The sequence below is a fragment of the Hylobates moloch genome, unplaced genomic scaffold, assembly GCF_009828535.3.
Source record: "Hylobates moloch isolate HMO894 unplaced genomic scaffold, HMol_V3 SCAFFOLD_3, whole genome shotgun sequence".
Classification (NCBI taxonomy): domain Eukaryota; kingdom Metazoa; phylum Chordata; class Mammalia; order Primates; family Hylobatidae; genus Hylobates; species Hylobates moloch.
Genome location: NW_026652278.1, coordinates 158,400,311 through 158,472,399, shown reverse-complemented (window position 1 = coordinate 158,472,399; position 72,089 = coordinate 158,400,311). Strand labels below are relative to the sequence as shown.

At 41.7% G+C, this 72,089-nt stretch overlaps 1 long non-coding RNA gene and 2 pseudogenes across 1 annotated transcript in view; 1 reads left to right on the top strand and 2 right to left on the bottom strand.

Annotated features, from left to right (window-relative positions):
* Positions 1-1,811: 1,811 nt before the first annotated feature.
* On the bottom strand, positions 1,812-2,523 carry LOC116480321 (methylosome subunit pICln-like; annotated as a pseudogene).
* Positions 2,524-41,562: 39,039 nt separating this feature from the next.
* LOC116466015 (prostaglandin E synthase 3-like) lies at positions 41,563-44,585 on the top strand (annotated as a pseudogene).
* A 23,919-nt stretch (positions 44,586-68,504) lies between these two features.
* LOC116466014 (uncharacterized) overlaps positions 68,505-72,089 on the bottom strand; it is a 4,525-nt gene continuing 940 nt past the window's right edge. The window contains exons 2-3 of the long non-coding RNA XR_004247319.2: positions 69,257-69,297; positions 68,505-68,585 (exon numbers count right to left, since the gene is read on the bottom strand). This is a non-coding gene — a long non-coding RNA (uncharacterized LOC116466014). The remainder of the gene's footprint in view (positions 68,586-69,256; positions 69,298-72,089) is intronic.

Here is a 72,089-nt window from a genome sequence, read left to right as displayed (position 1 = left end):
ATAAAAGTTACTCTATTCAATAGCGTTAAAACAGGAAAAAAGTTAAGTAAAAACTCTAGAAGTAGATAGAATTATTACCATTTTATAGATTAGAAAACTGAATTCAGAAAGGCTCGGAGGTCCAAGGTCACCCATCTCACAGAGCCATGTCTCAGGACCCAGGTCTGTCGAGCTCCAGAGCTCTTGCCTCTGCCACTCTACCAAACTGCTCCTCCCCTGAAGGTACAGACGGCATCATGTATTGTTCTTATTTGCATAAAAAGCCAGGCCTTGGTGCAAAGAACATGCGTACAATGGGCAGATCATTCATTCATTCATTGAACCGTTTCAATGAGAGCCCACCGTGAGTCAGGCACTAATGTAGGTAATGGGCATAAGTAGTTGAATAATAGACAGGGAACTTATTCTCTGGAGCTTACAATTCAGTGAGGAATGTTAGGCACTGAACTAGGAAACAAATACATGAACACAATCACTTAAATTAGTGGTAAGTACCTTGAAGAAAACAAAAAGAGGTCAGCTAGGCACGATGGCTCAGGCCTGTAATTCTACCACTTTGGGAAGTCAAGTTGGAATCACTCGAGGCCAGGAGTTCAAGACTAACCTAGGCAACATAGTAAGACTCGGTCTCTACAAAAAACTTAAAAACTAGCCAGGTGCAATGGTGTGTGCCTGTAGTCCTAGCTACTTGGGAGGCCGAAGCAGGAGGATCACTTGAGCCCAGGAGTTCAAGGCTGCAGTGAGCTGTGATCTCCCCACCGCACTCCAGTCTGGGCAACAGAGTGAGACCCTGTCCCTAAAAATAATTGTTTTTAAATAGTTTTTCTGAGAGGGTAGATTTGACATTAAACCTAAATAACAAAGGACCAAATACTTCAAGGTACAGGGGTGAGAAAACAGGAAGTGCAAAAGTCAGAGAGGTGGGCCAGGACAGCTAATGGAAGGCCTTGGAGGCCATGGTGAGGAGCTTGTGACGGGAAGTCACTGGAGAATTTTCAGGAGAGGAGGCAGGGCCATGATCTGATTTACACTTTTAAAAAGATCACTCTGCCGTATAGAAGATGAATTGTAGGGGCAAGAGTGAAAGCAAGGAAAGCAATTTATAAGTTACTGCAAGAAACTAAGCAGGAGTTGGCCAGGCGCAGTAGCTCATGCTTATAATTCCAACACATGGGAGGCAGAATTGGGAGGATCATTTGAGGCCAGGAGTTCAAGACCAGCCTGGAAATACAGCGAGGCCCTGTCTCTACCAAAAAAAAAAAAAGTTAAAAAAATAAATAAAAAGAATTTGAGCAGGAGCTGATGATGTACAGGTATGAGATATATTTTGAATATAGACTGAATAGCACTTGATGATGGAGTGACTATGGGGAATCAGGAAAAAAAAGAAACCAAGGATTGTCCCTAGGTTGGGGGCTTGAGTAACAGGAAGGATTGTGGCACCTTCTGCTGAAATGGGGTCGGTAGGGGAAATTACAGGTTCTGTATAGGACATATTAAGTTTGAACTGCCTACTAGTTATCTAAGTGGGCATGTCAAGTAGACAATTGGGTATCCATGTCTAAAATTCAGTGAAGTGGTCAGGCCAGAAAGTATTAGTCTGGGAATTATTAGCATGTTAATGGGTTTTTAAACCATGAGCTGTCTTGAGAGAAAGTATACAGAGAAGAAAAAATTGGCCCCATGACCTCCAATGTTTTGTTAGATTTACCAAATCCCTCAAGGAATTTCATATTTGTTCCTGATTTATAAGATGTACCTATATCTGAAAGCCACAGAGGAGGCCAATCTTAAACCTGCATAAATCATTTTCAGTGATCAACATCTGCATCCTCAAACTGTCCAGCAACTGTTGGTGTGGTATCCGCCTCCATCCCAGCTTCATCATCTCTTATTGAATCTTCTGTCCTGACCCCAGCCATATGATACTGGCAGCTTACAGACTGAGAAAGCGTTCCTTCTAATCTCCAAAGTGGCTTGGCCCTCTGCTATTAGATGAGATAAATCCTTCTTCGTAGGTGTAAAATGTAGGGATGTCCCCACGTCCTTGTTCTTGTGCTTCCACATCATATTCTTCTCCATCATAAGCATCTGAATCTTCATCCTCAGCATCTGGATGCAAGTACTGGCATTCACACATTGCAGTGAATGTTGCCTCCAATGCTGATTTATCACTAGGCACAAATCTAAATTTAGTAATAGTTCCACATCATTATCACTATTTTTCTCTTCTTCATCAGCAACAGATTCTTTTGACCCTTCTTCAAATTTGGCTTTCACCATAATATACAAATGCTCTCCTAGATAGTCACTTCGGTCCCTGGACAATGTATGTAAACAAATGGTGGGGTATTCCAGTGAGAATCTTAATCCAGAGCCATCTAACCAAGACAGGTGGCTCTCAGCAATGTAAAGGGTACTAGTGCTGAGGCCCTTCCCATTCACCACAGCCTTGGTGTCTGACTGCTGCTACAGGAGCCCCTCCACTGGCCCAGACAGTGGGAAACTTTTGAAGAAGCTCATAGCAGTATGGAGTGTGGCAACACAGGCCCGGAGGAGGTGGAGCACAGCAATGCCTGCACTCTGTGGCCCACTCTGGAAGAGACAGTCACTCTGGAAGATCAACTTAGTCTGCCCCCATCTTGAGTTAATTTTGTATATGGTATAAGGAAGGGGTCCAATTTCAATCTTCTGCATGTGGCTAGCCAGTTATTCCAGCACCATTTATTGAATAAAGAGTCCTTTCCCAGTGCTTGTTTTTGCCAACTTTGTCGAAGATTAGATGGTTATATGTGTGTGGCTTTATTTCTGGGCTGTCTATTCTGTTTCATTGGTCTGTGTGTCTGTTTTTGTACCAGTGCCATGCTATTTTGGTTACTGTAGCCTTGTAATATAGTTTGAAGTCAGGTAATGTGATGCCTTCAGCTTTGTTCTTTTTGCTTTAAGATTGCTTTGGCTATTTGGGCTCTTATTTAGTTTCATATGAATTTTAAAATAGTTTTTTTTTTCTAGTTCTGTGAAGAATGTCATTGGTAGTTTGATAGGAATAGCCTTGAATCTGTACATCGCTTTGGGCAGTATGGCCATTTTTAATAATATTGATTCTTCCTTTCCATGACCATGGAATGTTTTCCCATTTGCTTGTGTCATCTCTGATTTATTTGAGCAGTGTTCTGTAATTCTCATTGTAGAGATCTTTCACCTCCCTGGTTAGCTGTATTCCTAGGCATTTTATTCCTTTTGTGGTTATTGTGAATGGGATTGTGTTCTGATTTGGCTCTCAGATTCAACATTGTTGGTATATAGAAATACTACTGAGTTTTGTACGTCGATTTTGTATCCTAAAACTTTGCTGAAGTTGTTTATCTAGGAGCTTTTGGGCAGAGACTATGGGGTTTACTAGGTATAGCATCATATCATCTGTGAAGAAAGATAGTTTGACTTCCTCTCTTCCTATTTGGATGCCTTTTTTTCTTTCTCTTGCCTGATTGCTCTGACTAGGACTTCCAGGACTAGGTTGATTAGGAGTGGTGAGAGTGGGTATCCTTGTTTTGTTCTGGTTCTCAGGGGGAATGCTTCCAGCTTTTGCCTACTCAGTATTATGTTGGCTGTGGGTTTTTCATAGATGGCTCTTATTATTTTGAGGTATGTTCCTTCAATGCCTAATTTGTCGGGAGTTTTTAACATGAAGTTTTGAATTTTACTGAAAGCCTTTTCTATATCTGTTGAGATGGTCATCTGTGGTTTTTGTTTTTAGTTCTGTTTGTGTGATGGATCACATTTATTGATTTGTGTATGTTGAACCAAACTTGCATCCCAAGAATAAACCCTACTTGATCCTGGTGGATTCGCTTTTTTAAGTGCTGCTGGATTCAGTTTGCTAGCATTTTGCTGAGGATTTTTGCACCTATGTTCATCAAGAATGTTGGTCTGAAGTTTTCTTTTTTTGTTGTGTCTCTGCCAGGTTTGGGTATCTAAATGATGCTGGCCTCATAGAATGAGTTAGGGAGGAGTCTCTCCTCCTCAATTTTTAAAAATAGCTTCAGTGGGAGTGGCACCAGCGTTATACATCTGGGAGAATTTGACTATGAATCTGTCTAGTCCTGAGATTTTTCTTGTTGGAAGACTTCTTATTACAGACTCAATTTCAGAACTCATTGTTGGTCTGTTCAGGGATTGAATTTCTTCCTGGTTCAATCTTGGGAGGTTGTATGTTTCCAAGATTTATCTATTTCTTCTAGGTTTTCTAGCTTGTGTGTTTGTAGTAGTCTCTGAGGGTTAGCTGTATTTCTGTGGGGTCAGTGGTAATGTCCCCTTTGACATTTTTGATAGAGTTTATTTGGATATTCTCTTTTTTCTTTATTAGACTAGCTAGTGCTCTGTCAATCTTATTAAGGTTTTCAGAGAACAAACTCCTGGATTAATTGATTTTTTGTATGATTTTTCACATTTCAATTTCTTTCAGTTAGCTCTGATTTTGGTTATTTCTTATCTTCTGCTAGCTCTGGGGTTGGTTTGCTCTTGTTTTAGTTCCTCCAGGTGAGTTGTTAGGTTGTTAATTTGAGATCTTTATAATTTTTTTGATGTGTGTCTCTAGTGCTATAAACTTTCCTATTAACACCACTTTAGCTGTGTCCCAGAGATTCTGGTATGTTATATCTTTGTTCTAATTAGTTTCAAAGGATTTCTTGATTTCTGTCTTCACTTCATTATATACTCAAATGTCATTCAGTAGCCAGTTGTTTAATTTCCATGTAGCTATATGATTTTGAGTGCTTTTCTTAGTATTGATTTCTAGTTTTATTGCACTGTGTTCTAAGAGTGTGTTTGGTATGACAGGTTTTTTTTTTAAATTTTCTGAGGATTGTTTTATGTCCAGTTGCATGGTCAATTTTAGAGTATGTGCCATGTGCAGATAAGAAGAATGTATATTCTGTTGTTTTGGGGTAGAGAGTTCTGTAAATATCTGTTCGGCCCTTTTGGTGAAGTATCAAGCTCAGGTTCCAAATTTCCTTGTCAGTTTTCTGCCTTGATGATCTGTCTAATACTGTAGATGGGGTGTTGAAATCTCCCACTATGATTGTATGGGAGTCTAAGTTTCTTCATGGGTCTCTAAGAGCTTGCTTTATGAATCTGGGTGATCCTGTGTTGAATGAATATATATTTAGGATAGTTAGGTCATCTTATTGAACTGAACCCTTTACCATTATTTAATGCCTTCCTTTTTCTTTTTTAATTGTTGTTGGTTTAAAGTGTGTTTTGTCAGATATTAGAGTAGCAACCCCTGCTTTTTTCTGTTTTCCATTTCTTTGAGCCTATGGGCATCGTTACATATGAGATGGGTCTATTGAAGACAGTGTACAGTTGGGTCTTGCTTCTTTATCCAACTTGCCACTCTGTCCCTTTTAATTGGGGCATTTAGCCCATTTACATTCAAGGATAATATTAGTTTGTGTGGGTTTGATCCTTTCATCATGTTGTTAACTGGTTATTACGCAAACTCGATTGTGTGGCTGCTTCATAGTATCAATGGTCTATATACTTAAGTGTTTTTTTGTGATGGCTGGTAATGATCTTTGCTTTTCATATTTCGTACTCCCTTAAGGAGCTCTTATAAGGCAGGACTGGTAGTAACAAATTTCCTTAGCATTTGCTTGTTTGAAACAGATCTTATTTCTTCTTCACTTATGAAGCTTAGTTTGGCTAGATATGAAAATTCTTGGTTGGAATTTCTTTTCTTTAAGAATGTTGAATATGGGCCCCAATCTCTTCTGGCTTGTAGAGTTTCCACGGAAACATCTGCTACTAGTCTGATGGGTTCCCTTTGAAGGTGATCTGCCCCTTATTTCCAGCTGCCTTTGACATGTTTTCTTTCATTTTGGCTTTGAAGAATGTGACGACTATGTGTCTTGGGGATGATCATCCTGTATAGTATCTCATAGGGGTTCTCTGCATTTCCTGAATTTGAATGTTGCCCTCGCTATTACAGTTGAGGAAATTTTCATGGATTATATCCTCAAAAATGTTTTCCAAATTGCTTGCTTTCTGTCCCTCTCTCTCAGGGACAACAATGAGTCATAGATTTGGTCTCTTTACATAATCCCATATTTCTAAGAGGTTTTATTTTTAATTCTTTATTGGTTTTGCTTTGTTTTTGTCTGACTGAGTTATTTCAGAAAACGAATCTTCAAGCTCTGAGATTCTTTTCCTCAGTTTGACCACTTATTCTGTTAATACTTGTGATTGTATTATGAAATTATTGAGGTAAGTTTTTCAGCTCTATCAGACCAGTTCTGTTCTTTCTTAAAATGGCCATTTTGTCTTTTATGTCCTGTATCATTTTCTCTTATTCCTTAGATTCCTTGGATTGGGTTTCAGTTTTCTCTTGAATGTTGATAATCTTCATTCTGATTCACATTCTGAATTCTATTTCTGTCATTTCAGCCATTTCAGCCTTGTTAAGAACCATTACTGGGGAACTAGTGAGGTCATTTGGAAGTAAAAAGATGCTCTGGTTTTTTGAGTTGCTGGAGTTCTTGCACTGGTTCCTTCTCATCTGTGTGGGCTGGTTTTCCTCTAGCTGTGGTGTAATTAGTGTGTGGTCAGTTGCCTTTGTTTCTGGGTGTTTTCAGAGGCCCAAGGCTTTGTTCAGGGTCTTTATTTGAATTCTTGTCCTTGGTTTCATGGGGGTATATCAGCAAAGCATTTTTGGTATTGCAATTGGGCTGTGATCCAGTAGATGGTGCTTAAGCATGATGGCTGATAGGCAGGCTCTTGCTGAGCCACATGGCTCCTCTGTATTTCCTCACATTTGCAGTTCTGCTCCCTCTTTGTGCTCTGAGAGTATGAGCTCCTCTCCTACTTGAGTGCTGGCTGCAGATCTAGGCTTGGCACTCCTGGGCTGCACATTGCAGCCCTGGGGTGAGCTCAGCCTTTACGTTCCCTACCCAGCTTCAGGTCAGGGACCTTGGCACAATGGCAGAGGGCCTTTCACTTGTCTCTTGAAGCTCCAATCCAGAGAAATGCAGAGCCATGACCAATCCGTGCAACTGGCCCAGACTTCAGTGGCTGCCTTGTGGGCCTAAGCCAGGAGGCTCTGCCTGGGGACAAACAGCAGGGACAAGGCTCACAGGGAAGACAGACTGCCCTCTTCTCCTTAGGGCAGCTGCAGCTGATGGTATAAGTAAAGCCCTCAGGCTCTTCGTCCTTTTCCCCCGTACAAGGGCAGCAAGGACAGAACCACTGCAGTGGTAGTGGCAGAGGGGCTGTCAGTTGCCTCTGGAAGCTCCACCCCAGAGAAACTCAGAGCCACCACCAGTGGAAATGCTCACTTGGGGGTGGGACAGCTGCTCTATGGGCCCAGGCTGAGGGCCCTGCCTGGTGAAGGGTAGAAGGTACTTCCCTGGGACAGAGCTCCTAGAGGGAGCAGGTAGGCCCACCAGTTTTGCTGCCTTAGGAAAAGTAGCCACACTGTTTTCCACGTGGGTACGTGTCCCTACCACTCCTCACTGGGCAGAGCCTCCCGATGTGGGATCTCAGCCATCCCATCTCCATCTGGGCTCTCAGGCCAGCAGCTACTCTGCACTTCCCTGGGATGGAGCACCCAGTAGTAGCAAGCAAGCCACTACCTTTGCTGCTTTGCAACTTTCTCCTCCTCTGTTCCCTTCAGGCTCGAGAGGGAGTGAAAAGATTAAGGACTTAGTCGACCCCCAGCACAGCATGGCTGCCTTATGGAAAAGTGGCCAGACTGTTTTCTGCATGTCCCTGCTTCTGTTATACCTCACTGGGCAGGCCTTTCAAACTGGGCTCCTAGCACAACCACCCTGCCTCTGCCTGAACACTTCAGCTGGTGGAGGCTTTATATTTTCTGGGGAGGAAACCCTAGAGACAAACCGTAGCCCCTCTCCCATTGCAACTGCAGCAGTACAGATACTGCTGTTACTGCCCTTGGGCTGGGGAAGGAGCAAGGGGCCTAGTCATGTCACAGGCACCTCCAGCATACTGCAGCCACCATACAGAGAGGAGCTCATTCTCTCTTCCCTGTGAGCCCTCACGAGTCATCTGTTGATGGACACTTGGGTTGGTTCCTAAGAGATCTTGGCCACTGTGACTAATGCTGCAGTGAACATGAGATGCAGATAGCTCTTTGACATATTGATTTTATTTCCTTTGGAAATAGGCCCAGTAATAGGATTGCTGGATCATGTAGTAATTCTATTTTTAATTTTTTGAAGAACCTCCATGTTTTTAATAGCATAAGGATTTTTAATACACTTTTATCCAATCATCTCCCTGAAACTTTTATTTATTTATTTTTAACAGCTTTATTGAGTTATAGCTGACATTCAATAAATAAGAAATTGCTTAAAGGATATAATTTCATGTGTGTGTACACCCATAAAATAATGATTAGAATAAAGGAAATGGGCTGGGCGCTGTGGCTCACGCCTATAATCTCAGCACTTTGGGAGGCCAAGGCGGGTGGATTGCTTGAGGTTGGGAGTTTGAGACCCGTCTGGCCAACATGGTGAAACCCCATCTCTACTACAAAAACAAAAATTAGCCAGGTGTAGGGGTGCACGTCTGTAATCCCAGCTACTTTGAGGCTGAGGCAGAAGAATCTCTTGAACCCGGGAGGCAGAGGTTGCAGTGAGTCAAGATCATGCTATACTCAAGCCTGGGGGACAGAGCAAGACCCCGTCTCAAAAAAAAAAAAAAAAAAAGGATAAAGGAAATGAACATACCCAGCCCATACAAAGTTCTCTTGTGCTGCCACCTGCCAACCCATCCCTGGGTTTCTATTACTATGGATTACTCTGCATGTCATAGAATGTTATATACATTCAACTATACAATATGTTTAGTTTTTTGTATGACTTCTTTCAGTCAGCATAATTATTTGAGATTTCTCCATTGTGTAGAGCATATCGATAGTTTGCTCCTTTCCATTGCTGAGTACTGTTCCATTGTATGGATATATCATCATTTGTTTATTCATTCTGAAAAATTTAAATACTACAATTTACATTCCATTCAGTGGAAAAGAAAAACAAGAGGAATTAGACTCAATTCTTCCAGGAAACATGGTAAAACAGCCAAGAAATTAATCTAGGATAGCGGTCCCCAAATTCCTAGGCCCCACTCCTAGAGATTCTGATTCATGCTATTTTAACAATGTCTCCCAGTAACCCTGATGCTGAGCCAGGTTTCAGAACCATTAGTCTAAGTCAGCGCTGTCCAATCTTTTGGCCTCCTTTCCTGGGCCACATTGGAAGAATTGTCTTCGGCCACACACAAAATACAGAAACACTAATATACTAATGATAGCTGATGAGAAAAAAAATCACAAAAAAGCTTATAATGTTTTAAGAAAGTTTACAAATTTGTGTTGGGCCACATTCAAAGCCATCCTGGGCTGCATGCAACCCACAGGCTGTGTGTTGGACAAGCTTGGTCTAGGTTATAGCTGGGGCAGTTGTCACAGCAGACAATGTCACGGCCACAACAGGCACAGGTTAGGTGAGGTATAGAGGTTAGGTGAGGTATAGAGGTTAGGAAAGGCCAGGCCAGGCATAGGTCAGACCAAGTCAAGCAGGATGGAACTTGGTTCAGGCAATCAGGGCTGGCTCCTTTCTGAAAAAATGGCCGTGTCACTGCCAGGAGAGCAGCTACATGCTATCCGGTCAGCAAGTGCTGATGAAAGAGGTTAGTACCTTGGATAGCTCCCTGTTGGCAAAATTGCTTCAGTCAAGCCCCAGGTCTTTCATTTTCAGACACCTGGGCTTATGTGATAAGCTCCAACCCCAGGACACCTAGTTTGGCCAGTAAGAGAGCTTCATATATATGCTGAACATACTTCCTGTAGCATAAGAGAATTATGCTTATTCCTGCACTACCACCACTACCACCACCTGAGCTTTTGATCTCTCTAGCAAACGGGAAAGACTCACAGGCTGCCAGTGGGGTGGCCATGACCCTGGAAATTCAACAGGACAGTTTTTGTGGCAGGGGACATGGTAAATTTATTCTTTCAGAATTGTTGAATGCCACACCCTGCTAGATCGTCTCTTCAGTGATTTTTAACACTATCTGAAATATTGAAAACAGCTACTAACCAAAAGATCAATATAGATAAACTGATACCTGAACACTTTTAACTGAGGATAATCATTGAACATGACCAATGACACCTTCATTTCCATGACAAGTCTGCAACTAAATAAAAGAGATCATGGTATTGAAAGGACTCTTAATGGAATATAAAGAATATTTTCACTTAGCCTGGTGTGGTGGTGTGCACCTGTAGTCCCAGCTACTCAGGAGGCTGAGGTGGGAGAATTGCTTGAGCCTGGGAGGTTGAGGCTGCAGTGAGCCATGATCACACCACTGCACTGCAGCTTAGGTAACAGAGCAAGACCCTGTCTTGAAAAAAAAAAAAATTCACTATCTTCTAAAAAAAAAAAAAAAAAGGTACTGTCTTGGGGCATTGATATGGAAGTCCAGGAAAAGAAGAGCCAATGGTTTTAGAAGCAACTGTGTTATTTCAGAATCTGAAGCCTCAAACACAAAAGTAAAATAAAGATATTCACAATGACAGTTTAAACACAATCTTTAATGCCATTTTTGTTCTTCCAGCTGGTTTTAACTCAACCCACAACCAGCAGGCGACACAGAATGAATTGGACACTGAGTCCAAGAACAGGATTATTAGTACAAAGAACTGACAAACCTGGTAACTTCCCTGGAATCTCTGAAGCAATAATTGCTGCATGGACTTTAGCTTGGAGAGCTATAATATATTAATATACTAATAGAGTTAACATTATGTTAAATATATTATACAAATGTATGATACAGATAGAGTAAATATCTAAGAAAACATCAACTGGGATAGCTAGAGCTGATGATTTAATGTACCTTTATATGAATGTGTATTTTATCTATATTAAAATCTATATTATCCATATTTTTCTTCACTTAAAAATAATAAAACAAAGTAAAGGATTCATGTGGGAAAAGGAGCCTTTCATCATCATAAAGGCTGATCTCTTTAAGGATACTTAATTTAAATAAGGTGGTAATTTTCCTAGACAGTTACAATGTATAAAGTTCTCAAAAAGACATGAGAGCCAAGAAAATGCATTTATGGCACCTCTAAAATAAAATGCAATAAAACACAGACCAGTTAGAGTAGCACATTCCCTTACTCATATTCTTCTTATTCTTCCCCTTCCATTATCCGATTAAAGCAAAAGCACAGAGAATCCAATCAGCATCAGGTTTGGGCACAAGTAGAACAAACTTAAACAAAGAGTGAAAACCATCATCTTTTGAGTCTGAATTTTTTCTTTTCACATTGATTCTGAGTCACCATCACCTAATGTGAAATTAGGTGATCATACTGAAAAATGTATAAAGCCACTGTCATCCTGCCTAAAACACACACTGATGTGCCAGAAATGACAGCAGAGACATGAACTGATGGCTGCTAAGGAGAACTGTGTATGTCTCTGCTGCCCATGCTATTGAGGTAGGGAGGGGAAGACTTGGTGCTATGGTTTGAATGTATGTGTCCCTGCAAAATTCATATGTTGGAACCTAATCACCAAGGTATGATATTAAAAAGTGGGGCCTTTGGGAGGTGACTAGGCCATGAGGGCTCCACCTTCATGAATGAAATTAAAGTCCTTCATGAATGAGATTAAAGTCCAAAGAGGCCTCAGAGAGCTGCCTTGCACTTTCATTTCTTCTGCCATGTGAGGATGCAGCAAGAGGCACCATCTTCCTCTTCTTCTGCCATCTCTTCTTCATCTTCATTATCTTCTTCATCTTATCTTCATCTTCTTCATCTCTTCTGCCATGTGAAAATGCAGCAAGAGGCACTATCTTCATCTTCTTCTGCCATCTCTTCTTCATCATCTTCTTCTTCATCTTCATCTTCTTCTTCTTCTTCTTCATCTTTTCTGCCATGTGAGGATGCAGCAAGAGGCACCATCTTCATCTCCTTCTGCCATCTCTTTTTCTTCATCACCTTCTTCTTCATTTCATCATCTTCTTCATTTTCATCTTCTTCTTCATCTCTTCTGCCATGTGAGAATGCAGCAAGAGGCACCATCTTCACCTTCTTCTGCCATCTCTTCTTCATCTTCTTCTTCTTCATCATCTTCTTCATCATCTTCTTCATCTTCATCTTCTTCTTCATCTCTTCTGCCATGTGAGGATGCAGCAAGAGGCACCATCTTGAAGCAGAGAGTAAGCTTCTCCATACGCCAAATCCACCTTTGCCTTGATCTTGGACTTCGTAGCCTTCAGAACAGCTTTCTGGATAAATAAAGCTTTTTAATTTATTAATTACCCAGTCTGATGTATTTTGTTATAGAAGCAGAAATGGGCTGCTATTTGGGTTTTCTACAAAGGGTTAATTTGGTATGTGAAGATTTGTTTGTTACTAATTTTCTTCTAACTTCTGGGTGTGGAGGAGAATTGCATGAGAGTTAAAATACATGAGTCAATACCTATTCAATAAATATTAATTGAACACTTTTGTAGGCCAGGGAAATTGCCCTAGACCTTACCCTGGAACTTATGGAGTTTATTCATCTAAGGCAAGACAACATTATACTACAATTATATCACATAACATTATGTTCAATATATCATATTAAATAAATATATAGTATAGAGTAAAAATCTGAGAGGACATCAACTGATGTAGCTAGGGCTGATTTAATGTGCCTTTATATGAACGTGTATTTTCTCTATATTAATTATCTATATTGGTCCTTCATTTAAAAATAATAAAACAAAATAAAGGATTAATTTGGGAAAATTAGTCTTTTGTCATCATAACTGATTTATATATGCTTACCAGCATTCGTGGGTTTACTAGTTTGAACAGCATCATAAGCTTACTTACTATTTAGATAAAGCATTTGAACTCAATTTTATCATGAATAGTTTTTCAAATATTTCCACATTTTAATTACTACTCAGTTATAAGAAGTTTATTTTTTTTTATTTTCTCTAAGTTGTAAATCTGTTTTCAAGTTGGTGATGTTGAATTTGATCACCATATCCAAGAGTCTGCATGAATGCAGTGTTAAAATAACCTTGGGCTGGTTTTATGTGAAATCATCATTTCACAGCAGTGTTTCTCAAAGAATCGTCTTCAAACACTTGCATCAAAGTCACCCAAGATGCCCATTACACATGCAACTTCCTGGCCACTGCTTCAAATGTATAAAATCAGTGTTTCTGGGAATGGAGCCTCCCCAGGTGATGCATGTGCATAGTATGGTTTGAGGACCACTGATTGCTGGAGGCCGAGAGAGTGATGGCCATCATCAACTCAATATACTACTGGAGGCTATATGAGTAAACAGCAAACTGTTCTCATGAAAGCAGGATGTTGCCAAACTGACAAACTGCGCCTGCCACCCAGAAGGAATGCTGAGGGCAGTCACACCCCAAGTGCAGTGTTTCTTGTGATTAGGTACATCTGAAGCCTGTTAGTAATAATATGAACCTGTAATCAATTAAGCAGCTGACCAATCGTTACCTCCTCATCCCTGCTCTTGCTACCCAATAAATACAAAGGGCTGTAGAAGCTCAGGGCGGCTGCCTTTGCTCACTAGAAGCAGGGAGCCCTTTTCTTCTTCTCTTCTTCTGTCTTGTCTTCTCTCTTCTTCTTCCCCACGTTACCCTTCCTTTAAAATAGTTACTTTTGTCTTAGGTTTTCATTTCTATGTTCATCCCTTCGTTCAGTCTTGTAATGATGGTCCCAAGTAGCAACCGCTGTAATGACAGTCTCAAGTAGTAACAGGGCAGTTGGCCACAACTCATGTGCAGAATGGAACCAACTTGTGCTGATTCTCATTTTGCCACTTTGCTCATTCAATATGGTTGCCTTGGTCTTTCATTTATTTGTTCAATGAATACTCATTGCACAAACACCATGAACAAGGCTTTCGGCTGAACTCTGGAGAAACACCAGGGGATAAGACAGAAATGTTCCCAAGAAGATGGGCCAGTTCTATCAGGGAAAGCAACCAACAAATAATTTCATAACTAATTGCTCAATTGCAATTTTGACAGGTGCTACTAAGGAGAAATAAGAGGTATTCATACCAAGGGGCGCTGACTCAGACTCAGGGCTCTGGGATGTCATCTCTGGGGAGGGCTGCTGAAACAGGCTTCTGAAGATTGGGAAGGAAACAGCAGTCTAGGAAGAAGCGCATTCCAGGTGGAGGGAACATGTACCAAGGCTCTCGGGAAGAACTAAGGTGGGGAATGAAATCAGTAAGAAATGCAGCTGCTAGAATGAGCAAGGTCTCCAGACTTTTGAGACCAGTTGGGAATTTTGGATTCTATCCTGAGAACAATAATAATCCATTAGAGAGTTTTTAATATATCTGCCTTGTCAGTCAGTTCTTCAACTGTGTATATGGAGGAAAGAGAACAGGAGCAGTCTGAATATAATGAAGGCTCAGACAGAGTTTGGCCCAATGGCAATCAGGCAGAAATGAGGAACTATGCAATGGAAATACAGCTGACAAGTGAAGATGTTCCAATTATGTCTGATGAAGTCAGTGTCCTGGAACATTTTAAGGACGTTGAAATCTCATCTACCAAATCTTACTAACTTAAAAATAACTCTAACAACATATATTGCCTTTATCATCAGTGACAGCCATCCATGAGAATGGAACTAAAAACACCAATGCACATCCAAATTGCTCATTCCATCCCATGCCACGAAAGGACTTCATGTGGTTTGTGGCTGCAGCCCTTTGCCTCTAAAGAGAAGTTAGATTTGGTAGGGGCCCCCTTTCTGGTGGGCAGCACCACCCCTATTAACATGTAGACTATAAACGTGGTGGAGTTGAGGAGCACGACACTCAGCCCCAGGAACCTATTATTCTACAGAGTTAAACACAGGTTTAAGTCAAAAGGCAATGTGTTATTTTAAAAGAAGCATCAACCACTATTTTAGTCAAAAACACACAGTGAGTTAGAGTAAGAGAAAAAAAGCTTCAAAGGAAACATGGAATGAAATAATTTTGGAACTTGTAATCTACAATAGGTCAGTCCCTCTTTTTATCCTGGGCTATAATAAACAACAAAGCCCTTTACTTTCCATCCTCAGCACATTGACAATGTGGTTTGAGACTTTGATTTGGATTATGTGTTGCAATAACTGTACTTTGAAAATACAGTCACCTATCACTGAGATTCTCTGCTGAGAGAAAAGTATTCGTGACAACCATACTTCAAAAGATAACTTCATTTATTTGAACATCACTAAATCAAAATCTGTGAGATCCAGGCTGATTTGAGGTTTACATTTAATATGATTATAATAAAAAACTTTATTAAGCACATTTCAAACACAAACAAGATTGGAAGAAGAATGCGTAAGGAAATCTTAGAAGATGAAATATTTCAAGAGTAGTCACTGTAAAAACAATTAATATACTATTCACAAATGTCATATCTATTTAATACCACAAGGACAGTGGGATCTCTAATAAAGTCCCTGAATATCTGAGAAAACATAGTAGGCTTTCTTTTATAGCTATAGTAAGATAATTTATTATTCATTGATATATATAGTTAGTTAAATATATCTATGTACATACTTGCCATACATACTACAAGAGATTACCAGTTTTTGAAGAATTAGACATAAAAAAATTATCTAAACATAATTGAACTTTCTTTTCCTTGTATATTTGTGTTTTAAATTTACCTATAGTACAAATGTTGATGTTAAGCTCTGTGAAGACATGCATAGCTTCTTGTAACCACCAAAATAAACAGGATACAGAACAACTCTAAAACTCTAAAGAATTATTTCCTCTTGAAGATTGTCAGATCTTTTCCCCCATCCCTAACCCCCGGCAACCACTGTTCTGTTTTACTTCTCTATGGTTTTGCCTTTTTTAGAATGTCATATAAATGAATTCACACAGTATGTAAATTTTTGAATCTGCCTTCTTTCACTTAGCATGATTCCTCTGGGATTCATCCATGTTGTCGCATACATCTTCTTTTGAGGATTCTCTCAGTTAGTACTTCACAGCCTCTCAGGCCATTAATATGAAAAACGTTTACATATAAAGTGACAAACATGTAGAAAGTTTAAGAGGTAAGATGTAGTTAGTTCTGTGTCACAATGCAGTTTCCTTGACTTAAATAAGATCACCACATCAGCTAGCTTGTTTGCCATTTGTTTCTTTCCAATAAAAATGTCACATAGAAAAACAATGGTAGTTATTTGACTGCATATTGGGCCTCTGCTCAGCGATTTTCAAGGCTTTCCCATTGCCCGTCAACTGAAAACCAAACTCCTTCTCAACCAAAGTTCTCTCAGAACATTTTTTCAATCTTATCTCTATCAACTCCCTCAAGTCACCTACTTTCAACCAAACTGGGCTATTCCTTCCTCCCTGATGTCCTTCTCAGCTTTGCAACATTGTGCTGACTCAGTCTTCAAGGACCTGTTCAAATGCCACCTTCTATGAATATATGCAGTCTTTTCTAATTCCTCCCTTTCTTTCCTTAAGGCTGCCCCTAACTGGATTTCATCTCCAGTTCACACACATAGCATGCTGGGGTACTCTCCTTTGGCACTACTGGTACCTTGCCTTGAGGTAAAGGATCTATGATCCTGTCTCATCACCTCCTTCTCCCATTCCCTCTACTTCTTCCCCACCGCCAGCCCCAGTAGGTGGTGTGTTCCTTCTGGGAAATGCCCCGTCTTTCTCATCTTTGCAAGCACAGAGCAGACAGCATAGCATCTTCAATTATTATTAATGTGACACTAAAGAGGCATATTACAAATAAATGTCTGGCACTGGAAGACGTGACAGAGGAAAGACCAGACATCTGAAAACTGACTGAAAAAGAAAATATAGCAGTTGTGACTATAATGCTACTAGGAAAATATTTCGTAGTCTATTCCTGGGACAACAACCATATGACAGCAGTTTCTGAATGAAAATTTTGAAATGGTAAAAAATTGCAAACTACTGTTGTTTCATCTTCTGTTAAATAGAAACACTATACAGTTAAGACTCCAGTCTCTCTAGAGGCCACACATGCCATCTTAATGAAGTAAAACAGTTTTCCTTGCTGGACTGACTCACGGAAGCTGGTTCACCCAAGGATCAGAAAGACAGGTTACACTTTGGATTCTGAAATTGGTTACCTATAATACAGTGAGTCATCATCATCTCATGATTCTGCATGGGACTGGACCTCCCCAACTGGTTCACAAACACTGTGCAGGCAGGACTCACATCCTAGGCTTCGTTTCATTTTGGGTGGTGTCCACTGATTCCTTCCCTGTCCCCACCTCCTCCTATCAGGTCCATCACCCACATGTACACACTTCACAGAAGAGATAAACCGAAACTCAAAACCACCCTGACTCTTCAGGCATTTGAGCATCTGAAGTACAGTCCCAATCATTTCCCCATTTCCTAAAGTTACACTCAGCCCTGCAAGGGTGGTGCATGCTTCCTCCAGCTCCTCCTCTCTGTCAGGTTCAAGATTTTGGCAACTTTTAGCTTGGCACTTGTAAAAGGATGGCAACAGTCCTCTCACAAAACCAACAGTAAGGCCAGGCTTGGTGGCTCACATCTGTAATCCTAGCACTATGGGAGGCCAAAGCAGGAGTATCACTTGAGGCCAGCTGTCCAAGACCTGCCCGGGCAACAGAGTGAGACCCCATCTCTACAAAAAAACTAAAAATTAGCTGGGCATGGTGGTGCATGCCTGTAGTCCCAGCTACTTGAGAGGCTGAGGTGGGAGGATCATTTGAACCCAGGAGCTCAAGGCTGCAGTGAGTCACAATAGCACCACTGCATTCCAGCCTGGGCAACACAGAGAAACCCTATCTCTAAAATTAATTAATTAATTAATTAATTAAACCAACAATAGTCAGGAGGACAAAAGAACAAAGTTCTCATTCTAGTTCCACCTCCAACCAGATATATGGCCTTGTGGAAGTCTCCAGACTGTTGTGGGCTTTGGCTTCCTTGCCTGTAAACTGACAGGTTGTATTAGATGTATCAGCTATCTATGCCACATTCCAGTTCTGATATATTGTGGTTCTAACCTTGGTGCACTCTTACATCCCTAAGGGCCAGGTAGAGTCTATATTTGGACTTGCTTTTCATCCCTGCCTGGTTTCCTCTCTAGACAAAGCTCAGTCCAAAGAGTATGCTCTGGGCTTTCTTTTTTTCTTATCTGGCTTTTGCTTGAAATAGGCAAACAGGTATGCTCTATTTGGATAGCCCCACAGAGAAATCTTTGGAGCAGATAATAGGACAGAAAGAAAAATTCTATTACATTTTGTCCGGTTTCTAATGATTTCCAACTTTGAAAATTGATGACAGGATGGAAGTCTCATCAATATTGCACACACATAGCTCTCAGGAACTGCAGATTCCAGTGTTTAGGGACCTTCAATATCTCAGTTGTTAATAGATAATAAAAATTATTAGATCTTGAATTTATATTCCACTGTTCCTCTGATATAGCTGGGGCTCTACATGAATAACTACTCTCTCTAGCACTCAAGGCCTTCCCTGGGGGTGAATGAGCCACTGGGAAGGATTCATTAACTCCCAAAGGAGCCTTGGGGAGCTGTCTACCTGGCTGCCACACTCATGCCCCCAAGAGGGAGTGCCACACCCCTTTCCTACCATCCCCTGTGAGGAAGTCAGAGTTCTTGGAGTTTGAGAGAGTGAGGGCCAGTGGGGCACAGGCACAAAAGCCAGTCAAATGGCCACGGACAACAAGAGGCTTTTTTCTCTCCACACCTCAAGCCTTCAAGCCTCACCCACCCAAGAAATAGGTCCTACTTTTTGATATACCATGGAGTGGCTTGACCTTGGCCAAATCACTTACTCTCCCAGGACTCAGAATTTTTCAATAAATGTATAAGATTTATAAGCTCAACCACAAATGTCCATAATCAGAATGTTGAGAAGAAAGCTATATGCTAAATCCTCTGTTTCTCTTTCTCTCCAGGGACTTCTCAAAAATCCATCCTCAGTAGTTATAGCGCAAAGTGCTGCATCTTCAGACTTCTACAATCCCTTAAAATAAATGAAAGAAAGGGTTCTGACGACACACAAACCTTCATAGAAGTGTAGCTATTTTGGTTAAGGAAGGCGTACTCTATGCCAAATGCTGTCAGTACACCATCTCATTTGGTTCTCAAAATAGCTGCCACAATAATGTAAATTTGAGTACTTTAGATATGAGGAACATCTCTAAAAGTAATAATAATAATAGCTAATGTTTGTTGAGTATTTACTCAATTACTGCTATAATTTGAATGTATGTGTTCCTCCCAAATTCACGGGTTAGAACCTAAGACCCAATGTGATAGTATTAAGAGGCCTTTAGGAAGTGATTGAGTCATGAACACTTGGCTTTCATGAATGGATCGGTGCTGTTATAAAAGAAGTTGAAGGGGGCACGTGAGGCATCTTATGTGAGAATGCCTCAAGAAGGTGCCATCGATGGGACAGACCCTCACCATACACCAAATCTACTGGGTGCCATGGTCTTGGACCTCGCAGCCTCTAGAGCTGTGCAAAATAAACTTCTACTGTTTATAAATTACTCATTGTGTGGTATTTTGTTATAGCAGCCTGAAAGGACTGAGACAATTACTAAGTGGTTGGATGCATTAAATCATTTAATCCTGACAACAGACCTAGAAGGTGAATTGGTTCTATTATTATCCCCATTTATAGATGAGAAAATTAAGCACAGAGAAGCTAAATAATTTGCTGAAATTCACACAGCTAGCAAGACTTCTGAGTGGTCCAGATGCAGGGCCTATCCTCTTAACCACTAAGCTCCATGTGATCAGTGAGGGGAAGAGAAGGGCTGGCAGACTCAGCAAATACAAATACAAGACATCCAGTTAAATTTGCATTTCAGATAAACAATGGATAATTTTAAATACAAGTATCTCCAATGTAACATTTGGAAAACACTTAGGCTGACAAAATTGTCTGTTTATCCAAAATTCAAGTTTGTTGGACAGACTATATTTATTTTTACTTTTTTTGTGTGTGTGTTTGAGACAGGGTCTCACTCCATCACCCAGGCTGGAGTGCAGTGGTGCAATCTCCTCTCACTGCAACCTCTGCCTCTCGGGTTCAAGCGTATTCTCCCACCTCAGCCTCCCCAGTAGCTACAGGCACGGGCCACCATTCCAGACAGCCTGTATGTAAACTGGCAACCCTGTAGGGAAGGAATGCCTGAGATTCATGCCTACGCCTACTTCCAGAGAACCTTCTCACTCCTGCTGCCGTATTTTAATACACATTTCTAAAGTCAATTTCATGTCACATTCCGGCCCTGGTGCTGTTCTTGGTCAACCACTGAAATTAAAAGGGCTAGCAAGATAAAATGTAGGAATCCTAAGGCACTATGACTTTTAGTGCTTCTTAAAAACTCTTGAATTCTGTGCCTGACTTATAAGACAAATTTGAGTGGAGACCTGAGGACACATTACAAAAGGTTAAAGGATGAGAACTGGCTCATTTATTTTTATATTCAGAAATGCTGTTTGTTCATAAATACTACAATAATAAATATTAGCAATGTTTTCTTTTTCTTTTCTTTCTTTCTTTTTTTTTTGGAGACAGGGTCTCACTCTGCTGCCCAGACTGGACTAGAGTGCAGTGGTGTGATCATAGCTCACTGTAGCCTTGAACTCTTGGGCTCAAGTGATCACCCCACATCAGCCTCCCAAGTAGCTGGGACTGCAGGTGCGTGCCACCAAGCCTGGCTATTTTTAAAAACAATTATTTGTAGAGACAGGATGCTGCCGTGTTGCCCAGGCTGATCTTGAACTTCTGGGCTCAAGCAATTGGTTCCACCTTAGCTTCCCAAAGTGCTGGGATTATAAGCATGAGCCACTGCGCTGGGCCAGCATGGTTTTCTAAGTATTTAAAGATCCCAGTTAGGAAGAGGACTGAGGGTAGGGTAAGGAGAAAATGCAGAATGGCAATAGATAATCATTAGCAAGGGGATTCTTAACCCCCTAATTCCCCTATAACAAATGGGCCATGGTCCCACCATGAGCCAGGAAGATGACATTTATGTTTCTGCTCATAGGACATGTTTGAATATTTACTCAAAACACACTTAGGTTCTAGGACCACTATGGTAAACTGTTGGAATTTTTTAGAAGTCCTCTGTCTTGGAACATTTTGCTGGCTTCCCTTCTAACATTAAGTGATGTCTGTCATTCAGATAAGTTTGTCTGTATTCCCATAAGTCTTAACTTCACAGAAGTGAATCAGCAGAAAACCATCATCTTTAACACATTTCCTATTCACTGACAATCATCCTGGATATGGTGCCCAGTGTACAAGGACAAAAGCTTTCTCTCCCTTCTTAGGATGAAACATTTAATGGGAAGAAGAGAATCTTGGCAGAATCCCACTGTTCAAAATGAAGATACCAATGTACAGATTTGGCCCATTGCAGGAAAAGAAGCATTTCACCCAGAGGCCGGATGCTTTAGCTCACAGTCAGACTTACCAGTTGAGGAGAATCACATTTAGTGAGCCTTCCTCTGCAGGGGGATTCAAATCCTGGCTTTCCCTCTTACTAGCTCTGTGATCTTCTGTAAGTTATTTAACCCTTCTGTTTTCTTATCTCTAAAATAAAAACAGTAGTAGAAGCTACCTTGCAGCTTTGGAAGGAATTAATGATCTAGTCCGTGTACGGTGCTTTAAGCACAGTGCCTGGCCTGTATGAACACTCCAGGAATGTCACTACTGTTATGATGATTGGTCATTTGACTCCCACCAATGTGCCCTCTCACTGGCCCCTTTGTAGAAAAACATACTCTGCCCTTGGGTCAGGTCCCTTTAGATAATTTAACTGCATTCATTCTCAGGGTGACCAGGAGAGTTGGCAAGGGCAGCTGTCATATAACTGGGTTCATGGTATGTAAATGTGTCTATAATTAGACTGCAGCATTCTTAAGAAAGAAGTTCTCAAGTCATCGTTTGTGTATATCTTTTTTAAAAATCTGATTTGCATACACATTTAAATATTTAAGACCTTATAGACTATTGAAAGAAACAGTATTTTTTAAAAAGCTTATTTGTTCATGAGGTGGTTTATTAGTAAGTATTTAGGAAATAGATTTAGCATGAAAGTAGTCTTCATCTCCTTGTCCCTTAATTAAATATTTACACTTTTCCAAACTAGTTAAATGAGACTTAAAATTAGATTTTAAGGCAAAAACAACTCGCTGCCTTTAATATCACTATTTAAAATGCTAATTGCATTGCAGATAAAAAGAATTAAAACTTCTGTAGCTTAAAAATAAATGGAATTCCAGAGTCAATATCATATAAATAGGTGCCCATCTGGCCAACCTTAGGATTGCCAAATTTCTTCTCGCTCAATTGTTTCCTTGTTAACAAGAGTTTAAACAGCTCCCTCTTGTGGTCTAAAAAGCCATTGGCAATCCAGAGTTAGGTCAACTTATCTGTCGTTTTATTTGCTGCACATTTATTTACTACATTATATATTGTGTATTTGCTACAGTAGTGGAGGAGAAGAACAGCAACAGAGGACAGGGATGAATGTTGTTGCCTATGGGGTTAATATGGACACAGTCAGCTCTAATGCTTCATTCAAAGTGTCACTCTGGGATGGTGTTTATGCTGCTTGTAATTCAGGGACGGTATTTCTTAAAATGAAAGAATGAGCTTTGGCCAGAGCAGCTTATTAAGTGAATGTTTGCCTGCCTTGATTGGTTGAGCTGCAAGATGCTCAGAAATCCTGATACCCAATCTACCTATTTTCAGCTGAAAAGCTTCAGATCCGAAAAGGTGTAAATGAAAAGTCCCCTTCATTGACATCTCATTTACATGTTCAGGTAAACTCTGTCATAGTTCCTGAGACTCTGCTTTAATTTGCTCATTTTCTGAGCAGCCATTACATACATGACACTGTGCTAGATGCTGGAGATACAACAGCAAAAAAAAAAAGACCCGGCCCCACAGTGTCTACCGTCTAGTGGGAAGACAAGCATTAGACAGTTACTCTAACAGTCGTGTTGGTAAACGCAATAAATTTTGGTGTTAGGTGTGGCAATCACTGCCAATGAAAATAACAGGAAGATTTAATGTAGACAAGAACATCGGAGGTGGCCTCTCTGAGAAATGACAGAGCAGGAATTTGCCAGGTCAAGGGAGAGTGGGAAACTAAGTAGAAAAAAAATCACATATACCAACGTTGAGGACGGGGAAAAGCTTGACTCTTGGGAGGAACTGGAAGAACAAAATGGAGCTGCAGAGGTGCCCAGAGACGGCAGGGGACAGTGTCAGGCACAAGCCAGTTCACACAGGGCTTTGTAGACCATGTGCAGGCTGTAGGCACTATCCTTAATGCACTGGGAACTCATGACATGTTTCAAGTATGTGATTAACCTGGTATAATCTGCATTTCTTGTAACAGTCCCATCAGCTGCATGTGTAGACAGGAGGAGAGGCAAGCAGGAATGGAAGTAAGGACATGGATCAAAAGACAAAGCAGACTTCAAGCAGGAAGTACTGCCGGTGGAGGGAGCGAGACTTTAGATAGATTTGAAGATGACATTGACAGGATTTGGTCATGAGATAAAAGAAGGGGTGAGGGAAAAGGAGGTTTAAAGATGAATTCCAACACAGCAAAGACCATGAACTATCTTTGACGACAGACAAAAGAATATGGATCAATCTCACAACTGATGTTTAATTAAGAAGCCAGGCAAGACCAGGAGTGGTGGCTCACATCTGTAATCCAAGCACTTTGGGAGGCAAGGCGGGCAGATCACTTGAGCTCGGGAGTTCAAGACCAGCCTGGGCAACACGGCAAAACCCCATCTCTACAAAAAACACAAAAGATGAGTTGGGCATGGTGGTGCACACCTGTAATCCCAGCGACTCAGGAGGCTGAGGTGGGAGGATCGCTTGAGCCCAGGAGGCAGATGCTGCTAGTTAGCAGCGATTGCACTGCTGCACTCCGGCCTGGGTGACAGAGTGAGACCTAGTCTCAAAAAAAAAAAAAAAAAAAAAAAAAATCATAGAGGAATGCATCTCGTAGTTTCCACTGCCTCCCTTCTGAGAAGCTGCCAGGTACTCAGTCAGGGGTCTCTTTTGTACCAGTCTGCCTTCCAAAATCACAGCAAGGAGAACAAACATGAAAAAATCAGGGCCTAAGGTTTGAGTAGTAAGAGACAACCAAACAATGAAGAAATTTATGTTTAGTACCTGGGTTGTTCAAGAAACTGCTTAAGCTCTGAGCAGGAGAGAAAGAGAATGTCCATTTCTAAGCATTCTATTCAAAGTAACATAACCTGAGCATTCTGGCCAACAGATTAAGGGAAGTAAAAAATCAGAATTCATATATTTTTTTCCATAGAGATGCTTAGTGTGAATATATGTGGAAAAAACCTATGCCACACAAATCCATAAAAAATATTACTTTGAATTTCCTGCTTATTTCATGCCCATTGTATCACAAAGTTTTCAGTCACTGGTATGAAATCAAAATAGATTTTTGTGGCCCCAAAGCAGAAAGCATGTTCTGGTTAGGAAAAGAAACACCAGCCTCTAAAATTGTCTGAGAGTTAGAATGAGTTTGAATAAGGAGCCCACGCCTTTCAGCCGAGAAAAACCACATTTGAATGTGGGAGATCATCTGAGGACATTATTGGAGAATTTCCCACAGAAGCATCTGACACAAAGCAGGGAAGAAAACATAATTTCCATATGAAACAGGAAACAGAATATGAGGAAGAGAACCAAGAGTTAAGAGTGCACTTAGGTGGCTTAATTTGGTAATTCATTTCAAAGATAGACGAAAGGAAAGTGTTTAAACAGAATTGCTTTATTTGTTCTGACAGCTCCCAGCCTGAATCAGAAATCTTTACCATCTCAATCCCATAAAGGGGAAAAAATTCTCTTCTTTAGGGCAAGAAACAAATGTTTTCCCATTTGCTTTAGATGGGGTATTGAGTTGACCATTTCAGATTTTGGTACATTTGTCTCATTCTTCATAATTAGTCTTCAGAAAGAAAAGAAAAACAAGACTGAATCCTCAAAGAGAAGATAGAAAGATTCCACAAGTCCAAGAGAGACAAATAAAATCATGACCCCATTTTACTTATAGCATTTAACATCACAAGCTTGAATCTGTTGTGCAATTGCTGGTTTCCAAGCAGAATCCCAAAAGAGCAGATGTGAGACGGAGCGGACACAGTGGTGAGCATCCCTTTCAGGAAGGCAGGCCCTCAGCTGCTGGGGGTGCTGGCAGCACTCTGGGAATCATTTTCCGTCTAAAAGAGCCAAATCACTCAAGGTCACTACCTCTTTCAGGAAGGCAGGCCCTCAGCTGCTAGGGGTGCTGGCAGCACTCTGGGAATCATTTTCCGTCTAAAAGAGCCAAATCACTCAAGATCACCGCCCCTTTCTGGGGGCAGCCTGTGTCCAATGACTGGTCAAAGTGTGGTATCAAAGTCCAGCCCCTGCCACTTGAGAAAATTCAAAAAGGGCTTCAGTTTCAGCATTCCCTATAGGGTCAGCTGAGGCCTTTGCCAAGACATCATTACCACCCAACTTTTCCCTTGCACTCTCTTGCTTCCTTTCCTGCATATCCACAGGTGTAAATCCAAAGAATGTTCCTTGATAAACTTCCTGCCTACTGGCTTACATCTCAGAGTCCACTTTCCAGGGAACATTACCTGAGACACTACCAAACTGGGGTACTTTGTTTGTTTTCCTAAATGTAGAGGTGAGGGCTGGGTGCAGTGATTCACGCCTGTAATCCCAGCACTTTGGGAGGCTGAGGTGGGTGGATCACTTGAGGTCAGAAATTCGAGACCAGCTTGGACAACATGGTGAAACCCCATCTCTATTAAAACACAAAAATTAGCTGGACATGATGGTGAGCACCTGTAATTCCAGCTACTAGGGAGGCTGAGGCAAGAGAATTGCTTGAACCCAGGAGGCAGAGGTTGCAGTGAGCCACCATCATGCCACTGTACTCCAGTGTGAGCAACAGAGCAAGACTCCATCTCAAAATAAATCAACACATAAATAAATAAAAGATAGAGGTGAGGGATGGGAGAGTCTTAGTTCTAACTCCTAATCATCGTTTATCTTTCTTTTCTTTGGGGAATTTGAAGGGGTGCAATTACAAAAGGTTCCAGTTAGGAACATTCAGAATCAATCTCAAGTGATTACAAACCAAGGCAATCCTCAGGCTATAAATTAATCTCTATAAAAATAAGGAATTGAAGAATATGATGCTGCCAACCTTCCTGAAATTCTCTTTCTCTTGCTACTGGACACTGAATTCTTCTGGCTCTCCTGCACCCTCTATGACCATCCATTTCCTTGTGCCTTTTATTGTATTTATTAATGCATAGTGAATAGTTGAAATGTATGCAGAAATCGGTGAAAATATTAACTGTGATATAGAGCTATTAAAATTTTTCCTTTTTCCACATTTCTACAATGATGAAAATAAAAGAAGATGTAAGTAAACATTCACTTAACAAACAGCTATATAGTGAACACATTCTACATACCATAGATGATTTAGAATTGGAGAAAGAAAAAAGGATAAGAGACATTCCTGCCTTTAAGAAGCTTAACATCTGGTGCAGAGTCTCAACCCTGTCAAATCCAACATTTCTTTTTAAAACAAACACTTTGTAATGCTCCCATTACAATTTTGATATCAAATTCATAGATATTACATAAAAATTTAAAAAACATATAGAGCCCTAATTCCAGCATAAAACATAAACAAAAAGAAAGCAAATTTGCTCCTGTGACCTGTTTCTACTCTTAACACTCAGACACCAAATGGGTGTATTTCTTCCACACCAACAATCAGTTCTCCAACTCTCCCCATAATTGCCTGATGGGTTCTTCTTGTCTGCTGCACAGACAAAACCACTTCACTGAAACTGTGGGATTGCAGTAAAGAAAGAATTTAATGAATGCAAGGCCAAGCATGTGAGAGAACTGGAGTTATGATTCAGTCTGTCTCCCCAAGGCCCATAGGTTAAGGTGGTAGGGAACTAGGGAATGAGTGCTGCTGATTGGTTAAGGATGCAGTGCAGGGTTGTGGAAAACAGTCCTTGTGTGCTGAGTCCACCTCTGGGTGGGGGGCTACAGGACCAGTAGAGTCATGAGTCATGAGTCTGGGTAGGGTCAGTCTGAAAAACACCTTCAAAGACCAATCTGATGTTTATCTATAGGAACAATTGAGGAAAGTCACAAATCTCGTGACTTTGTAATGCCCCCATTACAATTTTGATATAAAATTCATAGGTAATATAATTACTTAAAATTCTAAAAACCAGTATAATGCCTTAATACTGGTATAAAACCTAAAAAGAAAGTATGTTTGCTACTATGATCTACAATATGACTCCTGAGTAGTAAGGATTATAGAAGGTATGTCCACATTTTAGCAGAATTCAAGCCCCTTCCATAATCTTAACCCTGTGGCTTTTCATTACATCTTGTGGCTTTTCATTACTTTTACAAAAGCAGTTTTAGTCCCTGAACAAGGAGATGATCAGTTTTAGGGAGGGACTGTTATTATCCTTGCCTTAAACTATAAATACATCCCATGGTTAGCTTAGTTTGTACCTAGGAATGAGTGAAGACAGCCGGCCTGTGAGGCTAGAAGCAAGATGGAATCAGCCATGTCAGATTTCACTCATTGTTATAATCTTTGCAAAGGTGATTTCATCCTGACATCAACTGGGTTTCTAACAATTCAAGTCAATATGTACCTGAACTACCCAGAGTAGGTGCAGATCTCACAGGTTAAGAACAGTATCCCACAAGACTGCCTTGACTTCAAATGCCAATCACAAGACTAGGCCATCCATACTTCTGACTGACTGGCTATAAAATTGGGGAATTCCCACAATGCTCTCCTCAGGTTCAATAATTTGCTAGAATGGCTCAGAAAACACTTTACTTACATTTACTAGTTTATTATACCCCATATTATAAAGAATACAGATGAACAGCTGGATGCGGGAATGCACAGGACAAGGTATGGGGTGGGGTATATGGAGCTTCCATCCCCTCTCTAGGGGCACCACCCTCCCAGCACCTTAATGTGTCCACCAACCAGGAAGCTCTCTGAACTCTGTGATTTAGGGTTTTTATGGAGGTTTCATTTCATAGGCATGACTGATTAAATCATTGGCCATTGGTGATCAGCTCAATATCCAGCTCTTCTCCCTTCCCCAGAGGGATATGTATGGGCCAAGGAGGGTTTGAAAGTTCTAACCCTGTAATCATGCCTTTGTCTTTCTGGCAACCAGCTCCCATCCTGAAGTTAACGTATTAGTCCGTTATCACACTACTATAAAGATTCTGCCTGAGACTGGGTAATTTATAAGAAAAAGAGGTTTAATTGACTCACAGTTCTGTATGGCTGGGAGGCCTCAGGAAACTTACAAGCATGGCAGAAGGCAAAAAGGAAGCAAGGTATGTCTTACATGGTGGCAGGAGAGAGACAGAGAGTGAGGGGGGAGCTGCCAAACACTTGTAAGCCATCAGATCTTGTGAGAACTCACTCACTATCATGAGAATAGCACGGGGGAACCCACCCCCTGATCCAATCACCTCCCACGAAGGCCCTCCCTCAACACAACATCTGGAGATTACAATTCAAGATGAGATTTGGGTGGGGACACAGAGCCAAACCATATCAGCTACCTAAAGGTCACCAGCTAACAGTCATCTTACTAGCATACAAAATACACTCATCATTCCAGAGAGTCCAAGGCTCTTTGAAGCTCTTGTTTTAGAAACCAGGGACTAAGACCAAATATTATAACAAAAGATGCTCCTGTCACTCCTATCACTTGGGAAATTACAAGGGGTTTAAGGAACTCTAGGTTAGGAACCAGGGATAAAAACCAAATATATATTTCTTATTATATAAAAATATCACAGTTGTAATTTTTTTAACATGTAATTCAATATGTAGATGCTACAGAAATAATCAGATGCATAGTAGCAACCTCCAATCATTGTAACAATCAAAAGCTTCCAGCAAATTTCTAAAATGCTAACAGGAGCTGTTCTGCCTTCATTGAAAACCAGTAGTCTAATAATTAAGAATAGGAAAGGTGAAGGCTCAGTTCCCAAGACTGCCACCCTCCAGTCAGACACCAGTCAAAAGTCTGGGCCTCTGGAACTTCTCACCCAATGGCTTCAAGTTGGAGTTCCCATGACCCCTTCTTTGGGTTCGAATAATTTTCTGGAGAGGCTCACAGAACTCAGGGAAACGCTTAATGTTTAGTGGCTTATTATAAAGGATATTACGAAAGATACAGATAAAGAAACTCATGAGGAAGGTATGGAGTATGCACAGGGCTTCCGTGCCCTTCCTGCGTGCATCACCCTCCAGGAACTTCCACATGTCCAGCTATGCAGAAGCTCCCTGAACCTAGTCCTCTTGGGTTTATATGGAAGCTTCATGGCTTCAATATTACTTCCTTCAGGGTACGAGGCAGGATCCTCTCTGGGGAGGTTTTTAAGACCCAAAATCAGAAAGGTGGGGAAAGATTACAGTTTTGTCTTGAGGCAGGTGAAGGCTTCTGAAAGATTCAGAAAGATTCTGTCCCCTGAGGCCTGACACACCAACATTATAACAAAAGACTGTAACAAGGGCTGAGGGAGTTATGAGCCAAGAACCGTGGACAATATAGATCATTACCACAGACCACCACCTGGTTTTCAATCATGGATACCGTACATCAAAAAATATGTACATAGTCATTACTAATGAGTCCAGTCCATCATCTTGTATGAATGCCTCCCAGGCTGAGGCCACTCAGGTTTGCAGGCTTCCTTTTAGTTTTGGCAGGTTCCAAAAGCAGAAGTGATCTTGGCAAACCAGTAGCTCCACCCTTTCAGGCATCTGGTATAATTGAGCTAAGAGACAATGTCATCTCTTGCTCTAAGCCTCTTTCAAAGTGTTATGTAATGTTTCATTTCCTTCCATTTATACCCCATTTATTCATCCCTTTACCCTCTGCTATTATTTCTCCTTTCCTTCATTAATACTTTAACTTTTCTACCTTGGAAGGGACATTAGAATCACCACTCTGCTGGTCTAGATTGAAGGCAGCGATGCTAGTCTAGCAAGTAGCTCCTCCTCAGTCCACTCCCATTCAGATAGAGTAAGGTTACAAGGGAAGCCTTAAAATCTCATTAGAAAGGTTTTTATTAACCCAGTAAAATGTGGCTTACTTTCCAATCAGACTCTGGTATAGCATCACGTGACAGCAGATCCTGAAGGAAATGAAAATATTTTACCCCCAAATATATTTCTTGGCCAGGTGTGGTGGCTCTTGCCTGTAATCCTAGCACTTTGGGAGGCTGAGGTGGGCGGATCACAAGGTCAGGAGTTCAAGACCAGCCTGGCCAACATGGTGAAACCCCATCTCTACTAAAAATACAAAAAAAATTAGTTAGGCATGGTGGTGGGCACCTGTAATCCCAGCTACTCGGGATGCTGAGACAGGAGAATCACTTGAACCCGGGAGGCAGAGCTTGCAGTAAGCCGAGATCACGCCACTGCACTCCAGCATAGGCGACAGAGTGAGACTTTGTCTCAGAAAAAAAAATATATATATATACATATATATCTATATATACATCTATATATTTCTTTGTCATATTTTGAAATGTCTGCCACAGGGCCAATAGATTAAATTAGCCCTGCAAAATCATCTTTCGTGGGGGAAATTTGCATTTTAGAGAATCTCTATTAATGCAGACTGGACTTCTCTTTCCAAGCCTCTCTATGGATCTAGGAGAGATTAACTGAAAGCCTGACAACCTTAAGGTCTGAAAAGAGACATTTACCATTGATTTTCTCTGAAGGCTGCTACCTAGGAGGCTTCATCTAAATAACAAGAACCTTGGCCTCCACAATCCTCCTTATCTTAAGCATTTCTTTCTACTGACTTCACATCTTTAGACAAAGCTTTAACTCTTTCAAACAATCGCCAATCAGAAAATCTTTGAATCCACCTATGACCTGTAAACAATCTGTCCTCCAAGATATTCTGCCTCTTTAGGCTGAACCAATGTGCACCTTCCATGTATTGAGTTATGATTTTACCTATAATTCCTGTCTCCCTAAAATGTACAAAACCAAACTGTAATTCAATTGCCTTGGGCAGACTTTCTCAGAACCCCTTGAGACTGTTCCCTGGGCCATGGTCACTCATATTGGCTCAGAATAAACCTCTTTATAATATTTTAAGAGTCTGGTTTTTCCATTAACAACTGTATTTGGATATAAGGCCTTTAAAGAGGTAATTACATTAAAATGGGTTGGTAAGGGTGGGCCACAATCCAATATTACTGTTGTTCTTATAAGAAGAGGAGATTAAGGCCAGGCATAGTGGCTAATGCCTGTAATCTCAGCATTTTGGGAGGCCGAGGCGGGTGGATCACTTGAGGTCAGAAGTTCAAGACCAGCCTGGCCAACATGGTGAAACCCCGTCTCTAGTAAAAATACAAAAATTAGCCAGGCAAGGTCGTGTGCATCTGTAATCCCAGCCACTTGGGAGGCTGAGGCAGGAGAATTGCTTAAACCCACGAAGTGGAGGCTGCAGTGAGCCAAGGTTGTGCCACTGCACTCCAGCCTCAGCGACAGAGTGAGACTCTGTCCCAATAAACATTTTTAAAAAAGAAAAAGAAAAAGAGGAGATTAAGACACAGAGGGCCGGGCGCGGTGGCTCACGCTTGAAATCCCAGCACTTTGGGAGGCCGAGGCGGGCGGATCACGAGGTCAGGAGATCGAGACCGCAGTGAAACCCCGTCTCTACTAAAAAATACAAAAAAAATTAGCCGGGCGTGGTGGCGGGCGCCTGTAGTCCCAGCTACTCGGAGAGGCTGAGGCAGGAGAATGGCGTGAACCCGGGAGGCGGAGCTTGCAGTGAGCCGAGATTGCGCCACTGCACTCCAGCCTGGGCGACAGAGCGAGACTCCGTCTCAAAAAAAAAAAAAAAAAAAAAAGACACAGAGAACACAGACAGAAGGATGACCATGTGAGGACACAATGAGAATGTAACATCTGCAAGCCAAGGAGAAAGGCCTCAAAAGAAACCAAACCTGCTGACAACTTGTTCTTGGACTTCTAGCCTCTAAAATTGTGAGAAAATAAATTTCTGTTGCTTAAGCCACCCTGTCTGTGGTACTTTGTCATGGCAACCCTAGCCAAATAACATACACTCCGAGATGGGTGTTGGGAGGTCCCAGCAGCTCTGGATCTGCTAAATCAGGACTGTTAAATCTGAAAAGAAAAAAAAGGACTGAGAAGCAGCACTTCAGGGGAAGGAGAGGAGTAGGAGGGTGAATAGCCTTTGTGGTTAAGGAATTGCATGGCCTGCTCATTTAATTTAGCATTGTGTTCAACATTTGAAAAAGCAAGGCACAATCCTCATAGAGTAGTCACTGTTAACAATAACGTCTGTGTTGAGGCAGTAAAAGAGAGCAATTGTGAGCAAAAGCCCAATTCCTAATTGCATTCTCAAAATGTAGCGTGTATAAAAATACACAAAAGAAATTACGCAAGTAAATGTCTAATATCTGCATGGTTAGCAAAAGACTGCTCCCAACAAAATGAGAGTGGGGATGGGGAATGAGGTACACTTATTGTATAAATTAATAAGAATCCATCTGTTAGGACTTTTTTTTTTTTTTTTTTTAGACAGTCTCGCTCTGTCTGTCACCCAGGCTGGAGTGCAGTGGCACAATCTCGGATCACTGCAACCTCCACCTCCCGGGTCCAAGTCATTCTCTTGCCTCAGCCTTTCAAGTAGCTGGGATTACAGGCATCTATCTGCCACCACACCCAGCTAAGTTTTTGTATTTTAAGTCGAGATGGGGTTTCACCATGTTGGCCAGGCTGGTTTTGAACTCCTGACCTCAGGTGATCCACCCGCCTTGGCCTCCCAAAATGCTGGGATTACAGGCGTGTGTAAAGACATTTTTAATTTCTGCATTCGGTTCTACCACATGTTCATTTTGGTGCATTAGTCTGACGTTACTCCAGCCCATTAGATTGTCACTGCATTCTGCATATTTTCACCATCATTGCTGGTTCACAATAGATCTGAGTTTAACAATTAAAGCTTTCTTTCTTGCAATCAGCTTTGGTGTAATTCCTCATTCCTTGTGACAGTACTATTGACATGAAAGCCATGTTTACCCTAGTACGTAAAAAATCCATACCAGCCACATGTCAAAGGGAGGAATTAAGAAGTGAGTGGAGTATCCCTTCTCACTGTTGAAATTGCATATGAGCAAGAAGGATGTGAGTACTATATGAGCTGAAAGAAGAAAATATTTGCTTCATTGTTCTACTTTGTTACAGTAGCAATTAAATATTTATTAAGCTTTTATTATGTTCTTGTTTCTGCTAAACACTGCAGAAATACCAACGAAATGATCACCTATCTGCAAAGATGAGACTAGTACATATGAAGTAATTGTTTAGAGCAACTGAGTGCTAAACTTGAAGATGCTGATCATAGGTCTGCCACGACTGAGGCAATCAATCCTTAAGCACTAAGAGCCAGCCCACCCATTCACCAAGGAACGTGTGAGAGAAGCATGGCCAGGTCTCTTCATGCTTATCTAACATTGAGATGGCACCTGCTCAAGTATATTACATCATCAGCAAGCACAGGGGCTTCAATCCTTGCTCCAGTGCTATCTTGGCTTTCCTGAGGATATCTGTGTCAGCATTTTCCATGATTTTATTAATGAGTAATATTGCACATGGAGAGCAAGAGAGGTAGCTTTGAGACAGCATCGACAAGAAAGAATTCCAAACCCTGAGTAGAATGGCAAGAAGTAAATTGCTCCCCAGCCTGGTTTCTGATTTCCATGGATGAAACCAAAATATGTTTAAAACCTAGACATTCAGGGAACAACTTTGCAGACAAGGAAGGAGGAAAAAAAAAAAAAAAACAGCTGGCAAGAAAAGAAATGCAAGCAAGAGGCCCAAGGAGACTTCCTCAGAGTCAACAGATTTAATGAGATCTCCTGTATTTGTATGACTAGCGTTGCTAGCTTCTGCATACTGATAGGTCTTATCAGATTATAACTCAGGTTAAACACATTCCTATTATTCCTCTTACAATACAGGGCTTGGTCCCATGAAGAGTTCCCCTTAAGTATTTCTGAGAGTCCTAAGGGATGGCTCCTATGTGCACAAAACAGGCCTCTCACATTCTTCCATTTCACTTAGTCTCATGGGCACTAGTTGCCTTACCAACAGTATTGGTGCTGGTCTCTGTCTCTCCATGAAATCTGCACTGTCTCCTGAGGTTCCCAAAAACAGAAACCCTGGAGGTTCTAAAGCCTGGTGCAGAACGTTTGTATTAGTCCGTTTTCATGCTGCTCATAAAGACATACCCAAGACTGGGAAGAAAAAGAGGTTTAATTGGACTTACAGTTCCACATGGCTGGGGAGGCCTCAGAATCATGGCAGGAGGAGAAACGCACTTCTTACATCGCGACAGCAAGAGAAAATGAGAAAGAAGCAAAAGCGGAAACTCCTGATAAACCCATCAGATCTCGTGAGACTTATTCGCTATCATGACATAGCACGCAAAAGACCAGCCCCCATGATTCAATTACCTCCCCCTGAATCCCTCACACAACATGCAGGAATTCTGGGAGATACAATTCAAGTTAAGATTTGAGTGGGGACAAAACTAAACCATATCAATGTTCTTTTCCTTTCTCTGGGTCATACTTTTTCTATTAGGAATACACACAGTGCTCCCATGTCCCTGGGTCTCACAGAGTCCTTCCTGCAGCCCCTCTGCTTACCTGGCTCAGAAAGGAGTTCATCCAAGTGGGCTGCAGAAACACTTAGGAGTATTAATAGCTGGTGCTTACGTAGCACATATGTGCCATGTGTATGCTAAGTAGATTACATAAATTAACTCAAAACACCCCTGAGGGGCATTGAACTACTAACATCCCCAGTTTACAAATGAAATTTGGGTACAGGAGGTTCAGCAATTTGTCTGAAGTTGCCACCAGCTGCTATGTGGTAGAACTGGGACCTGAACCCAGGCCCTCTGGCTGTAGAATCTGTGCACTGAAACGCTACTGCTTTACAAATATCAATTCATCCCTTGGCATTCCTTTTTTTCCCCTCAGACCCTCTCCCCTCCACCAAACAACATATACACAGAAACCACTCTCCTCCAGTCAAATACCCAGTAAGAATAAATTTCTTGGTGTACTGATTCTGGCTGAAACCTTTACTACACAGGCACCTTCCAAAGTTTATTTTTCCTAGCAAAAATTTTTTTTTTTTTTTTGAGACAGAGTATCACTCTGTCGTTCAGGCTGGAGTGCAGTGGTGCAGTCATAGCTCACTACAGCCTCAAACACCTGGGCTCAAGCGATCCTCCTGCCTCAGTCTCCTGAGTAGCTGGGACTACAGACACACACCATATGCCAGGCTAATTTTTAAAATTTTTGTAGAGATGGGGTTCTCGCTTTGTGGCCCAGACTAATCTCAAACTCTGGGCTATTCTTCCACTTCAGCCTTCCAAAGTGCTGGGATTACAGGTGTGAGGCGCTGTGCCCAACCTCAATGCAATTTAAAAACAGTTCTCTTGAGCCCCAAACATCATGCATTCAGCCATTAACATCCGCTTATAACTTGATTTATATGTCAGATTTCCTAGCTGTTCTTTTAGCACTAGTTAGTTATCATAAAAGGGCAGAAAAGTCCAAAATAGGGGCCACTATGCAGAATGTACAAACTGTGGCAGGACTCTACAGTGGGGATTGATGGGAGGCGGTGGGAAGTGGCAATAAGGCACAGAGGAGGGGGAAGGCAGACAGGTGACAAAACAAACATCCCAGTTTATTTTCTACATGTGGCCAAGGGACCAGTTGCTGTTATGATGCTATGGCCAAACCTGATTTTTTATTACCCCAAGTCCCTGGGCATTAAAAATAAACAAGTCTGGCTGGGCACAGTGGCTCATGCCTGTAATTCCAGCACTTTGGGAGGCTGACGGGGATGGATCACGAGATCAGGAGTTCGAGACTAGCCTGGCCAAGATGGTGAAACCCCATCTCTACTAAAAATACAAAAATTAGCCAGCTATGGTGGCACATGCCTGTAATCCCAGCTACTCGGGAGGCAGGAGAATCACTTGAACCCAGGAGGTGGAGGTAGAAGTGAGCCGAGATCGCACCACTGCACTCCAGCCTGGGCAACAGAGCAAGACTCCGTCTCAGAAACACACACACACACACACACACAGAAAAAAACAAAAAGAAAACAAGTCTGCTTGGTTCCTATCTTCCCCAGCCATCAAAATGCATCTTTCTCTTCCTAAGACAATTCCAAGGAACACTTAAGTGAGAGTTCATAATTTCACATGTAATAATTCGCAAGCACCAGTCCAAATGGATCTCAGGTGCAGCTTCTATGAATGGTAAACTCTCAAGGCTTGCCAGCTGGAGGTGTGACCTGTAAGCAAACCGGTTATAAGAGCAATTCATTCTGTGAAAGATACTGCGTGATGACTTCTCTGAAAATATCCTATGGAATAAAAATGGTTCTGTTTGTGCAGAAGCACAACTGACAATTGCATCCCAATAGAAACATTAAAAACAAACAATCTAATAGATATTTGAAAGAATCAGAACTCTCCTGAGAGCCTGGTAAATCCAGGTGCATGCTCTCGGCTTGTGCTGTGGGGCCCAAGAAGAAAAACTGGGCAGTAACTCAGGTTGGCAGTTTTGCAGGGGGAGATGAGAGGCCTCTAGAGGGACAGAAGCAGAGATGATGACCAGCAGAAGCATCCACATCTGTGCAGCAATTAAAACAGTTGGATGGGGTTGGGTGCAGTGGCTCACACCTGTAATCCTAGCACTTTGGGAGGCCAAGGCAGGTGGATCACATGAGGCCAAGATTCGACAACAGCCTGGCCAACATAGCGAAACCTCATCTCTACTAAAAATACAAAAATTAGCTGGATGTGGTGGCGTGCACCTGTAATCACAGCTACTCAAGCTAACCAAGGCTAAGGCATAAGAATTGCTTGAACCCAGGAGATGGAGGTTGTGGTGAGCCAAGATCACGCCACTGTACTCCAGCCTGGGCAGCAGAGAAAGACTGTCTCAAAACCAAAGCAAAAAAAAAAAAAAATTGGACAGGAGTGAGCTGATGGCTATGTGGCAGGATCCCCCTTTCTGCCAGGAGCAGGTCATAATTTCATGACCTCTGCTTCCCTTCGATGGCTTTTATTCCTCTCCCTACAAGCACTTCTACCTCTGCCTGGCATTCCAGGCATTCCTGCCTGCTGTCCAACAGGCCAGGATCGACAGACACTAACTCAACCTCATGACACCAGTACATTAACAGTGGGGCTCCTGAGATGAAATTAGGAGACAACGTTGTTTTCTCACTTGGCCATTCGAATCCATCTTTTGGGCTGGTTGTTCCTCTACTGTTCGGATAAAAACTAAGATGAATCACTTAGCTCTTAGTCACTGTCAAATAACAAAAAGTCTTCCGATGATGTCATCACTAAAAATTAGTCTCAGTTCAGTGATGAATACGTCCAGTCTAGTGCAATAAGTAAAACTGTAATCTTCATTAAAAGTTAAAGTCTTCCCTCTCAGCTAAGGCCTGCACAGGAACAGGAGGCCTGGGGCTTCTCTCTCTCATTTCTGGCCTTCCACTCCCACAACTGGACACCCCCTCACTTAGGTGCTTCTGGTTCCCAGGGACTGAATTCTCCAAAAATCCTCTTCAGCCATTCTAATCGATGCCAGACACTTTTATGCCTTTCATGTGGGCAATGAATTAAGAGTTGCAAAACTGGCTTTGACCCCCTAAATCATTGATTCACTCAACCAATTCATTAAAATATCATTTGACTTTTTGATTTAATAATTATTTATTAAATATCTGCTGTATGCTGAACACTGTGCTAGACACTGCAAGAAGACACACTCGCTACCATCCAAAAAATTTCCCTGTAGTTCAGATGAGAAAAGATGTACACAATTAGACCACAAGACCATATATGCTAAGGGCCCTGTTGTTCATGAGGACAGTAAGTCCTACAGTAAATCAGCGAAGGAAACTGTCCTTTCCATTGGGGAGTATTGGAGATGACTTTACGAAGAAGTGGGATTTGGTTTTTTGTTTTTGTTTTGTTTTGTTTTTTTGAGACAGTGTCTCGCTCTGTCACCCAGGCTGGAGTGCAGTGGCTCGCTGCAACCTCCACCTCCAGGTTTCAAGCAATACTCCTGCCTCAGCCTCCTGTGTAGCTGAGATTACAGGCACCCACCACCACACCCGGCTAATTTTTGTATTTATAGTAGTTGGCCAGACTGGTCTCGAACTCCTGATCTCAGGTGATCCACCCACCTTGGCCTCCCAAAGTGCTGAGATTACAGAGGTGAGCAACTGTACCCGGCCTGGAAGTGGGATTTGAACTTGAATCTTAAAGGCTGTGTAATAATAGCTCAATCGATGTTTTACATGGATATTATTACTTAATCTCTGTAACAACTTTATGAGGTAGGGACTATTATTATCTGCAGTTACACATAAGAAAATTAAAGCAAAGCAATATCAAGTAACACGTCCAAGTTCACATAAGCGGGAGGTGAAGTATCAGAGATTCAAGTCTAGAGCACAGGAGAATTTTCCAGAATGAGAGGTAGAGGCGGAAAGTGTTATAAACCGGGAAACAAAGGGAAGAAAGATACAGAGTGGTCATGGTGTGGATTAACATGACATCCCATTTTGACATAAGGGAATAATCTCAGGAGGCCTGCTACTGCTTAACAGGCAGATGGAAGATGACTTGAAGAATTAGATGAGGCAGTTTGGACTCAGTCATCTCCAAAGTGAGCAGGCATTAAGCACCCTTCACAAAAGAGCACATCCGGTAGGTGCTGCTTCCATCTATGTTCTCCCACTTCCCCTAGTGCTAACTGCATAAAATTTTCTTAAGCTCAACCCTGTCTTCATTTCACCTCTTTATTTCTTTATTTTGGCAGCAGGATTTGATCTGACAACTCCTATATGAGGAGAATCTCTATCTGCACAGTTCATTTTTGTTACTTTCCTTTTCCGTAATTCAGATAAATAAAAATGCCCATCAAAAGTCTCCAGTAGGGGGCTGGGCATGGTGGCTCACGCCTGTAATCCCAGCACTTTTGGGAGGCTGAGGCAGGTGGATCACTTGAGCCCAGGAGTTCGAGACTAGCCTGGCCAACATAGTGAAACCCAGTCTCTACTAAAAATACAAAAATTAGCCAGGCATGGTGGTGTGTCCCTTTAATCCCAGCTACTCAGGAGGCTGAGGCAGGAGAATTGGTTGAAGCTGGGAGGCAGAGGTTGCAGTGAGCTGAGATTGATAGCACCACTGCACTCCAGCCTGAGCGACAGAGCGAAGACTCTGTCTCAAAAAAAAAAAAAAAAGTTTTCCCAGTAGGGAAGCCTGCTTGAGTTTAATCTTTTAGTGTGTTTGAGGGCTGAAAAGGAAGATGTCTGAGAGAGGAGGAAGAGTAGTCAATACTAAGGGATAAAATAGCTGGATGACCTGGAGGATACAGCTGTCAAAATGGAAGAAAAATTCATTTACGTGCTCAGGAAAGACAGTCATTTATGATTTTCAGTGGGCCTTAGGAAGTGTAACCTAAACTGCCATTTAGCCACAAGGATGCCTTTTTATTTATTTTTTAAATTGCAAATTGCCTATTGCTATGTTTGTTGATTACTAGTGTGATGTCCTTATACAATGATGAAAACTAATGGTTTTTCTTCAAAAATCAACTTCGAAGTGCTGCTCCTTCATCTCTCCTGTGTGACCATTTCCCCTCCAAGCCAATGTCTACCCATATATGCTTTTCATCCTGAAAAATAGTCAAATGCATCACTAAGATTTGGGTATCTAATAATTCCCCCAACTCCGATGTATTTGACTAGACTCCCTGACTACTACTTTTTTTTTCTAAATTAGAAAGAAATGAACAAAACAACAAACAACAAGTGTGAGATAGCTGGAGAGAGAATGAGTTAAAACTTCAAAACTCGAGTGTGCAGGCTGTTCCTGGGTCTGGCCCTGTCATTGTAATTCCTGTAGGAGTTTCTGTAACTTCTCCCGTGAGTGAAGTACAAGAGGGAATTCTGAAAGCATTAGGCATAAAATACTTGATATTTTTCCATGTGTTTTTCACCACTTCTCAGAGTAGGTATGGTCTCAAATTTTGGATTATTTCTTCAGGCTTTTTTTAAAATAACTTTTGAAACCCTGTTTGTGATTTCTAAAAAGAGCAGCAAACGTTTCGAGTAAAAAAGGAAAAAAAAAAGTACATGAGATGCCAATCTAAGAGATTCACAGTGAGGTGCTGATGAGTTCTGTAAAAGTTGTGTTCAATTCTGTTTCACCTGTGAGTTAAATTTTTGTAATCAAAATTATTATCCTGTAGCCACATGATAGGAAATGATGAAAACAAAGACAAGCAGCATCTGGGCCACAGATTAGATTATAATAAAAGTCTCTGTGGTTGACAAGAGAAAAATAATGGGTAATACAAAACTATAATCATATTTTTCATGCATTAGATACCTATAAATGGCATATCCTGAATATAAGCTGTTGCTGTGAAACTTTAAATGTTTAAGATAAAAAAAAATGAACGAATCAGAGCTTATCATTTCAAGTCTCAATTTCGTGCTTTTCCCACAGAAATATACTCTAGGATTCCAGAAAGTTCTCTAGAATTTTTGTTAATGGACGTCCAAAAGGCACCTGAGTTACATGCCCTGGCTTCTTCTTCTTTTTTTTTTTTTTTGCAACGGAGTTTCATTCTTGTTGCCCAGGCTGGAGTGCAGTGGCGCTATCTCGGTTCACTGCAATCTCTGTCTCCCTGGTTTAAGGGATCCTCCTGCCTCAGCCTCCCAAGTAGCTGGGATCACAGGCGCGTACCACCACGCCCGGCTAATTTTTGTATTTTTTGGTTGAGACGGGGATTTCACCATGTTGGCTTGGCTGTTCTCGAACTGCTGACCTGAAGTGATCCTCCCGCCTCGGCATTCCAAAGTGCTGAGATTATAGGCATGAGCCATCGTGCCCGGCCACCCTGGCTTCTTATCTTACGTTTATAAATAGGCGTGGCCCATTGAAGACTGCACAGATACAACTGTGTACCAGAAAGTATGACTGCAGAATTTTCTTTTCCAGAAACTGCAATAGAGCCCTCATGTGGCTAATTTAATCCAGACAATTTTCCCTGATTAAGCAGAAAAACGTATAAAGAAGCAGCTGTAGCTGCCGCCGTCGCCTGAGGGGAGTGAGAAGAGGCCGCGGCTACCAGAGAGAAAACGCCCAGTCGCCACCAGAGAGCAGCCGCCGCCAGAGAGCTGCCCGCCCACCCATTCGCCCGTCCCCCTGCCCCGTTCACAATGCAGCCTGCTTCTGCAAAGTGGTGTGATCGAAGGGACTGTGTCTTCACTAATTTTGTGTTGAAGACAATAAGGATGTTAATTTAAATTTTGAAAAATCCAAACTTATATTCAGTTGTCTTGGAGGAAGTGATAATTTTAAGCATTTAAATGAAACTGATCTTTTTTACTCTATTGATCTAAATGATTCCATGCATAAAAGAACGGACGGATCAATTTTATGTTGTTTACGAAAAGGAGAATCTGGCCAGTCATGGCCAAGGTTAACAAAAGAAAGGGCAAAGCTTAATTGGCTTAGGGTGGACTTCAATCATTGGAAAGACTGGGAAAATGGTTCAGATGAAGACAGGTCTAATTTTGATCATTTCTCCGAGATGATGAACAACATGGGTGGTGATGAGGATGGAGATTTACCAGAAGTAGATGAAGCAGATGATGATTCACAAGACAGTGACAATGAAAAAATGCCAGATCTGGAGTGGAGTAAGAGATATTATCATCACCTGGATTTTGAGAAAGAAAATAACTTCTCTGCAAGATTTCATAACTGAGAGAATTCCTGAGTTGATAGCCCTAAAGGCAGATGCTGTATTTGCCTACTTTAACCCATCTTTCAACCTGTTTGTTTTTTAAAAGGCTTCACTAAGGGTTGATATGTACCATTGTATGGGACAATTTTAAGTCAGCTAAGGCAATAACCTTATGCATGAACATTTCCCAGACTTTCATGAAGCTGTTGAGGTCCTAGGCAACTGATGCACCAGTTGTGATAAATAAAAACATCTCACCTAAGTCTCCTTTTCTTCATAACATAGATACTGACATGATAGGAAGCTCTCGGCTTAGGTAAAGGGAACAAAATTTTAGTTTATAGGGGAGAGAATGACATTACTCCCCATTTCACAGGGAGTGCACACCCCCCTGTAATATTATGCGTAATATCCAGGGAGGGAGAGGATGACATTAGTCTCCATATCGCAGGGCGCGTACATTCCCCGTGATATTGTTCAAAATATCGGGGGGGGAGAGGATAATATTACTCCCCATATAGCAGGGGTGTACACCCCCCTGTGATATTGTTCACAATATCCAGGAAGGGAGAGGATGACATTACTCTCAATATCGCAGGGGATGTATCCCCCCACGTGATGTTGTTCATAATATCCAGGGAGGGAGAAGATGATATTACTCCCAATATCGTAAACACCCTGTGTGTACACCTTCTGTAACATTTTTCGTAATATCCAGTGGGAGGAGAGGATGATATAACTCCTGATATCGAAGGGGGTGTACACCTCCCTATGATATTGTTCGTAATATCCAGAGAGGGAGAGGATGATATTTCTGCCAATATTGCAGGGGGTGTACACTCTGCTGTGATATTGTTCGTAATATCAAGAGAAGGAGAGGATGATGTTACTCCCAATGTCGCAGGGAGTGTGCACCCCCTGTGATACTGTTCGAAATATCCAGGGTGGGGAGAGAATGATATTACTCCCAGTATCATAAAAACTCTGTGTGTGCACCCCCCTGCTGTATTGTTCGTAATATCCAGGGGAAGAGAGGATGATATCACTCTCAATATTGCAGAGGATGTACAGCCCCTTGTGATATTATTTGTAAAGAGCAGGGGAGGGTAAGATGATGCTACTCCCAATATTGCAGGGTATGTACATTCCCTCCCCTGTGATATGGTTCCTAATTTCCAGGGGGAGATAGGATGATATTGCTCCCAATATCGCAGGAGGTGTACATACCCCTGTGATAGTCTTCGTAATATTAACGAGAACAAAGGATGATGTAACTGCCAATATCGCAGAGAACATACACCTTCCTGTGATATTTTTCATAATATCGCGCGGGGGGAGAGGATAAAATTATTCCCAATATCGCAGGGGGTGTACACAACACTGATATTGTTCGTAATATCCGTGGGGGGAGAGGATGATATTACTCTTAATATCGCAGGTGGTGTACATTCCCCTGTAATATTATTCATGATATTCAGGGTGGAAAAGGATATTACTCCCAATATTGCAGGGGAGGTACGCCCCCTTATGATATTGTCTGTAATATTCAGGGTGGGCGAGGATATTACTCCCAATATTGCAGGCGGGGTACATTCCCCTGTGATGTTGCTCATAATATCCATGGGAGGAGACAATGATATTTCTCCCAATGTGGCAGACGGTGTACACGCCCCTGTGACATGATATACAATATCCAGGGGGGAAGTGAATGATATTACCTTCAATATGCAGGGGGTGTACACGCCCCTGTGATATTGTTCGTAATATCCAGGGAGAAAGAGGATACTACTCCCAATATCCCAGGGAGTGTACACTCTCCTGTGATATTGTTCGTAATATCCAGGGGAGAGAGGATGATATTACTACAAACATCATAAGGGGTGTACATCCCCTTGTGATATTTTTGAAATATCCAGAGGGGGAAAGAATTATATTACCCCCAATATCGCAGGGGTTGTACACCCCCCTGTGATATTTTTCGTAATATCCAAAAGGGGAGAGGATGCTATTACACCCCATATCACAGGGGGTGTGCACCCTCCTGTGATATTGTTCATAATATCCAAGGCGGAAGAGTGTAATATTACACTTAATATCTCAGAGGGTATACACCCCCATGTGATATTGTTCGTAATATCCAAGGTGGAAGAGTGTAATATCACACTTAATATCTCAGAGGGTGTACACCCCATGTGATATTGTTCGTAATATCTAGGGGGAAGAGGGTGATGTTACTCCCAATATTGAGTGGGGTGCGCACCCCCCTGTGATATTGTTCATAATACTCAGAGTGGGAGAGGATGATGTTACTCCCAATATCGCAGGGGGTGTACACCTTCTGTGATATTGTTCGTATTTTTCAGGAAGGGAGTGGATAATATTACTCCCAATATCACCCGGGGTGAACACGCCCCTGTGATATTGTTCGCGTTATCCAAGGGAAGAGAGGATGATATTACTCCCAATATCGCTAGGGGTGTACGCCCCCTGTGACATTGTTCGTAATATCCAGGGGGGAAGAGGATGATATCACTCCCAATATCCCAGGGAGTGTACAACTTTGTCATATTGTTCGCAATATCCAGGGTGGGGAGAGGATGATATTACTCAACAATATCGCAGGGGGTGTACACCTTCTTGTGATATCGTTCGTAATATCCAGAAGGCGAGAAAATGATATTACTCCCAATATCGCGAGCGGTGTACAGCCCCCTGTGACGTTGTTCATAATATCCAGAGAGGGAGAGGACAATATTATTCTGAATATCACAGGAGGTGTACATCCCCCTGTAATATTGTTCGTAATATCCAGGGGGAGAGATGATGATATTGCTCCCAATATCCCAGGGGTTGTAGAGGCCCCTGTGATATTGTTTGTAATATCCAGGGGAGGAAAGGATGATATTAATCCCAATACCGGAAACATGCTGTGTGAACACCCCCCAGTGATATTGTTTGTAATATCCACAAGGGGTTAGGATGATATTACTCTCAATATCGCAAGGGTTGTTCACTTCCAATTGATACTACTTCCAATATTGCAGAGGGTGTACATCCCCATGTGATGTTGTTCATAATAATAAAAGGGGGAGAGGAAGATATTACACCCAATATCAAGGTGGTGTACACACCTTTCTGATATTGTTGGGAATATCCAGGAGGGAGGATGATATTACTATTAATACCGCAAGGGGTGTACATCCCCCTGTGAAGTTGTTCGTAATATCCAGGAAGGCAGAGGATGATATTACTCACAATATTGCAGGGGGTGTACACCCCCCTGTGATATTGTTCGTAATAAGCAGGGAGAGAGAGGAAGATACTACTCCCAATATCACAGAAGGTGTACACCCCCCATGATATTCTTTGTAATTTTCAGGGAATGAGAGGATGATATTACTCCCAATATCACAGTGGGTGTACACTACCCTGTGATATTGTTCATAATATCCAGAAGGGGAGAGGATGATATTATTACCAATATCACAAAGGGTGTACATCCTCCTGTGATATTGTTCCTCATATCTACGGGGGGAGACGATGATATTACTCCCAATATCATAAGGGATATATGTCATAATATCCAGAATGGTAGAGGATGATATTACTCTCAGTATCGCAGGGGGCGTACACCCCCCTGTGATATTGTTCATAATATCCACAGGGAAAGGAGATGATGTTCCTTTTCATATCGAGGAGGGGTGTACACTTGCTGCGATATTGTTTGTAATGTCCGGGGGGGAGGAGATATTACTCCCAATATCGTAAACATTCTGTATGTACATCCTCTGTGATACTATTTGTAATATCCAGGGTGGCAGAGCATGATATTACTCCTAATATGGCAGGATGCATAAACCCTCCTGTGATTCTGTTCCTAATATCCAGAGGAGGAGAAAATGATATTACTCCCCATATTGCAGGGAGTGTACACTCTCCTGTGATATTGTTTGTAATATCCGGGGAAGGGGAGGGCATGATATCACTCCAAATATTGCAGGGGGTGTACACACCCCTTGTGATATTGTTCCTAATATCTAGGGGGTGAAAAGGATGATATTACTCCCAATATCACAGCAGGCATACACCCACCTGTGATATTGTTGCTAATATCTAGAGAGGGGGGAGAGGATGATATTACTCCCAATATCGCAGGGGGATGTAAACCCTTCTGTGATATTGTGTGTAATATCCTGGTGGAAAGAAAATGATATTACCCCCAATATCGCAGGTTGTGTACACCCACCTGTGATATTGTTCATAATTTCCACAGGAGAGAGGATGATATTACTCCCTATATCACGGGGAGTGTACCCCCCTGAGACATTGTTCCTAATATCCAGGGAGTGGAAGGATGATATTACTCCCAATAACGCAGGGGGTGTACACCCCCCCATGATATTGTTCCTAATATCCGAGGGAGAGGATGATATTACTCCTATAATATCATAGGGGGAGTGTACACCCCTGCGATATTAAGAGTAATATCATCCTCTCTCCCCCGGATATTAGGAATAATGTCATGGGGGGGTGTAAACCTCCTGCCATATTGGTAGTAATATCCTCTTTTTTCCTGGATATTAGAAATAAAATCACAAGGAATGTGTACACCTGCTGTAATATTGGGAGTAATAGATTTTTCTCCTCCCCTATATATTAGAAACAATACCACAGTGGGGATGTACACCCCCTTGATATTGGGAGTTATATTATCCTCTCCCACCCTGGGTATTATGAACAATATCACAAGGAGGTGTACACCACTTCGATATTAAGAGTAATGTCATCATCTCCCCCGCTGGATATTACAAACAATATTACAGGTTACACATGCCCTGCGATATTGGAAGTAATATTATCATCTCCCCCACTCTCTGAATATTACAGAGAATATCACGGAGAGTGGGCTCCCCCTGCGACATTGGAAGTAATTTCATCCCTTCCCTGCATGGATACGTTAAACAATTTTATAGGAAGGTGTCCACTCACTGCGATATTGGCATTTATATCATTTTCTTCAACCCTTGATATTGTGAACAATATGACAGGGGGGTGTACACCTTCTGCAATATTGGGAGGAATATTATCCTCTTCCCTTTTGGAAATTGCAAACAATATCACAGGGGTGGTGTACACCCCTTGCAATATTGGGAGTAATATCATTCTCTCCCTCCTGAATATTAGGAAAAATATCACCAGGGTCGGGGTGTACACACCCTGCGATATCGGGCGTACTATTATCCTCTCATTTTAGATATCAGGAACAATATCATAGGGGGGTGTACACTTCCTGCGATTTTGGAAGTAATGTCATCCTCTCCCACACTGCATATCAGGAACAATATCACAAAAAGGGTGTAAACTTCCTGCGATATTGTGAGTAATATCATTGTCTACCCCCCTGGATATTAGGAACAGTATCACAAGAAAGGTGTTCACCTCCTGGGATATTGGGAGTAATGTCATCCTCTCCCTTCTTACCTGTTAGGAACAATAAATATCACGGGGAGGATGTACACTCGCTACGATATTGGGAGTGATATCATACTCTCCCCTCCTAGATATTAGAAACAATATAACAGGAAGGTGTACCCCCATGCGATATTGAAAGTAATATCATCCTCTCCCAACGTGGATATTAAGAAAAATATCACGGCGGGGGGTACAACCCCTGCGATACTGGGAGTAATATTATTCTCTTTCCCCCCACTGGATATTAGGAACAATATCACAGGGGGTTGTACATTTCCAGCACTACTGGGAATAATATCATCCTCTCCCAACCCCCAGGGAGAGGAGGACAGGCTGGCCTGAAGGTCCAGAGCACCGGCCCAGCAGGGTGATCCGGCCACTGTACTGCAGCCCACGCAACAGAGTGAGACCCTGACTCAAAAGTAAATAAAATTTTAAAAATAGAGTAACACTGTATTCCTTTGTTCTTGTACATTCTTTCAAGGCCTAACGCATGACCTTCTAAGGCATCCTGGGTCAATATCCAGTTCACAATGATCTCTTCTTACAAATTTCAACATTGCCACTGTCCCAACAGCTTTCACAGTTGACTATTCCAACTCAACTCTAAACTCTAGGCTCATGGTGCATAGGGGCTAGGTTTTCTTTCAACTTAGTCTCAACTAAAAATTACTCAATACTTATGTTAAAAATTAGCCTGAGCACATAATTAGGAGACTAAATGTATGAAAGAAAATCCCCCAAACATAAGCCATCTCAAAGTCCATGCTGCGGATTATCTAAACCCTTGTCCTCCAATTAAAGAATCCAATTTCATTTCTTTTTCTTCTTCTTTTTTTTTTGTGTGTGTGTGTGGGTGGGGTGGGGTGGTGGGGGATGGAGTCTCACTGTGTTGCCCAGGCTAGAATGTCGTGGTACAATCTCAGCTCACTGTAACCTCCACCTCAGGTTCAAGCAATTGTCCCACCTCAATTGTCCCACCTCAGCCTCTCCGAGTAACTGGGACCACAGGTGCGTACCACCTGGCCCGGTTAATTTTTGTATTTTTAGTAGAGACAGGGTTTCACCATAATCGCCAGGCTTGTCTCAAACTCCTGACCTCAAGTGATCCGCATGCCTCAACCTCCCAAAGTGCTGAGATCACAGGCCTGAGCCACCGTGCCTGGCCCCAACTTCATTTTCTTTAAATGGCCACACACCTGATAACGGTGGGACAGCAGATTGAAATCAAAAGATTATGAATCATTTAACTTCCATTTCTCTTAACAAGTGGCTGATCTGTCTGTTGTATCCACTCTTGGAGTTTATGCCTTGGTTAGAAAAATGCACCTTTCTTAATGATGAAGGAGAGTGTAAGTAGTACAAGAGTCCACTCTTCTTGTACTTGGCTCATGGGACATACTTGGCTGGGTTCATTCATTTATTCATTCACACAACATTTACCTAGCTTCTCCAAATGCCTAGCAAGTTAACAGGTGCTGGTATAACAGATCCTCACAATAGAGCTATGACAGCAGGGTGGCAGATTTGCTCCACACAGTGAGACAGGAAACATTAGCTGCTGGCTTTACTGACAAGGGATAGAGCTTCAGGTTAAAAAAGAAGGAAAAAAAAAGAAAAGAAAAAGTCATGGCTGGGAATTCTAGCATCTTGGGAAGCCAAGGAGAGAGGACAGCTTGATATCAGGAGTTTGAGACCAGCCTGGGCAACATAGTGAGACCCTGTCTCTAAAAAAAAAAAAAAAAATTTAATTAGCCAGGCGTGGTTTTGTGGACCTGTAATCCCAGCTACTTGGGAGGCTGAGGTGAGAGGATCAACTGAGCCCACGAGGTCGAGGCTGCAGTGAGTTATGATGGTGCCATTGCACTCCAGCCTGAGCAACAGAGTAAGACCCTGTCCAAAAAAAAGAAAAAAAAGAAGACAGAAAGAAAGGGAAGGAAGAAAGGGAGGGACAGAGGGAGGGACGGAGGGAGGGCGGGAGGAAGAAAGGAAAAACAGAAGGAAGGAAGGAAGGAAGGAAGAAAGGAAGGAAGGAAGGAAGGAAGGAAGGAAGGAAGGAAGGAAAAAAAAAAGTCACTAGTCTTGCACCAGAACGCTCCTAAGTGTAAGGCTAATCTTGTCCATCTGATCTGAGAGCATGGTCAGAAGGACAAATAAACTCTGAATTTTGTCTAAGCCACAAAGATCAGCCAGCTAAGTCAGCTCCTCCCCCTTGCTCTTCCGAGGCTGCCCTGGGGACGGACAAATGGACTCTGGGGACCTCTCCATGGGCTGGATCCAATCTCCGATGCTGCTGCAGCGCCAAGATCTCCAGGCATTCACACCAAGGTGCAAGAGACGGGCAGTCACTTCAGGAAAGGAAAGGGAGAGAGGAGAGGGCAGGTACAAGGGCAATTGTAGGCGGAGCTTTCCCAAGAAAGGTGCCCAACCGAGGAGAACGTGTTAAAAGCTGCGTTCTTTCTCCAGGAGGGGATGGGAGAAAGCAAAGACCCCGATCGTGACCGCAGGAACGCAGCCAGGCCCTTAGAAACGGGACGTGGACCTGGACGTGGATCCAGGAGCCCGGCAAGCTGGGCCCCACGGCCACCCGCGTTTCCAACAGCTACATGGCGGACCCCTCCTCCGTTCTCCGCACGCTGGCGCCCAGCTCGCCCACCCAACCTAGGGGGCGCGTGGGAACCGCGGAGTCCGCTGTGCACACCTCGGAGTCCCTTCTGGGAGGCTCGGAAGCCTCAACTCGATTGCGGGCCTTCCAGGAGCAGCCTCGGTCCACAGCAGGATAGGATGCGGGCTCCCCAAGGGAAGAACTACAGGAAGATGGAACGGGATTTCTTCACCTGCCCTTCATCGCCTAAGTGGGCCTAGATTCTAACCGGCTATCCCTTCCGTGTCATCGCCACGGTCCCCACGTGCACCCCGTTTGTCCTCCCCCCTTCCTGCCCTGTGTCGCCTCCCCCAACTCCACCTCCCTTCGTGACCGCTGGCTGGGTTGACCCTGCCGGGCCGGCGCTCTGGACCTTCAGGCCAGCCTGTCCTCCTCTCCCTGTGTGCAACCCAACACCTCCCAGCTCGGCCTGGAGCATCTATTAGGTTGGTGCAAAAGGAATTGCGGTTTTGCGATTTTTTTTTTTTTTTAACGGCAAAAACCGCAATAACTTTTATACCACCCATAAATAGGCAGGGGGAACCTGCAAGAAAAGCCTTAGAGAAGGGGCCAAGATCCAACCGCCTAGCCCGCCAGGAGTATGGGTTTGCCAGAGGCATATGATATATTGAAGCAGGAAAGGAAGAAAAAAGATTAAGGAGACAAATTGTTCGTGATAAGGGGTTTCCTGATAAACTCAGAAACGGCAACTACCAGTTATGGGGCACTTAAACTGACACTATCTCATTAATCCTAACAACGGTCCTCTGCAGGTGGCGGTTTTGTTTGTTTTTTACCATCTTACATGCCAGAGCTGCAGTTGGTATGCAACAAAGGCAGCATTTGAACCCTGGCCTGCTCATGCCAGAGCGGGGACATCTAACTGCACCCGCCACAAAGGACAATGGAGGAAGACTGTGTCATTTGTAATATGAGCAAGTGGGGAAAAGACAAAACAAATGCCTGTATTATGCCCAAGTTGAAGTTTATAAACATGAATGAAATAAACATAAAAGAGGCTAACCGGTTTTTTTTGTTTGTTTGTTTTTTGAGACAGAGTCTTGGTCACCCAGGCTGGAGTGCAGTGGCACAATCTCGACTCACTGCAACCTCCATCTTCCCAGGTTCTAGGCGATTCTCCTGCCTTGGCCTCCGGAGTAGCTGGAATTACAGGCATGGACCACCACACCTGGCTAATTTTGTATTTTTAGTAGAGATGGAGTTTCACCACCTTGGCCAGGCTGGTCTTCAACTCCTGACCTCAGGTGATACATCCATCTTGGCCTCCCAAAGTGCTGGGATTACAGGCGTGAGCCACCACGCCCAGCCATCCATAGCTAACCATTTTCTAAAAACAAAGACAGTAAATGGGAATTGTCCACAAAATAAAGTTTTAAATTTATGTAGTTTCTTGTTGATTTGTAAAGGGTGCCATTTGTTTGAAATCGTTCTTACACTCTTGGATTAAAACACTGGTTCCTTCACACACTTGTATTTTGAAGGGAGTATAAAATGTGATTCCCTCACACCTGTGATCCCAGCACTTTGGGAGGTTGAGGCGGATGGATCACCTTAAATCAGGAGTTTGAGACCAGCCTGGCCAACATGGTGAAACTCCATCTCTGCAAAAAAATACAAAAATTAGCCGGGTGTGATGGTGGGCGCCTGTAGTCCCAGCCACTCAGGAGGCTGAGGCAGGAGAATCACTTGAACCTGGGAGGCAGAGGTTGCACTGAGCCAAGATTGCATCACTGCACTCCACCCTGAGCGACAGAGCAAAAGACAGATGTTAGTTTGCTGACTCTGGCAGGGAGTTACCTGTTGGGAGGTAGTTCCCACCACAGTCCAGGATGCCAGTGTTTTCTCTAGTTACATGTTAAGGTCTCCAAATCCAGGGCATCCCTCCTCAAACCATGCTAGTCCTAGACTGCTAAATGTTTACTGAATGAATGGATGGATGAAGGCAACATTTTTAGATGTGGGAATCCCATAGTGCTTGGTTCTCTAGATGAATCTCTGGAGGCCTCTTTTGAACTTGGTTCTTAAACCTCCTCAGTTGCCCACATACTACGTCCTAGAGTGAGGTGTTTCTTCAGAGCTCACTTATTACCTTGAAAGTGCCATACTCCCACATGTAGTGCTAGCATGACGTGCTAGCTCTTTTGCCTAAACTCTCCCTGCTCCTCTCCCCGCATTCCCCACCTGTCATTTACCTCTATCCACCCTTTTGCTCAGGCCAAAATCCTAGGAATTTTGCCACTACCACTTTGCTCCACTGCTATAACCAGAGGTGATAGTGACTCGTACCAAGGATACATGCCCACCAGCAAGTTCTGGTTACCAGGAAAAAATTAAGAGTACATTTGGTCACCGTGTAATAGAAATGCAAATCTAGCAATGGCAGCAGGAGTATCTTGACAGGAGATATAAATTTGGGAGCTTTGACCTGTGATCTGCCATTGTCAAAACTGTCCAACTCTGTTTCTGAGCAGGGGTTTGACTAGCTCCCTAAAAAATATCTCAGGATATTCTCTCCTGGTATCCCAGAGAGCTCTGGGAGCATTTGAGATCAGTTTCAAACTCATGACAATGAGTCATCAGCGATGTACTAGGGAATAAAGAGCATCAAACTTCTCTGGGTTTTCAGATCTGTGTAATACCAACATCACTTTGGGGTATGTTTTTGTTTTCTTTTGTGTGTGTGTGTGTATTTTGAGACAGAATCTCACTCTGTCACCCAGGCTGGAGTGCAGTGGTGCAATCTGGGCTCACTGCAACTTCTGCCTCCTGGGCTCAAGCAATTCTTGTGCCTCAGCCTCCCAGGTAGCTGGAATTATAGGCACGCACCACCATGCCCAGCTAATTTTTGTATTTTTAGGAGAGACAGAGTTTCACCATGTTGGCCAGGCTGGTCTCAAATTCCTGGCCTCAAGCGACCTACCTGCCTCAGCCTTCCAAAGTGTTGGGATTATAGGCATGAGCCACTGCACCCAGCCTAGGGTATGTTTCTTAAAATATTCCTCTGTAAAATGGAGCCAGCTGCTTTGCAGAATTGTGAGAATAACATTTAGATATGTACAAACATACACGTGTGTGTGTAGGTAGGTGGAAAGACAGACGATAAAGGCGCCCTCTACCATTACATTTCTCTTCTCTCCCCCTTCAAGGCCAAAATGACTCAGAACACAAACTCAAATATCAGGCCAATTAAGTATCTGCTTAAAATTTTGCCCTGAAGGACTATTTTGATTTCGCATTCTTTAAAGTGTGTTTTACTTATTTAAAAAATATGGCCGGGCACAGTGGCTCAGGCCTGTAATGCCAGCACTTTGAGAGGCCGAGACAGGCAGATCACGTGAGGTGAGGAGTTTGAGACCAGCCTGGCCAACATAGTCTCTATGTAGTAGAGACACAGAGTGGAGACATTTCTATGTCTCTCTTTTAGTAGAAACATAGAAACCCTGTCTGTACTAAAAATACAAAAATTAGCCAGGAGTGGTGGCAGGTGCCTGTAATCCCCGCCACTTGGGAGGCTAATGCAGGAGAATCGCTTGAACCCAGGAGGCAGAGGATGCAGTGAGTCAAGATCTCAGCACTGTACTCCAGCCTGGGTGACAGAGCAAGACTCTGTCTCAAGAAAGAAGAAGAAAGAAGAAGAAGAAGAAAGAAGGAAGAAGAAGAAAGAAGGAAGAAGGAAGAAGAAAGAAGAAGAAGGAAGAAGAAGAAGAGGAAGAGGAAGAAGAGGAAGAAGAAGAGGAAGAAGAAGAAGAAGAAGAAGAAGAAGAAGAAGAAGAAGAAGAAGAAGAAGAAGAAGAAGAAGAAGAAGAAAAGTTATTTCTAGTTCTACTGAAACCTCAAGCTATTTACTCCTAGTATCCCAGAGACCTCTGGGAGCATTTCAGATCAGTTGCAAACTCATGAGAATGAGTCATCAGTGATGTACTAGGGAATGAAGAGCTATCAAGCTTCTCTGGGTTTTGAGATCTGTGTAATACCAACATCACTTTGGGGTGCGTTTTTGTTTCCTTTTTGTTTTTTTGTGGGTTTTTTGTTTTGTTTTGTTTTGTTTTTAAGGCAGAGTCTCACTCTGTCACCCAGGCTGGAGTGCACTGGTGCAATCTCAAACATACATGTGCGTAACCTCAATTTATGTTCATGACAGTGGGGATTTGTTTATATGTCTACATTCTTTCTAACAAACTGTTGGAAGTCTTCTTGGCTGTCCTTTTAAGTGTCTGTCTTACTGTAATTTTTATGTATTTACCATTTACTGGAATGGAGTTTTTAGTTTTATTTGAGGAAGAATTTGGGATTATTCCTGTTGAAAAAAGAGGCTTGCTGTAATATCACAGGAAACCTTTTTAAAGTGGATCTGTAATAGAATATTGTAGATGCACTTCGTAGCAGTTGGAAAAGAAAGTGTTGTGATTTGATAGAAATAAAACTAAATGTGTTGTCCTCCTCTAAAAACAAATAAAAAAGAAGCAGCTGTTCTGCAGCTGTAGCCATGACAATGTGCCTTCCTTCTAAGAGTCCAGGGAATAAGCAGCCCTATGACAAACATATATTTCCTCCGAAGGAAAATAATGCCTAAAGATCAAAGGAACAGAGTTTACCTCTTTATTTTGCAGACAGTATCTGAAACTATTGATAAAGCCATTTTCATCAATTTCATGGTGTAGTTTACCAAAGAAAAAGATCTGAAATTTAGAAGTTATGTCAGCAGTGGGAAAACAGATGTACCTAAAAAAAGCAAAACCACCTATTTCCATGACTCTAATTTCCCAAATGTAAAATAAGAAAACAGTCTCTCATTTATCCAGAAATAATTTATCTGGCAGGCCTCTATTTATCTAAGACACAGCTCAAAAGCAGAAAGTAAGAACAGAAAAAAAATACTGTTCTAAACTTACCTTATTTGATGATTGCTCCTTGTTAAAAACCAGGGGCAATCATCCAATTCTATCTTGTCTGTCAAGGAGCTATTTTGGTCTGTTTGCATTTATATAACAGAATACCTGAGACTGGGAAATTTATAAAGAAAAGAGGTTAATTTAGTTCATGGTTCTGCAGGCCGGGAAGTTCAAGCACAGAGCCCTGGCATCTGGTGCTGCATCATAACATGGTGAAGAAGGTCAAAGGAAGAACAGAATGTGTGAAGAGGCCAAACCCAAAGGCTACCTCTTGACTTTATAACAATCCACTTTGGTGGGAAAATTTCCATGAGAACTGATCCAGTCTTTAGAGAGTGAGAACTCACTCACTACTGCAAGAACAGCACCAAGCCATTCATGAGGGATCTGCCCCCATAACCCAAACCACTCCAAGGCTGCACCTCCCAACACCATCATACTGGGGTTCAAATTTCCACATGAGTTTTTGTGGAGACAAATTCAAACCACAGCAGAAGCATTCAAGGATCTGCTCATACATTTACAGGAGAGATGCAATGACTCACTTCTCACCTAATTTTCCACACATCTGTCAATCTTGACTCACTTTCTAATGACGTTTTCTGAATTCTCTTGGCTCAAAGATTCCATGGACCACCCTGATAATGTCCTGGTTCGTTGCTGCCAGTGGAATCCCCTTCCCACACACTGTCTTTATGTGTAATTGCCATCCTCTCTCTCACCCTCATGTAGCAGGTAGAAAAGTGCATGAATAATTTTGAAATCTTACCTCCTTCCCAGAAAAAAGGCTCCTGATAAATCTGTTTGGAGAAGACTACCATTGATTCTAGGTAGGGTGGTAGACAGTGGCTAAATGATTTTGGAATTTATAGAGAGCAACACAATGCCTCGCACATAAGTGACCCCCAGTGAATATTTGCTAAATGATGGCTGGGCGGGTAGATGGATGGATAAAAATGTGCTGATTGGTGTTATGCAAGTATTTTATTCTTAATTTTTAAGCAATAAATTAAATCATTAATGTTCATTGCAACATATATATGGTTTCTACAGTTAAATTTAAAAGAGGAGAGCTTGCTGCCTTCCTTATCTGATAATCTTATGTGGATTACTATATCGAAAAGGACAATGCTAGCTATTATTAATATAATAAATGAATACCAATATTAATTTATAGTGGGTTAATATAATAAAAGTTTATTTTATTATGCTCATAAAGAAGTCCAATCAATTCAGCTGTTATGAATTGTCAGGTGGCCTGCCTGTGTGTGGTGGTAGAGGCTCAGGTTCTTTCTAACTTTGGCTCTGTTATGCCAAGAGCCTCAAAGCCCCCTCTATCTAGCTGGCAGAGGAGCGAGAGAAAGTGAAGTCACCCTTGCTTCTTGAGAAAACCTGGCCCGGAGGTGACACGCATCTCTCCTACTTACTTGCCATCAGCAACAGTTCATCATGTGGCCGCATCAGGATGCAAGGTAGGCTGGGAAATAAAGTCCCTGGCTAGACAATCGCCTCCTACATACCACAAATTCATGCTAAGGAAAGCTGAGCACAAAATAGCCATCTCACTGTTTAACCTCAAAATAAATACTAAACAAAACAATTAGCAAAGATTGCATTTCATGACAATGCTATTTTGAAAAGAGCGCTCTCCAGTACTGCTTCTAGCGGATAAAAACACATTTTCATTCCAGTTTTTTTTCTTCTTTTCCAACATCTTTATTTTACAGTTTGAGAAACTGTTTCAGAACAATTGCGTGATTTCTCAAGATTTCCGAGCAGACAAATGCAAGGATGGGACTAGAACCTGGGTTTGCCAATCCTTCGTCCAATGCATTTTTCAAAACCTGACCTTTAAATTATAACCCTGAAGGGACTGAAGACAAGTAGAATGGAGATAAATCAGACAAGCCCTGACTTTTTTATCCTACCATGTGTAGGTTATTCCCAAGCAGCAGTGTCCTTAACTCATGCCAATGGGAAAATAACATATGATCTTTTATTTTGTCTCTATTTATTTATTTATTTTAAAACGTTTTTAGTTTACTCTCCTTCCCCACCCCTGCCTTATTGAGATAAAATTGACAAATAAAAATTGTATATAGTTAAGGTGTACAACTTGATGTTTTAATATACATATATTTTTGTGAAATAATCACCATAATCAAGCTAATTAACATAGCATCACCTCACACAGTACCTTAGTGTGTGTATGTGGTAAGAACATGTAAGATCTGCCCTCCTAGCAAATTTTAAACATGCAATACAATATTCTTAACTGTAGTCACAATGTGATACATTATTTTGTTTCAATTTCAAACTGCCTTGTTTACAAAGCAATTTGGGAATATGGATTATGACACTAAATTTATTCCTGTCTGTGGAGCCAGTAGTTCCTCTAAGAATTTAAATTAAGGTAATATTCCAAAATATTTTTTAAAACTTTATGTACAGGTGGAGCCAAGATGGCCGAATAGGAACAGCTCCAGTCTACAGCTCCCAGCATGAGCGACACAGAAGACGGGTGATTTCTGCATTTCCGTTTGAGGTACCGGGTTCATCTCACTAGGGAGTGCCAAACAGTGGGTGCAGGACAGTCGGTGCAGCGCACTGTGCACGAGCCGAAGCAGGGCAAGGCATTGCCTCACTCGGGAAGCGCAAGGGGTCAGGGAGTTCCCTTTCCTAGTCAAAGAAAGGGGTAACAGACGGCACCTGGAAAATCGGGTCAGTCCCACCCTAATACTGCGCTTTTCCAACGGGCTTGGAAAACGGCACACCAGGAGATTGTGTCCCACACCTGGCTCTGAGGGTCCTATGCCCACGGAGTCTCACTGATTGCTAGCACAGCAGTCTGAGATCAAACTGCAAGGCGGCAGCGAGGCTGGGGGAGGGGCGCCTGCCATTGCCCAGGCTTGCTTAGGTAAACAAAGCAGCCAGGAAGCTCGAACTGGGTGGAGCCCACCACAGCTCAAGGAGGCCTGCCTGCCTCTGTAGGTTCCACCTCTGGGGGCAGGGCACAGACAAACAAAGAGTCAGCAGGAACCTCTGCAGACTTAAATGTCCCTGTCTGACAGCTTTGAAGAGAGCAGTGGTTCTCCCAGCACGCAGCTGGGGATCTGAGAACAGGCAGACTGCTTCCTAAAGTGGGTCCCTGACCCCCTAGCAGCCTAAATGGGAGGCACCCCCCAGTAGCGACAGACTGACACCTCACTCGGCCAGGTACTCCTCTGAGACAAAACTTCCAGAGGAACTATCAGACAGCTGAATTTGTGGTCTCACGAAAATCCGCTGTTCTGCAGCCACCGCTGCTGACACCCAGCCAAACAGGGTCTGGAGTGGACCTCTAGCAAACTCCAACAGACCTGCAGCTGAGGGTCCTGTCTGGTAGAAGGAAAACTAACAAACAGAAAGGACATCCACACCAAAAACCCATCTGTACATCACCATCATCAAAGACCAAAAGTAGATAAAACCACGAAGATGGGGCAAAAACAGAGCAGAAAAACTGGAAAGTCTAAAAAGCAGAGCACCTTTTCTCCTCCAAAGGAACGCAGTTCCTCACCAGCAACGGAACAAAGCTGGACGGAGAATGACTTTGACGAGTTGAGAGAAGAAGGCTTCAGACGATCAAACTACTCCGAGCTATGGGAGGAAATTCAAAACAATGGCAAAGAAGTTAAAAGCTTTGAAAAAAAATTAGACGAATGGATAACTAGAATAACCAATAAAGAGAAGGGCTTAAAGGAGCTGATGGAGCTGAAAGCCAAGTTTCGAGAAATACATGAAGATTGCAGAAGCCTCGGTAGCCGATGCGATCAACTGGAAGAAAGGGTATCAGTGATGGAAGATGAAATGAATGAAATGAAGCAAGAAGGGAAGTTTAGAGAAAAAAGAATAAAAAGAAATGAACAAAGCCTCCACGAAATATGGGACTATGTGAAAAGACCAAACTTACGTCTGATTGGTGTACCTGAAAGTGACAGGGAGAATGGAACCAAGTTGGAAAACACTCTGCAAGATATCATCCAGGAGAACTTCCCCAATCTAGCAAGGCAGGCCAACATTCAGATTCAGGAAATACAGAGAACGTCACAAAGATACTCCTCGAGAAGAGCAACTCCAAGACACATAATTGTCAGATTCACCAAAGTTGAAATGAAGGAAAAAATGTTAAGGGCGGCCAGAGAGAAAGGTCGGGTTACCCACAAAGGGAAGCCCATCAGACTAACAGCTGATCTCTCGGCAGAAACTCTACAAGCCAGAAGAGAGTGGGGACCAATATTCAACATTCTTAAAGAAAAGAATTTTCAACCCAGAATTTCATATCCAGCCAAACTAAGCTTCGTAAGTGAAGGAGAAATAAAATACTTTACAGACAAGCAAATGCTGAGAGATTTTGTCACCACCAGGCCTGCCCTAAAAGAGCTCCTGAAGGAAGCACTAAACATGGAAAGGAACAACCGGTACCAGCCACTGCAAAAACATGCCAAATGGTAAAGACCATCGAGGCCAGGAAGAAACTGCATCAACTAACGAGCAAATTAACCAACTAACATCATAATGACAGGATCAAATTCACACATAACAATATTAACTTTAAATGTAAATGGGCTAAATGCTCCAAATAAAAGACCCAGACTGGCAAACTGGATAAGGAGTCAAGACCCATCAGTGTGCTGTATTCAGGAAACCCATCTCACATGCGGAGACACACACAGACTCAAAATAAAGGGATGGAGGAAGATCTATCAAGCAAATGGAAAACAAAAAAAGGCAGGGGTTGCAATCCTAGTCTCTGATAAAATAGACTTTAAACCAACAAAGATCAAAAGAGACAAAGAAGGCCATTACATAATGGTAAAGGGATCAATTCAACAAGAAGAGCTAACTATCCTAAATATATATGCAGCCAACACAGGAGCACCCAGATTCATAAAGCAAGTCCTCAGTGACCTACAAAGGGACTTAAACTCCCACACAATAATAATGGGAGATTTTAACACCACACTGTCAACATTAGACAGACGAACGAGACAGAAAGTTAACAAGGATACCCAGGAATCGAACTCAGCTCTGCACCAAGCGGACCTAACAGACATCTACAGAACTCTCCACCCCAAATCAACAGAATATACATTTTTTTCAGCACCACACCACACCTATTCCAAAATTGACCACATAGTTGGAAGTAAAGCTCTCCTCAGCAAATGTAAAAGAACAGAAATTATAACAAACTGTCTCTCAGATCACAGTGCAATCAAACTAGAACTCAGGATTCAGAAACTCACTCAAAACTGCTCAACTACATGGAAACTGAACAACTTGCTCCTGAATGACTACTGGGTACGTAATGAAATGAAGGCAGAAATAAAGATGTTCTTTGAAACCAACAAGAACAAAGACACAACATACCAGAATCTCTGGGACACATTCAAAGCAGTGTGTAGAGGGAAATTTATAGCACTAAATGCCCACAAGAGAAAGCAGGAAAGATCCAAAATTGACACCCTAACATCACAATTAAAAGAACTAGAAAAGCAAGGGCAAACACATTCAAAAGCTAGCAGAAGGCTAGAAACAACTAAAATCAGAGCAGAACTGAAGGAAATAGAGACACAAAAAACCCTTCAAATAATTAATGAATCCAGGAGCTGGTTTTTTGAAAGGATCAACAAAATTGATAGACCACTAACATGACTAATAAAGAAGAAAAGAGAGAAGAATCAAATAGATGCAATAAAAAATGAAAAAGGGGATAACACCACCGATCCCACAGAAATACAATCTACCATCAGAGAATACTACAAACACCTCTACGCAAATAAACGAGAAAATCTAGAAGAAATGGATAAATTCCTCGACAAATACACCCTCCCAAAACTAAACCAGGAAGAAGTTGAATCTCTGAATAGACCAATAACAGGCTCTGAAATTGTGGCAATAATCAACAGCTTACCAACCAAAAAGAGTCCAAGACCTGATGGATTCACAGCCGAATTCTACCAGAGGTACAAGGAGGAACTGGTACCATTCCTTCCGAAACGATTCCAATAGATAGAAAAAGAGAGAATCCTCCCTAACACATTTTATGAGGCCAGCATCGTCCTGATACCAAAGCCTGGCAGAGACATAACCAAAAAAGAGAATTTCAGACCAATATCCTTGATGAACATTGATGCAAAAATCCTCAATAAAATACTGGCAAACCAAATCCAGCAGCACATCAAAAAGCTTATACACCACGATCAAGTGGGCTTCATCCCTGGGATGCAAGGCTGGTTCAACATACGCAAATCAATAAATGTAATCCAGCATATAACAGAACCAAAGACAAAAACCACATGATTATCTCAATAGATGCAGAAAAGGCCTTTGACAAAATTCAACAACCTTCATGCTAAAAACTCTCAATAAATTAGGTATTGATGGGACGTATCTCAAAATAATAAGAACTATCTATGACAAACCCACAGCCAATATCATACTGAATGGGCAAAAACTGGAAGCATTTTCTTTGAAAACTGGCACAAGTCAGGGATGTCCTCTCTCACCACTCCTATTCAACATAGTGCTGGAAGTTCTGGCCAGGGCAATCAGGCAGGAGAAGGAAATAAAGTGTATTCAATTAGGAAAAGAGGAAGTCAAATTGTCCCTGTTTGCAGATGACATGATTGTATATCTAGAAAACCCCACTGTCTCAGCCTAAAATCTCCTTAAGCTGATCAGCAACTTCAGCAAAGTCTCAGGATACAAAATCAATGTACAAAAATCACAAGCATTCTTGTACACCAATCACAGACAGAGAGCCAAATCATGAGTGAACTCCCATTCACAATTGCTTCAAAGAGAATAAAATACCAGGAATCCAACTTACAAGGGATGTGAAGGACCTCTTCAAGGAGAACTACAAACCCCTGCTCAATGAAATAAAAGAGGATACAAACAAATGGAAGAACATTCCATGTTCATGGGAGGAAGAATCAATATCGTGTAAATGGCCATACTGCCCAAGGTAATTTATAGATTCAATGCCATCCCCATCATGCTACCAATGACTTTCTTCACAGAATTGGAAAAAACTACCTTAAAGTTCATGTGGAACCAAAAAAGAGCCCACATTGCCAAGTCAATCCTAAGCCAAAAGAACAAAGCTGGAGGCATCACACTACCTGACTTCAAACTATACTACAAGGCTACAGTAACCAAAACAGCATGGTACTGGTACCACAACAGAGACATAGATCAATGGAACAGAACAGAGCCCTCAGAAATGATGCCGCATAGCTACAACTATCTGATCTTTGACAAACCTGACAAAAAGAAGAAATGGGGAAAGGATTCCCTATTTAATAAATGGTGCTGGGAAAACTGGCTAGCTATATGTAGAAAGCTGCAACTGGATCCCTTCCTTACACCTTATACAAAAATTAATTCAAGATGGATTAAAGACTTAACATGTTAGACCTAAAACCATAAAAACCCTAGAAGAAAACCTAGGCAGTACCATTCAGGACATAGGCATGGGCAAGGACTTCATGTCTAAAACACCAAAAGCAATGGAAACAAAAGCCAAAATTGACAAATGGGATCTAATTAAACTAAAGAGCTTCTGCACAGCAAAAGAAACTACCATCAGAGTGAACAGTCAACCTACAGAATGGGAGAAAATTTTCGCAACCTACTCATCTGACAAAGGGCTAATATCCAGAATCTACAATGAATTCAAACAAATTTACAAGAAAAAAACAAACAACCCCATCAAAAAGTGGGCAAAGGACATGAACAGACACTTCTCAAAAGAAGACATTTATGCAGCCAAAAACACATGAAAAAATGCTCATCATCACTGACCATCAGAGAAATGCAAATCAAAACCACAATGAGATACCATCTCACACCAGTTAGAATGGCCATCATTAAAAAGTCAGGAAACAACAGGTGCTGGAGAGGATGTGGAGAAATAGGAACACTTTTACACTGTTGGTGGGACTGTAAACTAGTTCAACCATTGTGGAAGTCAGTGTGGCGATTCCTCAGGGATCTAGAACTAGAAATACCATTTGACCCAGCCATCCCATTACTGGGTATATACCCAAAGGACTATAAATCAGGCTGCTATAAAGACACATGCACACGTATTTTTATTGCGGCACTATTCACAATAGCAAAGACTTGGAACCAACCCAAATGTCCAACAACGATAGACTGGATTAAGAAAATGTGGCACATATACACCATGAATACTATGCAGCCATAAAAAATGATGAGTTCATGTCCTTTGTAGGAACATGGATGAAACTGGAAAACATCATTCTCAGTAAACTATCGCAAGGACAAAAAACCAAACACCGCATGTTCTCACTCATAGGTGGGAATTGAACAATGAGAACTTATGGACACAGGAAGGGGAACATCACACTCTGGGGACTGTTGTGGGGTGGGGGGAGGGGGGAGGGACAGCATTAAGAGATATAGCTAATGCTAAATGACGAGTTAATGGGTGCAGCAAACCAACATGGCACATGGATACCTATGTAACAAACCTGCACATTGTGCACATGTACCCTAAAACCTAAAGTATAATAATAAAAAAGACAAAACTTTATGTATGAAGATGTTGACCATAGAGTTATACACAGCAATAAAAAGTTATGACACATAGTAAAATCGTATGACGAGAACAGTTAATTACTTTATCAAACATTTGTCCAATGGCATATTTATGTAGCCATTAAAATATTGATGAAGCATTTTTACAATGTTTATTTGTTATAAAGCTTACTTTTAAAGGCCCGTTACAAAATTTTATGTGCAGCATTATTTCATTTAACGAACTATAATCAGATACATGTAGAAAAATGCTGAACATACCAAATATTGTCTAAGGGTGCATCTAGGTGGCATAATATAATAAATTTTCTTTTTATTTTTAGATACTATTCAAATTTTCTAAAATTATTACTACTTTTTATAGAGACAGGGTCTTGCTATGTTGCCCAGGCTGATCTTGAACTCCTGGACTTAAGTGATTCTCCCACCTCAGCCTCCCAAACTGCTGGGATTACAGGAATGACCCACTGCACCCAGCCCTAAAATTAATGTAAAACTTTATATGCAGAAATTAAACTCATAACTTGGAGGGTGAGGAGAATGACCTTGTGTAAGGCAATTACTCAATAGTAATATCCTGTTGGATCCTTCTAGTAACTGCTCCCTACATTCCCAGCTCCTGTTTCCTTGGCTATTTTCCATGATCTTGATCTCAGCTGCTGCATTTGATGTTCCCTTGTAACATCACCTTGTAAACTCCTCATATTAACTGAGCTTGCTCTCTACCATATCACCCTCTGTTGTGTCGTTTCTTATTTCCTGGTGGTAACACTAGTCGTTCAGAATTTTTGTTCTGATCAACTCTGTGATAGTCACAGAGTAAAATGATTAGATCATTTCTTTTAAAGAGACTAATCTGGAACAATGTTTGGAAGGTTGGAGTGTGTTAAAGACTTACATAATTCTTACACCGCTTCTATGTGACTAGCAGGAATACTGACTGTACATTTATAGGACTCCTCAGTACACTATAAGCTCCTGGAACATAGCAACTGCGTCATCTTGGTCTTTCCAGTGCCTAACATAGTTCTGACACATAATTGGGACTTAATAAATGTTTTGAATGAACAAATGACTGAATGGATGAAAGGATGGGCAAGTAACTATTTAATGATGGTGACTGCTATTCATTAAAGAGGTCGATAAGTCAATTAATATTTACTGAGCACCCATTATGTGCCAGTTTGTGCTCAGAGCCAGATTCTAAGAAATTGTGGTAGGAAAAGAATTGGTGAATCAGCTGCACTTTTCATCCACTGTAAATATGAAGACTGGGGAATCTCTGGGGCCTTTCAAAGATGTGTTTGGATCATCCAACTAGTGCTATTTAAAGGTTACATGGTCCCAGAGTAACTGATCTGGATTAAGCATAATTGGGCAGACCAGTTTCACCACCATTTAGCTGTATAATTTGCCAGAGTCAAAGTGGCCAAAGGTAAGGCCAAGAGTGCAGTGTCAAAGATTAATGCTACAGCTCATTTAGAGCCCATCAGTAACAATTGTCTGGGATCAGCTCTGCCTGAAGCTTCTGCTGACTTTCAATGCAGTAATTTAGAAAAAAAGTTTATCCTTCCCAAATCTGTTTCTTCTGCAATACAATCACCCATATCTCCCAAATTAGGTCCCCCTGCTATGAATAACCCCTAAAAGAAGTCCTACTTTACAGCCTATTTGGGAATCAGAATCATAATGCTGTGGGGGCTCTGGGCCTTCTCAAAGTTGATTTATCCTCCAGGGGTGGCCAACAGCGTGAGTCACAGGACTCAGCTCAATCCTGACTGCCAGAGTGAATGACTTCCAACATTTAGAACCTTAGAAATTCAATTGGCTAAGCCTGTAATTCCTTACACATGTGCTGCTCTATGTGGTTATCCTGACCTGAATACACGTTAATGCTGAGTGTCCCAGGTCACTCTCAAGTCCTGGGATCCTAAGTGCCATCCTGTCTTGTCTTTAATTTTCAGCAGCTCTCATAACAAATGCACAAAGAAACGCTTAAGAAGCTAGCTATGACATCTATGGCCTTCAAAGTACACAAAGACTGAAAAAAAAAAACTCCTTTTAAAAATACTCTTTTTTTTTTGAGACAGAATCTTGCTCTGTTGCCCAGGCTGGAGTGCAGTGGTGGGATCTCGGCTCATTGCAGCCTCTGCTCCTCAGGTTCAAGTGATTCTCCTGCCTCAGCCACCCAAGTAGCTGGGATTACAGGCGTAAGCCGAGCCCAGCTAATTGTTGTATCTTTTAGAGACAGGGTTTCACCATGTTGGCCAGACTGGTCTTGAATTCCTGACCTCAGGTGATCTGCCCGCCTTGGCCTCCCAAAGTGTTGAGATTACAGGCATGAGCCACCGCGCCCAGTCTAAAAATATTCTCTTTGATCTAGAGCTTAAATTTAGATGAATGCTAGAATCAGACACTCTTAAAGAATACATAGGAACTCTTGCTTCCATTTTCTGTCTTTTATTAATCCATGTTTCACCAAGGACTACCACCTACATAGCAAATCCAGTAACTTTTAGATCTAAAAAATATACATTTCATAGCTACTACTGTTGTGTGTTCTCTAAATCTGTATTGTGATCAGGATCCTTTTCTTTTTTAGCATTTTATTTGGTTTGAGAACCTCGAACCATGCCATCCTTACATTTCACTGACTTTACTTGTCACTCTATAGTTCTGGTAGCCCACATCTGAGTTCTCATTTATTAGTATTCTACAGAATCACATTCTGTGTATCTTGTTTGACATAGATTTCTATAAAAACACATATTTTAAGTTATCATATTATAATTATTAAGGGAAAATCCAAGGTGCTGGCAATCACCAATCAATTCTGCTTTTATACAGATAATTTTTCCACATAAGCTCACTAGCATCATCCCCAATGAAGACATAGATCTAAAAGTATATTGATGACAATTGTGTCACCCCAGATTTGACAAAAAAGAAAAAAAATACAAACAAATATAACTTTCTCCCCAAGCAAAGTCAGCAATCTGATACAAAGCTATGGATATATTATGGCTTAATTCTAGGGAAACTGGCAATTTTAAAATTATTTTTTCTAATAAAACCGATATCCTAGTTTTTTCTTTCTTTCTTTTGAGACAGGGTCTCACTCTGTCACCCAGGCTGGAGTGCAGTGGCGCAATCTTGGTTCACTGCAACCTTCGCCTCCTGGGCTCAAGCGATCCTCCCACTTAGGCCTCCTGAGTATATGGGACCACAGGCATGTGCTACCATGCCCAGATAATTTCTGTGTTTTTAGTAGAGACAGAGTGTTGCCATGTTGCCAAAGCTAGTCTCGAACTCCTAAGCTCAGGCAGTCCACTTGCCTCGGCCTCCCAAAGTGTTGGGACTACAGGCGTGAACCACTGTGCTCAGCTGCCTTCTAACTTTTTCTTTGTTTCACCGAGAAACTTAAAAAAAAGTCTTTCAAAGATACAAATCTCAAAAGAGGATATTATTTATGTCAAACTCACTAGAGGAAAACAAAGCATTGAGATGCTAAAAATTCTGCAATTTCAAACCACTCCCAGTGAATTTTATTTGAAAATTTCCCAGCAACCATAAAGACATGAGAAAAGCTCCAGTTAGCCCTAGTGAACAAGAGAAGGTAAGTTATCTTCCCAAAGTAGTGACAAAGAGGTCTTCAATCAACTTAAAGAGGGCAGCAGAATAGTTAAACATTGTATTTCCTTATTTCCTCTTTTACTGGCCATTTTGAAAATGAGGGACCCACAGTTTTGTCCACTGTCTTGACTAAAGGGAGATTCAGAGGATACAGTAAAACCTATGTATCCTGGCAGGACGTGGTGGCTCATGCCTGTAATCTCAGCACTTTGGGAGGCTGAGATGGGAGGATGGCTTCGAGCCCAGGAGTTTGAGGCCAGCCTGGGCAATATAGTGAGATCCTGTCTCTCTCTTTTTTTTTTTTTAAAGATGCATCCTTTAGATACAAATTTCCTAAGTTAATTAAACTAGGATTAAAAATGCAAGTGGCTCTGTGAACTACAGACCTTATTCAATCTGGCTGATTGCTAGAGAGACAGTATTGCATAGCGTTGAAAGTACTCTGAAAGGATAGACTACTCAGGTTTGAATCCCACCTCCAGAGCTTGCTGTGTGACTTTGGAAAATTCACTTAACCTCTTTGAATGTTACCTGCCTTATCTGTAAAATGAGAGTAGAAATAGAAATTACCTCACATGACTGGTATGTGGCTTATATCAGTTAGTCTCAGCAAAGCACTTAGTACTATTGTGGTTTATTCAAAAATGCTCAACATTGCTAGTTATCAGAGAAATACAAATTAAAACCACAATGAGATAGTACCTGACACCTGTTACAATAGCAATAGACATTATCAAAGATAACAAGGGTTGGTGAGAATGTAAGAAAAAGAGAACACTGTTGGTGGGAGTGGAAATTAACACAGCCATTATGACAAACAGTGTGGAGGTTCCTCAAAAAACTAAAAATAGAACTACTATATGATCCAGCAATTGTACTCCTGAGTATATACACAAAGGAATTGCAATCAACATGTTAAAGAGATATCTAGGCATCCATATTGATTGCAGCATTGTTCACAATAGCCAACATAAGTGTCCATCAACAGATGAACGGATAACGTGGTACATATACAATGGAATACTATTCAGCCTTAACAAAGGAAATTCTGTCATTTTTGACAATGTAGATGAAACTAGAGAACATTACGCTAAGTGAAATAAGCCAGTCACAGAGAGACAAATATTGCATAATCTCACTTATATGTGGAATCTAAAAAAGTTGAACTTACAGAAGTAGAGAGTAGAATGCTGGTTACCAGAGGCTGGGGGTTGGAAATGGGAACTGCAGAGATATTGATCAAAGGGTACAAAGTTTTAGTTAGACAGAAAGAATAAGTTTTTGAGATCTATTGCACCACACAGTGACCATAGTTAATAATAACGTATTACATATCTCAACATTGTTAGAAGAGTAGATTTGAAATGTTCTCACTCCAAAAAATAATAGGTATTTGATGTAATAATATGTAAATTAGCTTGATATAATTATTCCACAGTGTGTATATATATATATACATCAAAACACCACATTGTATTCTATAAATATACACAATTATCTGTCAATTAAAAATACTAAAAAAGAATAGTTCTATTGCATAGTAAGCACTAGATATAAAACATTTATTAATAATAACTTTGTTTCAGAATGACAGACACTGATAACCTGAAGAAGTAGACCAAATTTGGTCAACTCTACCCATTCCTTCAAAATCACTGTGGAGTAAACATATGAACAGGATAAAATATATTAAATGTCAAATGTTTGAATTAAAATACAAATTTCATTCATATTCTATAAAAGATGGTTAAAAATTATTATTCAGAGCAAAGTTTTAGTTCTGAACTTGAAATTGTGTATAATAAGTGCAGTTTTACAGGTTACAACTGCCAACCTGCTGTTATTCAACTGAAAAATATCAATAATAAATCCTCCAGTTAACATACTTAACGTACCTTGAAAACATCCACTTTCCTCCACTCCTTAAGAAGCCTCACTAAAACAAAGATAAAGAAGGTTAAAAAGGGGGACAGAGAGACCATATACTCATAAAAACAAAGAAAACAGGAGAAGAGACAACAGAAAAATGCCACAAAAATTTAGAAATCAGTTGACGTGGGTTGAGTTGCATCCCCCCAAAGGATACATTGACTGTGCCCATATTTGGAAATAGGGTCTGTGTGGATGTGATCAAAACAAAGTGACGGCCGGGTGTAGTGGCTCACGCCTGTAATCCCAGCACTCTGGGAGGCCGAGGCAGGTGGATCGCTTGAGGTCAGGAGTTCAAGACCAGCCTGACCAACATGGTGAAACCCTGTCTCTACTAAAAATACAAAAATTAGCTGGGCCTGGTAGCACGTGCCTGTAGTCCCAGCTACTCAGGAGGCTGAGGCAGGAGAATTGCTTGAACCTGGGAGGCAGAGGTTGCAGTGAGCCGAAATGGCACCACTGCACTCCAGCCTGGGCAACAGAGAGAAAATCCATCTAAAAAAAAAAAAAAAGATAAAGTGATACTGGATTAGGGTGGTCCCTAATCTAATGGACTGCTGTCCTTACAAAAAGAAAGTTAGACACAGGCAGATGCACTGGGAGAACACGTAATGACAGAGATAGAGATTGGAGTGATTCATCTGCAAGCCAAGGAACACCAAGGACTGCCAGCAGTCACCAGAAGCTAAGGCAAAGGCATGGCACAGATTGTCCCTCAGAGTCCCCAGAAGGAACCAACCTCCTGACACCTTGATTTTTTATTTCTAGCCTCTGTAACTGTGAGGGAATAAATTTCCATAGTTTTAAGCCACCCAGTTTGTGGTAATTGTTATGGTAGCTTTAGGGAGCTAATATACTGGCCTACATATGGACTTCCCAGAGAAAACTGAAACCCAAGTGGTTTCAGAGGTGATGCCTGGAAGCAAGCTCACTGGCACTGCAGAACCTCACAATGGCTCAGGAATTGGAAGTACCATACCTCTTCAGTGGGTTGAGCTGAAAAGAGACCATTAAAAGTCCCAGAAGCAGTTAAGACTCCTAGATGTCCTCCCCTGGCAAAGTCAGGGAAACATTCTCTATCCTTCATTCCCAACCTGAGGATTGTTTCTTTTGGGAGATATGGAACCAGGATATGGATTCAGAGACACCAGACACAGCTGAAGGTAAAAATGTTATTATGAAACAGTGGTGTTAAGTGAAGGTATGCATAATTAGATCTTATTTTATTTTTGTTTGAGATGGAGTCTCACTCTGTCGCCCAGGCTAGAGTGCAGTGGCGTGATCTCAGCTCACTACAACCTCCGCCTCCCGGGTTCAAGTGATTCTTGTATCTCAGCCTCCCAAGTAGCTGGGACTACGGGCACGTGCCACCATGCCCGGCTAATTTTTGTATTTTTAATAGAGATGAGGTTTCACCACGTTGGCCAGGCTGGTCTCGAACTCCTGACCTCAAGTGATCCACCCTCCTTGGCCTCCCAAAGTGCTGGGATTACAGGCATGAGCCACAACACCCAGTGGAGAGTTAATTTTATGTGTCAACTTGACTGGACCACAGGATGCCCAGATACCTGGTTAAACGGTATTTCTGAGTGCGGGGGCACTAAGTAAAAGAGATTATCCTCATCAATGTGGGTGGGCATCATCTTATCCATTCAGGTCTGAATAAAACAAAAAGGCAGAGGAAGGGAGGATTCACTCTCTCTCTGCTAGATTCTTGAACTGAATCTTTGATCTTTTCCTGCCCTCAGTGATCCTGGTTTGCAGGACTTCAAGCTCAAACTGGAATCTACACCATCGGCTCCCCAGTTATCAGGGCTTCAAACTACAATATGGGCTTTCTGGGTCTTCAGCTTGCAGATAGCAGATTGTGAGGCTTTTCAACCCCCATAATCACGTGAGCTAATAGATAGATAGATACAAATATAGGTATAGATATAGATAAATAGATATCTATTCGTTCTGTTTCTCTGGAGAACCCCGACTAATACAGCGCATATAATGAAATTATTAAGACTCCCAGCCTCTTTCCCACATTAGGCTCCAAGAAGTCCGTATATTCTCAAAGCAAGTAATTACAAGATTACTCTCTAGAAGAAAATAAACAGCTGGTCCTTGCCCCACCATCTTACACCTTGTCCAGCAGTGAACAAGCCTTGCCTATGTCCCCAAAGCACCTTTTTAGAGACTCAACTTTACATATAAATTGACAGCAAGGATCACCACACAAGATGAAGAATGCCTCTAGCAGAAACAACAGGGACAAGTATAAACAACCAACCAACCAAAAAAGACTCAAAAGAATCAAAGTTAATGCAGAGTTATGTAGAAGGCATTTAAAAAAACCCTATAATTTACACCTGCAGAGATAAAAGGAGCTATATTCATGCAAAATAATGTAATGCTATAAAAGAACAGAAAATAAAAAGAGCACTTAGAAATAAAGGTATAATAAAAGAAAGTAATCTGATAGTCATTTGTCCAATTAAATTGAAAAAGTCACAGAGAAAGTAGAATAAAAAGATGAAGAGACAGAAAATAGGACAGACAAGTAAGAAAAAGCATCAGCCAAGAAGGTCCACGATCTAAATAACAAATTTCAAAAAAGAAGAGATACAATAAGGGGGGGAGGAAGAAATGATCAAATAAATCATACCAGAAGAATTCCCATAACTCAAGAACATGTGTTTCAGGATTGAAAAACTGATCAACAGGAATGAGAAAAGACCCATAACCAAGACACTCAATTGTGTCGTTGAACACTGGGAATAAAGAAAAGATCCTAAAGCTTCTTGAGACAAA